Source organism: Xyrauchen texanus, chromosome 17 (genome assembly GCF_025860055.1).
Source record: "Xyrauchen texanus isolate HMW12.3.18 chromosome 17, RBS_HiC_50CHRs, whole genome shotgun sequence".
NCBI classification, from domain to species: domain Eukaryota; kingdom Metazoa; phylum Chordata; class Actinopteri; order Cypriniformes; family Catostomidae; genus Xyrauchen; species Xyrauchen texanus.
The window spans coordinates 707,671-779,759 of record NC_068292.1 but is presented as its reverse complement, the minus strand read 5'-3'; positions in this window follow the sequence as shown (position 1 = coordinate 779,759).

Genomic DNA, 72,089 nt, shown 5'->3' with positions numbered 1-72,089 from the left:
CAAGTTCAAGATGCTAACCGTCAAGACGGTCGTGTCTCAAATCCAACATCATGATTGGTTGGTCACGATCGAGCTCATGGACGCGTACTTTCATATAGAAAGTCTGCCACAACACAGGAAGTTCCTGAGGTTTGCTTTCAGGGGCGAAGCTTTCCAATATCGGGTTCTTCCATTTGGTCTAGCCTTATAACCTAAAGTTGTTCCCAAAGCTAATTCAGCGCAGCATCTCATTCCGCTTTTATCAGGGAACAAGAGTTACAGTCAAGTAACCCGAGACATTTTACCCTGTTACCCATAAAAACGCCATAGACACGCCAGGCTGATTTCATGGAAAAAACCTACCAATCTCACAAAGACCAAGAAGAACAAAACGGCGATTCAAAAAGATGTGAAACATTAGTGGCCCAAGTACTGTGTGAAAAATGTATGACCCCCCTTTATTCAGTCTCCCCCTTGAAATACATCGTGATTAGCAGCACTTCTATTAGCCCGTAGCTCAACAACAGTGACAGCCCAGGTGAGCCAGCGTCCACCCAGCACACCAGCCGTTCACAGTCACAGGCTTCTACAGTGTCACATCACAGTCATCATGCCACTGGCTTAGCTTACACATGATCCAATTAGCTGGAAAGATCACACTGACCATGGTGAACACATTTCTGTGTTCAGGCCAAAGAGTCACTTGATCCCAGGTAACGCAACCCTCACAAAACACTCATTCTTTTGCTTAAAAAAAATTAAAGATAAAGGAAGGGATTAGGGGAGGGAATGAGGTAAACATACAAGCAATGTACAAAACCAAAGATGGAGACTGTCTGGCCTCATAATGAAATGAATTTGTCACCTTATATTCGGTAACAAAAGGTCTTATTGAAATGAATCTGTCCCTCGCATGCATCTGACACATTAAGCATTTGCTAAGATATGCTGATTCTTACTCCTGTTGAATTATTTATCTGCTGGTCCTCTTTTACAAACAGGGACAAAATAAGATGGGAAGCTTGCCTGCCAATATCCTGGTGCTGAAGATACCCAATGATACATTTTCATAACAATTGATCAACACTGCTCTGTGCTACTCCAGATCAGTTGACCACTGTTCCTGCCTGCTTCTAAAGACATCGCAAATATAAAGTGTGTTTGTTATGATCTTTTTATCTCAGTAATAGTTCTGATATTGGACACTTTTACTCATGGATGAAATTAGTCATGGTTGATTGTGAATTTCTAAAATGGCATCATTAACTGTCAACTCTTGATTTTGAATGATGCTACATACATGCATCTAAGGGTCAGTGCAAGTCCAAGGCAAAATAAAACCAAATAAATAAATAAATAAAACCTAGTGCACATTTAAATTCTTTTAAATGTTTTAAAGCGCTACAGGAAAAATGGAAAAGACACCAGCGTTCATCATCCGCGTATTACTGAGTCTGACTTGGAGAAAATTAGAAATGCACCTGCACTCTCCCCTTTCACACCCACAGGACTTGTAAGAAAAGTTTGGTTTGACATACAGCTGTGTTTTGCACGGAGGGGAAGAGAAGGAAACCGTAACCTATCAAAAGAGTCTTTCGTTCTCCGGCAAGACGAGAATGGGAAAGAGTACCTGACCCTGGCGCATAACCCAGAGACAAAAAACCACAAGGATCCCACCGCATCGGATAGAGAAAATTTACGAGGATTTATGTTTGCGAGCCCCGGCGACCCACTTTGTCCCGTGGAGAGCTTTAAAAAATATCTGTCAAAGTGTCCAGAAAATACCGCAGCGTTCTATTTGCATCCGATATGGTGATTCTTACTCCTGTTGAATTATTTATTTGCATCCGAGACACATCCCTCTGTACTCGAGAGCACCGAAATGTGGTTCACCAGGGAGCCGATGGGGCTCAACTACCTTGGCAATATGCTAAAAAGTATTTGTGAAGAGGTTGGTAATAGATATTTCATTTTTGCCCATAAATTTAAACTGTGTTTATATTATTTTCCAAATCTAAATTGTATACTTTAAATTCTTGTTGTTCAGGTGGAAGGTATCTCACAAATGTACACAAACCATAGTTTGCGTAGCACTGCCGTTGGACGACTCTCTGATGCAGGACTAGAAAGTCGCCAGATCATGTCAGTGACAGGCCACCGAGGCGAGTTTGCGGTCATATTGGGCCCCATCTTTGTCAGAGAAGAGGGCATGGAGTGACATACTGACATCTAGAACCTCAACAAGCAAAGCGAAACATAATTTCACCTCCAAGCCTAAAACTGAAATAACCCTACCCTTTTCCATGTCTAACTTCACGATAAATGGAAATGTGGAGTTTAACATCAATTAGTATAATGATGAGTAAAACAATCCCCTATCGAAATTTCCAACTGTTAGATTTTTTTGTTTTCATTTAATTTAATGCATTTCAATAAATGTAATGTGTCTTTATATCTAATCGTGGTTAGAGACACCGGTTTTATTTCACACTCTACATAATTCATTTAAAAAAATGACATGATTAGTTCAAATAAAGATTGCCTTGTCACTGTCAGTGTTGCCTATCATTCATAAATAATTTTAATAAATCCATTAAATAATCATTAAGTTAGCTATATGCTTAAGCAACGAGGGGACTCTTTCAGTTCTTTGTCTCTCTCTTTTAATAATGAATTTAAATAAATGTGATAATTCATTCAAATAAAAGCAATCCGATGGCTCTGCTTTATTTAAAGTGGACGGAGTGCTAGAACTAACGAGCCGTTATAAGTTAACGAGCCGTAACTTATACGAAATAACCGTCATTTTTACACGTCTGTTAAAAAATTACATTATTATTACAAAATTAACATCAGTTACAGCTTTAACTTATTTTTAACTTGGCAAATAACCATGGTATAAGCGGGATAATCCATGGCTAGCCATGGATTAAAGGATTTTCCGCTTCGCGTCGGGTGGTTCTTCACCTCTACGTCATGCATTAAAATCCTTTAATGCATGGCTAGCCGTGGATTATCCCTTACATATATATATATATATCATTTTTTAATATTTAAAGATAACTATGTATAATTATATATTGATATAAATATTTATAATCTTTTATATATTGAATTATTGTTATATGAGGGGCTTTCTCAGCAAATATTTATATATGCGATTAATTGCGATTAATTAATCGGGACACCATGTAATTAATTAGATAAATTTTTTTTTATCGATTGACAGCCCTAGTTTATTTATATCCTTTGGGTATTTGGTCTCTTGAATTTTGATAATAGAATTTTGGTCTCTTGATAACTTGTAATGGTAGTTTGTGATGGCGAAATCATAAGGAATCATATGGGTTGCTCCTGCAATATCATCAAGGGGTCACACACCAGACGTGTCTGGTGGACGACATGGCGCATGCTGAAATTCAAAACAATAGTTTCTATGAAGGTACGCACACCGCCACAGCCATGTCATAGCCCAGATACGACTCCGGAGGCTGTTCAAATTTCTGCCACACCACTGAGCGCAACTTGCATAGATTTCCATTAACTTCAACTCAAATCAAAGGACATAGACTATTTACTCTAGCCATAATTGGATGATATATTGTGCATATGCATCTTTCATATTGCCTTTACGGTACATTTTCACTTAAAAGTATGTATGTTTGTAGGCCGACAGCTTGAATGAAACCAATTCATACATATTGCATAACCTAGTAAACGTCGCCATTTCTAATCATAGTCTACAGTTTGCTCGGTTACACAAGCTTCAAACGCTAACCTGAAAACTCATCAACATCACTTTGTTCATTCTTGAAGAAGTACAAAAACCCTCATAACTTTTGTGTGTATCTGCACTGCACCTGCCATATGCACAGCATCAACACATCCTGTACGTGTGACGCTTCTAGCCCATTGGGTGACCGCCTTCAGGTTTTGAAATGAGACAAGGGAAGCATTTGACAGTTTATTGACATACATCATTCATCTGTATTGCATAAATAACAATAATGAGTAACCACATTGTTCAGTGATGTTTCCTTTCTAAAATAAAGTGTTGGATAGGAGGCTTGCTAAAATGTGATGCCTATATAGTATCGATTTTAAATTCTATTCGTTAATAGATTGTTCTCTTTGGAAATAAAATTCACATTTTGCATACGAGCCAAGTCATACAATGTCTTGTGATTTTAACATCTCATACAAATTAAAGAGCTGTCATGAGGCCATGTTGGCATGTCACACATCCTGGCCATGTTGGCATCTGCCGAATTTGCTAGTTTCTACCAAATGACATGATTTTGATGTAAACAACAAATATTTGGAAAGCGTTTCCTTCCATCTAAAAGTGTTTAAGCCTATTTATTTTTTAGTCCTAATTATGCATGGATTTTATGATTGGTTGCATAGTATTATTTGAATTTAGCTTTGCACTTTGCCCTGCAACCTTAGAAGAACAGACCAAGGAACCAATTGTGGGTGGCCACGAGATTGGTGCCACATCATTTGAAGATACACTTTGAATTTTCTGTACTTGCATTCTTACTTAAGGTAGATTTAGATTCTAAATAATTAAGCCACCTAATCCAAATTGAAACCTCATTTCACAGGCACACACTGGAAAGGCCTTATCTAGTGCACAATTAAGACATTTACTATTGTCAGTCTGGTATACATGTTGGCATCACATATGGTCGACTAACATCTTCTCATGGTATAAGATACACTTGTTCACCCAGCACAATATGGTTGCAGGCATGGGCACCTGAGAGGCCTCTCTGCTTGATGCACCTTGCTGAACTGATGAGCCGTGTGCTGACAGTTGACATTTACTTGGAGAATGGGCTTGGCGTGCCAGATCCGCAAGCCACTCTGCAGCAAAGGAGACTTGGGAACTCATGAAAGGACACAACAATTCTCAGCACAGCAGCTTTTTGTTATTGTGGCCAGGTGCCAGTTTTTGCTTATTTACAATCTTATCAATATTGCATCGGACAATGCAAATCTTCTCTACTGTTGACTTAGAATTTCTTTCTTTTTCATCTTTCACTCCAAGTTCCTTTTTTTATTATCCTGAAGGAAATTCTCAGTGGTCCTCTAGTGCAAACACATATGTCAGAGAGGGGTTACTCTGAAGGTTTGCACGACAAATACAACCGGATATTGTTTCTGACATCTTGTGAATTTGTCTCAATCCAGCACACTGGTTGGGGAGCACGGATCCATCAGGGCTCCACTCGTGGGCCGCTGAAATTTGAATAGGCTCCGGCTCACAAATGGAGGGAAGCATGATGTTGTCACCTTGGCATATTTTATCTCTGATCAAACATTAGTAGGCAGATGTTGTAAACTTGTAACTGTCTCATCAGCAGTGGTGGTGGGGCTCTGAGGCACGGGTGCAAACTTCATGCCCAAATGCCTCATTCTCCTTCTTCCTTCTTTTCTATGCATCTGAGAAGCTTTTTGCTTCATGTCGTGGTTTTCAAACTCGCAGTACATGTCCTTGAGATGAAAAAGACCTGGTTACTTTCGTAACCTCCATTCCCTGATGGAGGGAATGAGACGTTGTGTTGATGTAGTGACACTAGGGGTCACTCTTGAGAGCCCGGAAACACCTCTGATCTTTGATAAAAGGGCAGTGGGAATTGGAGAATGGTATTTGCATGCCCCTCCCCCAGACATACGGGTATATAAGGAGGGGACGTGCATACCGCTCATTAGGATTTGTTTTGAGGAACCAAGAAAAAGGTCCCAGCCATTTCAGCGGTAGTTCAGCATTGTGGCAGGAGGGACACAACGTCTCATTCCCTCCATCAGGGAATCGAGGTTACAAAAGTAACCAGGACGTTCCCTATCTGACACTCACTCGACATTGTGTTGATGACAATAGGGGTTCCCTACAAAAATGGCACAACTGGCTGTACTTGGATGCGTGGATTGGCGGTGTGAGATGGGCAGACTGTTGTGTGCCGCTTAGCCAGCTGACCGGCCAAAGAGTCACAAGTGTGAGTGTCGAACAGCCCTTTGGGGACGAGTACTCAAAAGAATGGGGAGAGGCTTGACATCGTCGTGCCTCCTTTTCCCACTTTTTTCCTTTTTTCTCCCCAGAAAAGGAGAGAATTCGCTAACCGACTGGGATGCCAGTGTCCGCGTCGGGGGGGGGTTACTCCCAAGGGGGGTAACTCCCAAGGCGAAGACACTGTGGAGACCACACCCCACCCAGAGGAAGAGGTGGAAATACGTCACTTGGTCTGTCTGCAGTGGGGGACGGAGTGGTCTGCTTACCAGGTCTGGGGCAGTGGCTTCTCGCGTCCCCGGGGCACGATATGTTGTATGGCCTCCGTCTGATGCTTCACTGCCGAGAACTGCTGGGCGAAGTCCTCGACGGCTACATCGACACAACGTCGAGTGAGTGAGAGATGGGGAACTGGTCCAGCTTTCATGTAGCATCTCGGTTTTTTTAAGCATCTAAACTTGGTATTCAATGAAGTGTCTCAACAATAATTACAGCTTTGCATTTCTGATTTCAAACCCTGCGTGCTTGATAGGCTTTTACTGTAAGCATGTAACTATTACTGTTATGCAATTGTTGTCTTTGCATGACACATATGCAGTACAAAAAAGTTACATTGAATATAACCCAGAACAGAGGGTGGATTTTTGAAATATAGAATAACAGGTGAAAACTTGTTCGGATTTATGAAATCTTGATCATATTTATTTGGGAGGCGCTCCCTTGCTAGTTAGGGTTAGGTTATAGTGTCTCTGACAATCAGGTACTGTGGCACTTTCCTGATGAATTTTACTAATTTGTAAAATCAGGTGTGGCTTTCTTCATGAATATAATGACTCTGAATTACCAAGACATAGGATGGCAATGTCAAAGTAGAAATGTGAAGCTTATAATTGTATAAAAACACTTTACTTAGTTCTTATGTTAAAACCTGTGTATTATTTGAGCTGTAAAGTTGTTGAAATCATAATAATTACAGTCAATTTAGAGTTATAGGGATTACATCATCAGGTCATCATGGCAACAAAGTTGTAAATTGGCTATAATTTTACACAAAAAAGGTTAGCAAGCAATTTCATCACACTAAAATGTTAACATGCATATTGTTTACGTCTTGTGGCTATACCTTTGAAACAGTGAGAATGCAAATGTTTACAGATTGACCCCATTCACTTCCATTGTCAGTGCCTCACTGTTTTTAAAGGAGGAACAGGTGGAAAAACATTTTTGCAGTAATCAATATCACGCCACAAACGCTGTCGATTGAGCTTAACCTTAACTGAACCTGCAATATTCCTTTAAGTTAAAAGCAACCATAGGTACATTTTAGCTAAATGTGTTGTTGCCCCACCCAAATTAAAGTGTATAAATTATAATTAAAATGTACAGGTTTATTGATAATGATTGTTTGAGTGACATTGCGACATAAGCATAATAACATAAAGTGTAAAACCTTTCAGAATATGGTACTATTTGCATGTTAATTTAGACTAAAACATAAAATGCAAAACTGAATGTTACAAAATATGCAACGGGGTGTCCAAGGGGTTCTCGGTCTGAAATACGTTGAAGATCCTTGACCCAGAATATTCCTCACAAAATCACAAACTCCAGTGGTGCAATTAGAAGGATTTAGTTTCAGTTGCTTACTGTTGTATACTGGCTGTATTTTAGTTCAAACCAAATATTAAAATTGCGTTTGCTCATTCATTATGTAAAAAGCCTATGCTGCTGGCAGAGTTAATTGCATCTGACATCATTGTCTTCATCAGGCTATGTCTCAAAAGCAGCTCGTGCACCTCTTAATAGCACTCTTGCTACATGGGTTTCGTTTTTGTCACTTATATTTTTGACAGAGGCACGTGCTAAAACATGCTAGCCAAGTACCTTGTTTGCAATGATTGATTACCCAATATCTAATTAAACCTGATCCAATCGCTTATTATGCAGACAGGAATAAACAAGCTGAAGTCAACTGTCAAGGCTGCATGATTGATGATGCTGCCAATGTAGCTATTGTTTGACCTAATGTCTCGAACGCTTGTAACAACCAGTAGAGCTCCCTCAGACAATGTGCTCTGTCAATCCACAGCTGATTTGCCCAGCTCAGAAACAAATATTTGTTCATTTATTTATTTATTTCCAGGAAGTGATATATATTATGGAGGACATTGGGAGATTTGTTGTGTTGTTGTCCCTATTAAACCTAAGGTCCTGTTTCTCGCCTTTTGGGGAGACCTTTTTTATAAGGCTTGAAGAGGGACAAACGACTCCATGAGGATAGTGAATCAAGTGAAGTGTAAATTACCAGTAGTCATGTTTCCATTTAAGTTACTAATTTAATGTATGCGCAAAATCTGAATATCACAAAAACTATTTGCAACTTTCCCATTCCATGTGTTTAAAAGAACAACATTTTTGTTTGTGGGGAAATTGACGCAACATTAGAAACAAAAATGGAGCTCTTGTGGCTCTTTTATTAAATGTAATATATTACTTGCAGTGAGAGCACACAAATAAAACACTCTGAAAACATCATTGTTGTTAGCCTTTAGTGGCAGATGCCATGTCTGGGAGCAAAAGCATGTCAGACAGTTCTGGGCAGTAATAGTAGCCAATCATTTTGATAACAAGCTTTGGTATTTCAAAATAATATTTTAATAATAATAACAAATGCAATACTGTGATACTGATTATATTTTCTAAGCAAATTATGTATTCACATGATTTGTTAGGGCAAACTCACATTAAGTTTTTTGACAAAAATCAATACTCCTAAATAAATTTAGGACATGAACATTAATTAACAACATTAGTTAACATGAACTAAAAATGAACAATACTTTTACAGCATTTATGAATCTTAATTAATGTATTTTTCAATAGTTGTATTTGTTCCCCTTCTGTCGCTCTCTCCACGTTGTGTCGGAGAAGCGACACTAGGGGTCTCTCTTGAGCACCTAATATACCTCTGATCTATGAAAAAAGGCCAATGAGAAGTTGGCAGCTAGTATTTGCATACCCCGCCCCCGGACATACGGGTACAAAGGCGAGGCAAATACTAGAGTTCATTCAGAAATTTTCTTCGGAGCCGATGGTTGTGCATGCTGTTCGCGTGAGATCACACCAGTTCCAGTATTCCTCTGACGCTCTGCATGCTGTTGGATTGATGGCGCAATACAGCGGCGATTTCTCCTTCTTGCACGGCAGTGCAATTGCCCCTGGGCGCTTCGACAGTGCAGAAACCCAAACTCTAAGAGAGTTGTTTAAAATAGTGATTTTCTCTAAAAGAGCAATACACCGCGGCGTTGAACGTCCTTTTCAGGACGCGTCTTTTTAAAGACATGTTTCCGCCTCTGTGTAGTTTCTGGATGCGGTTGATTTCTCTCCACCTCGGACGATCATAAAAGCTGCCTGGCGTACCTGGGTTGCGATTACACGCAGGCAGCTTTTTTATGAATGGTCTATGTTTTCAGGGAAAGAACATAGCCATAACAGCATTGCGGTCGTAGGCTTTCTTTTGTCATGAGAGAAAGCCACTTCAGTCGCCCCCCGCGCCTCGCCTCCTTCCCACAGGATTGAGGCAGGTGCCGTGGGCGATGGAGGTGATTTGGGGACAATGACAGGCTGTGTTTGCCGGGTAAATCCCCGCGAACCACCCGCCTCCCCGGCACGCTAGCTCCCGGGATTGGATGACGATAATCACCGCTGCATCGGAGAGCGTTACAGTGGCGTCTGATGTTGATGGCTCGTCTGCGCCGCCACCTTCGGGTCTGCGTGCCCAGTCTGAGCCTGGTGCACAGAAGTACGATATGCTTCCCTGGATACCGCGAGCACAAGGTTGAACCGGAAAATCCCGTCCCCCTCCCCCTCATGGCTATTTTATTTGTTCCATGGGTATGTGCGCCGCTCACAGCCACGCACCCCCCTCCGGTTCCTTTCTTCCTGGACGTGCATGACGAGCTGAGCAAGCCAAGCTTCCTCGCGCCTCCGCTCTCACTACCCTCAGCGGTAGAGCGGTCCCAGACCGCTCCCCCCTGCACGCCATGGCCCCCTCCTGCATGTCCACCGGGCCAAGGCACTCCAAAATTTGCACTTGGGTAGTCCTGTTCTTGACGTGCCGCAGGAACTGCACTCGAACAGGCGATGGCCACCCTCGTGGTCCGGAAACGCAACACATGGACTGGACCTGGTCGCAGTAGAGGAGGTAGACAAAGCACGCTTTCTCAAACGCTTCCGTCTCCCAGCTCCATCCATTCGGCGACACCACATGACGACTCCACCCAGCAGTCCTCAGAGGTGAAGAAACAGATGGAGGCTATTTCACACATCGTGCCCTGCCGCAAAGCTGCCGCCAGGGGCCATGCCCTGTCTGCTCGCCGAGGGCGTCCTCCTGCGGCTTTCAAGAAAGAAAGAAAAGTGGTGCTCCGCCTCAACAAGCATGGGCCCAGCTCTCAGCCCTGGCGTCAAGCTCCCCACAGAAGATGGACGCCCCCTCATCTCACGGACCCCCTCGAGGACCCGGAAGGCTCCCAGGCGCTCCTGAGATGACCAACCCAGAGACTGAGACGTTAGCTCCGGAGCTGGTAAGACCACTCCGTCCCCCGGTGGGGGGCCGGGAGGAGAATATTTCGTTGAATTCATTTCATTTGGCCGCACCCCCTAACGGGGGCTGCGGTACTCACATTCTCAATAATAGAGCTATTTCCTTTTTTGTCTCTGGGTCACCTGGCCCGCAAATGCCGTTCTCACGGCACTCTGCCGCCAGGCCTCAACAGTCCCGGCATGCTGGACGCGGCCACAGTCCGCCTTCAGCCCCACGACTGTCCCCCGGCCGGCCGGGTCTGACGAATCTAGAGGACACCTGCAACCGGACCTCCTCCTCCAGTCACGAACCCGCCCCTGCCGGGTGCGGAGCAAGGTAAGTGCTTTTAGTTTATTCTCAGCACCAAAGCCTTGGGACGCACCCTTGCCTCCAGACGCCACACTACCTGCTTCGCCCCGCTGCGAAGCCCCTGCCGGGTACGTCCAAAATACTCGTCCCCTTGGTACCCCCAGCATGGAGTTTGGAGGCATGGCTTTCACTGCCCAACCAGTCACGCTGGCTGTACCGGACCATTCGACTCGGTTACGCAATTCAGTTTGCCAGGCTCTGCCCCCCCCCTTCGCGGGCGTCCGTTTACGCAGTAGACGGCAAACATGCAAAATCCCTGCGCAAAGACGTGATAGGGCCTGTCCCCCAACCGAAATGGAGAAGGGTCTCTACAGCCCTTACTTCGTTGTACCCAAGAAAGCGGCGGCTTACGACCAATCTTGGACTTGCGAGTTTTTCAACCAAACACTGCTCAAACTCCCATTCAAAATGCTCACGCAAAAGTGTATCTTAACATGCGTCCGGCACCTAGATTGGTTCGCAGCGGTAGACCTGAAGGACGCGTACTTCCACGTCTCAATTCTGCCGCAACACCAACCCTTCCTACGGTTCGCGTTCGATGGCCAGGTGTTTCAGTACAAAGTCCTCCCCTTCGGCATGTCTCTGTCCCCTCGCGTCTTCACGTAAGTCGCAGAGGCAGCCCTTGCCCCGCTCCGAGAAGCCGGCATCCGCATACTCAACTACCTCGACGACTGCCTCATACTGGCCCACTCCCGAGAGTTACTATGCGCTCACAGAGACCAGGTGCTTAAACACCTCAGCCGCTAGGGGCTTTAGGTCAACCGAGAAAAGAGCTAGCTCACTCCGGTTCAGAGCATCTCCTTTCTCGGCATGGAGTTAGACTCAGTCTCAATGTCTGCACGTCTCACCAACGAGCATGCACAGTCGGTGCTGAAATGCCTTGCAAAGTTCAAGCCAGGCACAACGGTCCCTCTAAAACTCTTCCAGAGGCTCCTGGGGCATATAGCATCCTCCGCCGCAGTCACACCGCTGGGGTTGATGCATATGAGACCACTTCAGCACCGGCTTCAGACTCGAGTCCCGAGACGAGCATGGCACCACGGCACGCACCGTGGAATATCACCCCCGCATGCCACCCAACGCCTAAACCCTGGACAGACCTCTGCTTTCTACGGGCAGGAGTGCCCCTGCAGCAGATGTCCCGACGCGTCCTGGTCACTACCGATGCCTCCAAATCGGGTTAGGGCGCCGTTTGCAATGGGCACGCAGCTGCGGGCCTTTGGAGAGGGGCCCCGCTGTGCTGGCGTATCAATTGCCTAGAGTTGTTGACTGTTTTCTTTGCCCTGTGACAGTTCCTCCTGTTAATTCGAGACAAACATGTCCTAATCAGGTCAGACAGCACCACTGCGGTAGCGTACATAAATCGCCAAGGCGGTGTACGCTCCCGCCACATGTCACGCCTCGCCCGTCGTCTCCTCCTTTGGAGCCAGCAGCGACTCCGGTCCTGCAAGCGTTCTCTGTCAGCGACACTTGCCTGGAGTTCGGTCCGGCAGACACTCATGTGATCCTTAGACCGTGACCGGGCTACATGCCCAAAGTTCCTACCATGCCCTTTAGAGACCAGGTAGTGAACCTGCAAGCGCTGCCCCGGGAGGAGGCAGACCCAGCCCCATCATTGCTGTGTCTGGTACGTGCTTTGCATACCTATCTGGACCACACGCAGAGCTTTAGACACTCTGAGCAGCTCTTTGTATGCTTGGGGGAAAGCGGAAAGGAAACGCTGTCTCCAAACAGAGGTTTTCCCACTGGGTAGTAGATGCCATTTCATTGGCTTATCACACTCAGGCCGTGCCCCCCCCCCCCCTGCGTGGCCGAGCTCACTCGACAAGGAGTGTTGCGTCCTTGTGGGCACTGGCCAGGGGTACCTCCCTGGCAGACATTTGTGGAGCAGCGGGTTGGGCGACACCCAACACATTTACGAGATAGTACAATCTCAGGGTTGAGTCGGTTTCATCCCGTGTTATCTCAGGTCCGAGCCAGTAGAACTCGGTAACACGCTGATGGGCTGACCGGGTGAATCGCTTGCATATACGCCCTTTCCCTCGCTTGAGGTAAAACTGTGCCGCACTAACATTAACAAAGAAACATGCTCTAATAGTAGAACAAGTTGTCTATTTTGATAGATGGATTTTCCATCAACATATTCTTAAAGTACAATTATCTGATTTCCTACATTAAAATACAATATCAATGTGATTAAGTATGTAAAATCCTTAATACTATGGTAGCTGACACGTAACACGATGGCCTTATTATTATTATTTATAATTATCTTAACTTCAAGATTTTAGGTTAAAATGTGTGTATATATATATATATGCATGTATAAGGAATGCTAAGGTCCTATAACTGGCCATCATTTATTTTAAGTTTTTAATCATTTTAAGTACCTATTGCCTTCACTCTTATTTTAGATGGTGCTAAGGAGGGTCAACTAAATTTAAGAGTAGCTACAAACATTCAACGTAAAGCTCAAAAAATGCAGCTCAAAATAGTTCTAGATGTATAGCATGTTACAACAAAAGAGATGCCAACTTTCAAAAGTATTTTAAGTCAGCTTCCCAGTTCTTCATGCAAAGAACGACAGTATGAACTATGTATACATGCATCGCTTTTGGCAAGTGTAAATGCCACAGTTTAATCCATATTAACAAAAATATAGTTTTCATGTTATATATATTGTGAGGGTGATTCATTCTGTGGTGCTTCCATAGAAAAAAATAATAAAAAAATAAATAAAATGCCTTGCTGTGTCTGCTATTTGAAAACATATTTATAACAATTATAATATCAATAGCATTACAACAAATGATAATATTATTGATAATAATTACTGTTATCATAAAGGCTTTCAAAATAATAATAAAAGATAATGTTAGAAAGATGTTATATTTCAATCTGGTCAGAGCAATGTCTTTGAATGAAATGGTTGACACAATTCTGTTCAACAAACACAGAAGAACAGATGAGAATTTGACCTGATGAAAAATTCATATGCACATATAGCTTTGGACACTTCCATTATCAAACATTTGTGAACCCTGACAGAATGAAGTTTATTCAAAGCCACCATGTTCACAAGGTGTTGGAAATTGTTACTTTAATTTATCCTGAGATGATCAACATCTGATCCCAGTGTAAATTGCCTGTAGGCTTTTTTAAAATGAGGAAAAACACACATGTGATAATACAGAGTGAGCGTTTGGGTGATGTGTATGTGTGTGTACATCTGAAGGCTTTTGGGGGAGGGCGGAGGAAGCATTTGACATACTGTATATCAAACAATGAATAACTGAGACGGGACAGCCTTAATCAAAACTTCCCTCATTTTCCCAAAAATGTATCATTAAATAATTCGTTTTGCAGCTACAGGCAGCAGTTGAAGGGGGTCTTGTGCCTTCCTGCGGTTAAAAATGTGAGCTAGATTGATATATTTATTATTTATCAGATTAATCGTGGTTAGAAATGGTGGGTCCCAAGTTGGGCTCATCAAGCTTTATTTAGTGGTGCGTGTGTGTGTGAGTGTGTGGGGGTGGTGATGGTGGTGGTGGTGGGGGGGTGGCTATGTATGGTCATCAAAAAGAGTGGTCATCTGATTAAACAGAGTGGTCACAATTGAAACTTTGCCCCAAGCATTATTTTTTTTACCGCAGAAATAGAAGTTGTCATTGATCTGACACCTCTAAGGTCAGTTAGGGTCCCAGGGTCATCTCTGTTTAAGGAAAGGTCTTGAGAATACCCAAAGGACATGCCAGAAAATGTCAACCTTTCAAGTACAAAGCAGGATTTTAAGGTGTGATACTCAATTTTTCCATTCATTGGCCCTTAAAGTTTGTCACGTGCACCAAATGCTGCCATCAAAGGCAATTACATTTCTAAGCCACGATCGCTAAATCAATATCATCTGTGAACCTTTCATTTGTGAGGACTCAAAAATATACAAACCTGTACAAATCAAATACATATTAAAACTAACATATAAAACACAACATTACATTACTGTGCCCAAATTATGTTACATTTCAATATAATTAATAACAGATAAAGCAATCATAATACAATTATTTACAAATTAAAAATCACAAGCAGCTCAAAGTTTAATTGCATATTAAAACAGCATTTGTGGCATTATGCTGATTACCATACAAAATTATTTTGACTGAAAATAAAACAAGGTTATGCAGTATATATATATATATATATATATATATATATATATATATATATATATATATATATATATATATATATATATATATTTCTTTATTTTTATTTTTATTTATTTTTTGACAGGATTATGGGGTTTAAGACGTTATGGCATCATGTCACTATATTGTAACTTTACTTGGAAAAGGGTTACAGGTGATTTTATCACAGTCAAATCAAGTTAACTTGCATATTGTTTACATCTTGTGGCTATATATATATATATATATATATTATTATTTTATTTTTTTAATAGGACTGTTGGTTTAAAGTGTTAATAAATTCATTGTATTAATAATAATTACAAACATCCCAATTTTTATCCATAAATTTGTTTATAAGAAATTTTCCTAATATCAGAGCAATTCAAGCTTGAAGTACTATCATGTTTTGTTTCCAAGTCAGCAGGGGGCAGTTAGCGCAACTCCAACTGTAAAAGCACACCTAGCGAGAACAGGCAGGACAAAATGAACTTCACATAACCTCACATATACACTTTTTTTTATAGAAAACTATTATGAGTACAGTCTTCATCTCATTTGAGTCTACACCATTCAGATCATTCTTCCACAAAAAAAAAAAAAAAAAAAAAAACTAATTTGTTCATGTGAAATCTTTTTAAATTAGCCCCAAATTACTGATTGCACCTTTAACAATATTTCTTTATCATTACTGCTCCTTCAAAAACGTGTACCAAATGAAAAAACAGAAAGCAAAAGCTGGTGCATCCATCAACCAAAATCTCTCTGTTTCTTTTTTTGTGGCTAATGAAAGCTATGCAAACATACCGAACAGTTAAACTTAGATATAGCCTGTAATAACAGTGAGACCTTTGAGTGAATTTGTGCTGCCCCAGGAGGGGAAAGACTAAGAGGAAACCTTAGTGCAAGCCAACTCTAACTCTAAAGTCAATGCACAAAGTCATCAGGACAGAGCACCGGCTCTCAGCCTCTTAGAAGGTGACTGTCAATATAAACGTCTCGCACCAATGACTTAAAATCTTGATCGCATTCTTCTGGATCATTAGAGGTTCAAATGGAAAATTGCTTTGCCTTTCACCTCATCCATTTACAAGCCAAAGTATTGCCTCTCACCTTATTAGACTGAAATGGCATTTGAGTGTGTACACTTTCTAAAATAGAGTGCCTCAAGTATTTTAAAAACTGTAAATGCAGTATATGCATATGCAGAAAATGCAGATGAAATGGCCTCTTTTATTTCAAGTTGGCAGCACTGTAAATTGTACGTCTTAAATGACAGTACTGAGAACTGTACTTGAGCCACAGAGCAGCTGTATTCTGCGCTGCACATTAATTGAAGCATTGAGAGTGAAATTGCCATCCAGCCCTCTTTGCCTTTGGTCTTGGTATGTATCTGGAGAATAGATCTGGCTGACAATTGAGGACATAATTGTACATCACACTCGATATTAAGATGAGAAAGCGAGAGGTCGTCCCATCACATCTGTGTGTCGGCCAGGCAATCAAACCGAGTTCATGTCAGTGTGAAAAACCCATTTGTGTTCAGAAACAAAAAATGTCCCCCTTCTCTCATAATGGGCTAAAGCGCTTGCTTATCTCCAGCCATGCAAAGCCAGACCTCATCAAGGGCACAGCGCACATGGGACACCACTGCACTGGCATCAAAACCAGCAGGAAATCAAAAATTAGATACAAATGTGCGGTAACCTATTCCGAAAGCCGATCTGGCCCCAATCTTCAGGGACTAACCCTATGACATAAAGTCATATTGTGTTGGAGTTTTAGTCCCTAAATTTGTCCATCAATTATTAAGCAGGCATGCCGATTGTATAAATGTTGGAAATTACCAGCGCTGTCTTTTTCTCTCAGGCAAAAAGAATGTGATACATCAGCTACATCCCCACCTTATGTGCCGGCTCTCTGTCCAAGGGGCCAGAATTATTTATGCATTAGAAAACAGCGTGGCCGGGCCAGAGGAGGCTAGACACATTATTTTAAACATTTCATAACACACATCAATATTTCATAAGAAATAAATAAAGAATGTCGGGCTTGTTTGGAGGACAGCTGTAGCTCTGCGCTTCAGCAGCTTGGAGGGCTCCAGGGAGGCCACGCATACCCCGCAGTAAAACCCTCCATTTCTTTTTAATCATCCACTTAGTGCATTGTGGGTAGATAAGCTGTCAAGGTGAGCCAACAGCTTCTTCGATTGCACCACTGAAAGGCTTTGTCTGAAAAGAACAAAGTCCCCCTCCAATTTCAATCTGACCCCTCTGTTGATGCCATCAGAGAGTCTGGAACCTGCTGTTTCTTAGTAATGTGGGTAACCGGTGGAAGTAGGGGTCGAAAAGGCTTGATGGAAGGCTGAAATGGTCCAAAGGGACAGCTTGACTGTTTTCAGGTAGTATAACTTAAAGATTGGGAAGGGATAAGAGAGTGTGCAATGTATGATCACACTCATAAAAAATACAAACTTGGTCCTTGATCTTTATTTATGGCTGATAAAATGAGCGGAACAGTTTACACCCAGAGGAAACATTAGACATATTACACCCTGGCTTCATAAATTCATATTCCTCTTCATACCCTGTTGAAAATTGCCACATCACACTAAGCAGTATTTACTCTTGAACAACAGCTTCTTCCAGTTCTCTAATCTGACTGGATACATGTAGTTTTGGAGTAAATACTGACACCTATCATCCTGGATACTGGAAGTTTGTTTACTAAATGCTGCAGATTTACACCTAATATGTTTTTAATCTTCTGTTTTGTTACTTTTAAGTCTGTGTTTTTATCCGTTTCATAATACACATGTCCCTATTATGGACATTCTTGAATTTAATTCAAACAAATTTTAGAGCATTGCTGTGCACTTGACTACGACTGTGCATTAGTGAGTCACAAGATCTCTGCCGGGCTAAGCACCGCTGTGAACTTGTGACTGGTGTTTCATGTTGCAATGTTTATCTGTATCGACGCCATGATTTTCTGGACATTTTATCTTTTCAATTGCACTCATTCTGTTTGACTGGCTGTTGGATCACACACCTGCTGATGCCTTCATTGTCTGTAGTAAGTATGTTGTGTTTGTTGTAATATTGTTTTGTTTACATGTACCTTTATGTTTGAGCATCCTCTGATAGAGCTGAATAAAGTAAACATGCTATTCTTATTTTCATTAGTGGTAGTAACTCAGTCTAGTTCATGTCAATTTCATGTCTTTATGTGTTAAACCTTTTTTTAATAAGCAAAAATGTACTTAGTGCACCTTTAAGTGCTCCTTACATTTATCGCTACAGTTCTAATGTGAAGTGTCCATTTAGTGGCACTTAAAGCTAGTTACTTTTTCTCCCAAACAAATGCGGTTTTGAAGAGTAATGCTTGAGGTTTCTAAGAATAATGCTTTATTGAGATTTAAAGCAACAAACAAACGGATACCCCTTTTTCTCTTTCGATCTGATTCTGATATCTGAAATCTCATTATCAGCCGATACCGATCCAATACAGTTTTGTTTTTTTTTTTTTTTTTTTGCATAAACAGTTTAGAATATCTTTACCTCAGTGTGTGGAACTAATTGGGGGTACTCTTTTTTTATGTATAAAAACACAAACCTCTAACTACACATTATTTCAATATACATTTTTAGTCTATTAAGAAACACTTTCAACTTGATCTGGACTTTTTTTGGAACCCATTCATCTTAAATAGTGTTATAATTTGTAACCAAATCATAATGATAATAATAATAATAAATTGTTATTATTATTATTATTGACTATCGACTGATTTTTAAATACAACAGAAATACTGCATTCTACAATCAAACTGACATCTGCAAAATTTCAGGACTCACAACTGCATTTTCATCAAACCAGTGCTGTGTGAATAGAATGCATGTGCTATAATAAACATGTTTAGATGTCATAAGATAGCATTGTGTTAGGAACAAGGTGAAACATAAGTGTCTATGTAGTGTAATCTGCTGTTTTACTTGTGATCTATGTAAAAATTAGTAAAAGTAAATTAACTAGTGTTTCTATTTATGCATATTTGTAGCCACAGCTTTAGTATAAGCTGCTAGTCTTCAGTCTCTGCTGTTTTTTTTTTTTTTATTCTTCTCCACACTCACAGGCCTTAATCCCAGAGAAGTAAAGGAGCACCAAAGTGCTCGAATTGCCATGAAGTGCATCTCATTCCTGTAATTGCTGCAGATGGAGTAGTCTAATCTCGCTCTGCTCCGCATGGCGACTGGGGAATAGCAGGTTAGGGACTGTGTAGCACATGAGCAGCCATGTGCTGATTGCACATCTGTGCCATGTTAAAGAGAGCGTCATACTCAACATTAAAAGTGGATCAAAGCCCTAATTAATACAGATGCTGGTGCTAGTAACATAAGAGTAAGTAATGTTTTACTTACCAAGACCATTTCAGCATCTGAATTTATTAGCAAAACTCTTTTCCAGAGCTGAGAGTGTGGCCTACCTAAGAACATTTTATGCACCATAAGTGGACTTCTTGCTACAGCTAATTGTAACAGAAATGATGATTTCCTCTAAATTATCATTAATTAGTCATTCTCAAATTTAGACACACAGCTGACCTGCTTTTTTCAACCCCCTACGGTTCCTCCCGCACCAAGCTCCTCTCGAAACTACAATGCTAAATAGGCTGGCATCTTTTCAGGTGTAGACAGAATGCAACTTTGGGTAGAGGTTCAGATATTTCCCTATACACAGTCAACTTTTGTAGATAAATGTATTTTAATCCCACAGATGCCTCTTTCAATACCCAGGCAAATAATGCTCTCTGTGCTTGCCTTTATCTCCATGTTCTTACAAGTTGTTTTGAATAAAAAAGTGATTATATCCAGGGCCACAATGGCTTTAGACATCCACATTCAAGATGTTCTTTGCATGATATATTGATCAATCTGTAGTGACTAATGGGATGGTAATGAATTAAGTAATGTTAAGCTAATGAATCTGCCTATTCAGAGTATACATGAAGCTTTTTTACTCACCTCAGTGAACGGCTAGCTTTATTGATGAACTACATGCTTTAAATTGTCTGTCGGAGGGTTTATTGAACCGGTATTCTCTAATGAAGCGTCGACATTTGGAGAAACTACAGTACAATTAAGATGATTGAATACGAAAAAAACATTTTTATTAATGTGTAATGAATGTATATTCATTAATATACAGTAACTGAGTGAAAAATGATCAACCATCCTAGAGAAAGAAAATTGTATTGCTCATAGTTTGCTCAGCAGTCTTAAAGGATTTATTTACACTGAAATGTTGTTATTCAGTTGTTGAACACTATTATGAAAGTGACTTATGTCGTGCAGTTTATTGGTATGTTTGTGCCATGGGAAATGAATCCTAGACTTTGACTTAACCAATTGAACTAAAGAAAACGTTTGTTTCATCAACTTTGAGAAATAAAATAACAAGCAAATGAGAAAAATGGAAAGGGTGTGGACCATGGAGAAGAGGTGGGCCTGGACCATGGAGCAGATGCGGGCCTGTGACATGGCATGGAGCAGATTGAGGGAGGCCAGTGACATGACATGGAACAGATTGAGGCTTGGCTGTGAAGGGGATGGAGCAGACTCAGGTTTGGCTGTAACATGGCATGGAGTAGACTCAGGATCTCATGACGGGGGAACTCTGGCTCAGTGGCCATGATGGGGAATTCTGGCTCGGCAGACATGATAGGGAACTCTGGCTCGGTGACCACTGTAGTAGTGCTTAGTTCCTCATCAGCCTCTCCTACAGTGAAAGAAGAACCACTCATCCGCAGTATGAAGTCGATGTATTGTGCCAGACTAAAGGTACTCTGACAAACAGGTATCAGAGAGAACATCGGCTCATTCAAGCCTGCCTGGAATAATTGTTTGAGGGTGATCTAATTAAACCCAACCTGGTTGGCCAAAGCGTCGAAGTGTTCCAGGGATTCCTCCAGGGGACGATCCGCTGATGAAGGCGCATGAGCTGAACTGCTGGGTCTATAGTGTGGGTCAGGTATTCTGTAACGTGTGCTGGCAATGACAGGAAGATGATGATGATGATGATGATGATGATGATGATGATGATGTGAAGAACCCAAGTGCATTTTATTTATAAATGTGAAATCCAAAAACCGTAAAAAAAAAAGCATAAACATAGAATTTACTAGAGTTGACTTGACAACCAAATTAACAATACCTGGCAAAGGACCATGGCAAACATGAGGGTACAAATACAGGCACAAGGGTACCAAGACAACCAATGAACAGACATACATTTAAACAAGTCTAATAAACCAAGAACCAATGACAAATTAGAACTGATAACGAGATAACAAAACAATAAACAATGAAAACAAGACACGTGAACATGGAGGGAAACAGGATATCACATGACCAGGAAACACATGATTATAAAGCAGGAAATCACATGACATGAAACACATGACTATAGAACGGGAACTAGACTTCCAAAATAAAAGACATGAACACAAAACATGAACAAAAACACATTAAACTTGACAAATGTAAAGTAGACAACCATAAATATCTTGGCATTGTTCTATTCGACAGAGTGTAAGGGATCCTTGGAAGCCAATCAAATCTGCTCATTATCACACTGTACTGCTTCACCCTTCACAGGAGATTCTAAAGGGTCCTGTTATATTTGTATTAGCACAGTGACAGAAAATCCGACGAGAAGGGATAATGCTTTGAACGCAAGTCAGGAAAACAGTTTCTGTCTCTTCCTTAGGATTCCTTATGAAAAACAATAGGAAATGTCCAGCTACAGGCAGAGCAAGAAGTCTTAAATCCATGGATGATTTCTAATAATAATAATAATTTTATTTTATATAGTGCCTTTCAGTTGCTCAAGGACACTTTACAATCAATGGTAGGGGGAAAGAAGTATAGAATATGAATAGAGAATAGTGTCAAATACAAAGTAACATCAAGTGAAAAAATACAGGGATAGTATCAATTACTGAGTAATTAGAGAGAGAAAACATATCAAATAAAGAGGAAGAGGGAGACGGGATTGTCAAATCAAATCAAATCAAATCACTTTACTGTCACACTACCATGTACACAAGTGCAACAGTAGGTGAATTTCTTGTGTGCAGGTCCGAGCAACATAGCAGTCATGACAGCGACGAGACATATACCAATTACAATAAACAACATACTTACACAACACAATTTACATATCAAATGTACACATACTTACACAACACGATAATTATATACAATGTACAGTAAACAATACACACAATATACAATACACAATATACAATACAATAAGTAAGGAGTATATGAAATATATATATGTATATGAAGTAGTATATTGAGGAGAATATGTTGACAGTCCAGTGTGAGATATAAGATTAATAAAGTGCAGTGCTAATTATTGATCCTGATAGATCAAGTGTTCAACAGTCTGACTGCTTGGTGGAAAAAGCTATCATGTAGTCGGCTGGTGCGGGTCCTGATGCTGCGATACCGCCTGCCTGATGGTAGCAGTGAGAACAGACCATGACTCGGGTGGCTGGAGTCTCTGATGATCCTCCGAGCTATTTTCACACACCGCCTGTTATATATGTCCTGGAGGGAGGGAAGCTCACCTCCGATGATGTTTCTGGCAGTTCGCACCACCCTTTGCAGGGCTTTGCACTTGTGGGCGGTGCTATTGCCGTACCAGGCAGTGATGCAGCCAGTCAGGATGCTCTCTACAGTGCTGGTGTAGAACCGTGTGAGGATGTGTTGGTTCATTCCAAACTTCCTCAGCCATCTCAGGAAGAAGAGGCGCTGGTGAGCCTTCTTCACAACGGCCTCAGTGTGGACGGACCATGTGAGTTCTTCAGTGATGTGGACACCGAGGAACTTGAAACTGCTGACTCTCTCTACCGGTGCTCCATTAATGGTGATGGGGCTGTGTTCTCGGTCTTTCTTCCTGAAGTCCACCACAAGCTCCTTGGTTTTACTGACGTTGAGGGAGAGGTTGTGCTCCTGTCACCAGCGTGTCAGAGTGTGCACCTCCTCTCTGTAGGCTCTTTCATCATCGTCAGTGATCAGACCTACCACCGTCGTATCGTCAGCAAACTTAATGATGGCATTGGAGCTATGTGTTGCCACACAGTCATGTGTGTACAGGGAATACAGGAGTGGGCGGAGAACACAGCCCTGCGCGGCTCCAGTGTTGAGGGTCAGTGATGAGATGTTGCTGCCCATACTAACCACCTGACGTCTGTCTGACAGGAAGTCCAGGATCCAGCTGCACAGCGAGCTGTTTAAGCCCAGAGCCCGGAGTTTCTCATCAAGCTTGGAGGGCACTATGGTGTTGAATGCTGAGCTGTAGTCTACAAACAGCATTCTCACATATGTGTTCCTTTTTTTCCAGGTGGGAGAGAGCAGTGTGTAGTGTAGATGCAATGGCATCGTCAGTGGAGCGGTTGTTGCGGTAGGCAAACTGCAATGGGTCCAAAGAGGGGGGCAGAACAGAGCAGATGTAATCTCTGATTAACCTCTCGAAGCATTTGCTGATGATGGGGGTCAGAGCAACAGGACGCCAGTCATTTAAGCAAGTGATTGTGGCTTGCTTCGGTACAGGCACAATGGTTGATGTTTTGAAGCATGTGGGGACTACAGACAGGGAGAGGGACAGAATGAAAATGTCCGTAAAAACACCAGCCAGTTAATTCGCGCACGCTCTGATGACGCGGCCCGGAATGCCGTCTGGACCCGCAGCTTTACGGATGTTTACCCGTCGGAAGGATCGGGTTACATCCACAACAGAGACGGAGAGTGAATCAACCTCTGTAGCGTCAGCCGCGAGTGATCTCTCCGCGAGGGCGTTGTCCTCGAAACGAGCATAAAATGTATTAAGTTCGTCCGGGAGAGATGCAGCGGTGTTCACAACAGAGTCTTTATTCCGTTTGTAGTCCGTGATGGTATTAATTCCCTGCCACATGCTTCTAGAGTCAGTGGTGTTGAACTGACCTTCAATTTTGTGCCTGTACTGGCGTTTGGCTTCACTGATAGTGTTACGGAGGGCATAACTGGCTTGTTTACGCTCCTCCGTGTTAGAAGAATTAAAAGCGGAGGACCACGCAGTGAGTGCCGCGTGAACATCGCTGTTAACCCATTGTTTCTGGTTGGGGTATATCCGTATTGTTTTGGTCGGAACAACATCCTCTACACACTTCCTGATGAAACACGTTACACTGTCAGCGTAAACCTCGATGTCGTCATCAGAGGCGGACCGGAACATCTCCCAGTCCGCGTGATCAAAACAGTCTTGTAGCGCAGTCTGATTGGTCCGACCAGCACTGGATCGTTCTGAGGGTGGGTGCTTCCCGTTTCAGCTTCTGCCTATAAGCGGGCAAAAGCAGAACGGAAGCGTGGTCCGATTTGCCAAATGGGGGGCGGGGGAGGGACTTGTAGCCATCCCGGAAAGGAGAGTAACAATGATCTAAAACCCGGTCCCCTCGTGTGTTGAACTTTATGTGTTGGTGGTATTTTGGAGCGATTGTTTTGAAGTTGGCTTTGTTAAAGTCCCCGGTAACAATGAACGCAGCCTCAGGGTGCGCGGTTGCCTGCTCACTTATACACCCATACAGTTCCCTGAGTGCCCGGTCTGTGTCGGCTTATGGGGGGATGTACACAGCTGTGATGGTGACCGCTGTGAATTCCCTCAGTAGCCAGAATGGTCGACACAGAAGCATCCAGATCAGGAGAGCAGAAAGACTTGATGAAATGTACGTTCCTCTGATCACACCATGATTTGTTGATCATAAAACATACACCACCACCTCTGCTTTTACCAGAGAGGTCTTTCGCTCTGTCCGCTCGGTGCACGGAAAAGCCCGTGATTTCGATGGCCGAGTCTGGAATCTCCGCAGCCAGCCAGGTTTCTGTAAGGCAGATAACACAGCAATCTCTCATCTCTCGTTGGAAGGAGATCCGCGCTCTCAGCTCGCAGAGCTTGTTGTCCAGAGACTGAACATTTGCCAGTAGTATACTGGGTAGCGGGGGTCGATTTGCACGACGTCTTACTCTGATGAGAACGCCGGCTCGTTTTCCTCTTTTCCTTCTGCGTTTCCGCGGCCGGGCAGCCCAGACAAAGGGCTACGCCAGCGTGTTTGTAAACAGCGGGTCGGCATTAAGGAATTTGAAGTCCGGTTTTCGATGTGTAATTGTAGAACCAATGTCCAAAATCGTTTGGCTGTCATAAACAATAAGGCAGACAACATCCAAGACAAAAAAACAAAGTACTGTAAACAAAACAAACAATAAACCGCAGTGTTGTAACGGAGCTCGCAACGCAGCAGCCATACTCGGCGCCATCTTGAGTCAATGAGAGTAGTGAGAGTAGTACTGTGAGAATAGCTGAGTTTTAAAGATAGACATGGAGGTGGTGTCTCGAAGGGACTGTGGAAGAGAATTCCATAGTTTGGGATCCATGACATCAACAAATATGCCACCCATGGATGAGAGCCTAAAACAATATGCACAGAGAAAGACAGAGTTAGAAGTCCTAAGAGAACGGACAGGGGTGTAGGGATGAAGCAGCTCCGAGAGGTATTTAGAAGCAAGGCCTTGAATAGATGAAGAGATGTCAGTAAGATGATTTTGTAGTGAATGCAGGCTGAGACAGGAAGCCAGTGCAGATTATATAGGATGGGTGTAATGTGCATGAACTGTAAAGTGCATGTGATGACTCTGGAGGCTGAATTTTGAATATGTTGTAGATGGTTTTAGAAAGAAGGCCAATGAGAAGGGCTTTACAATAATCAATGCGATCCAATCGATGGAGTGAATCATAGTCATAGTAATGGTCCAGATCAATGGAATGGCAATTGGAGCAGTGCGAGGAACAGTGTGGAAGACTTTAGGAGTGCGATTAATATTTCGAGGGTGGCGATCTTTTCCGAGCGTTTTACTGAGTGTATATGTTGAGTTGTGCTGGTAGGTAACCTACAATCATGCTCATATAAATACTGATTAGAATCCCAAGAGCAAGACCAAACACCAGTCGAGGAACAGACAGGATGATAAAATCTGTGACATGACCACTGAAATTGGAAAATGGGAGGGAGAATGAACAAGACTGCGAAGAATCTGAATGACCTTATTTTCTTCAAACGAGCTGTGTAACTGACAACATTCCTGCGCTGTACGCAATCGTAATTTATTGACATGTCTTGGGTATGGAAGAATTGAAGGGGTACCGCACTCCATATTTAATATAATATATATGTCTGAAATTACATATAGAGACAGAAGCAACTGAGACAGAAATTGATAGAAGAATCTAGGAACATCCTATCTGCCAACAACCAAGAAAACTGTGTTCAGGTGTATCGAGGAGAATTGGGGCTGTTTTAAAGGCAAAGGTGGTCACACCGAATATTGATTTAGCTTTTTTATGTTTACTGGACTTTGTATGATATTAAGTGATAAATGAAAACTATTTATGTCATTATTTTTAAGACATCCTCACTATATGTATATATTTTTGCTTGAAAATATTTAATTTTTGGAAAAAATATATATATATTATATATATATATATATATATATATATATATATATATATATACAAGCATTTTCTCAAGCAAATATAGTACAAAGTATTTTAAAAAATAATAATAAAAGATTATTCCAAATAACTTTAGCAAGCATTTTTTTTTTTTTTTTTTTAAGAATTTCTGCTTTTATTGAGACAGTTTTGACATGAAGCTCACACAGATATATACATATATAAACACACACACACACACATATATATATGCAGTATATACATTGGCCAAAAGTTTTACAGATGTACAGATTTTGCTCTTATGGAAAGAAATTGGTACTTTTATTCACCAAAGTGGCATTCAACTGATCAAAATGTACAGTAAGGACATTAATAACGTGACAAATTACTATTACAATTAGAAAAAAAAAAATCTGAAATTCTTAAACTTCTTCAAAGATTTCTCATCAACAAATCCTCCATGTGCAGCAATGGCAGCTTTGCAGATCCTTGACATTCTAGCTGTCAGTTTGTCCAGATACTCAGGTGATATTTCACCCCACACTTCCTGTAGCACTTGCCATAGATGTGTCTGTCATGTCGGGCACTTCTCACGCACCTTTTCGGTTGCAGCGGTATGAGATTTTCACAGTATAATAACCATCTCAGAAAATATCACGGTTTCACGTTGTCACGGTATGTGGTATTACACAATCATTATTAGCAGTTACAATGACCCTTAAAGGAATGAAAACAAACGCTTTATTATAATTGTGACTTCACATTTTTTTAATGGAAGTATGTGTAAAAAAAATGTCTCCCTTTTGAAAATAAATAAAATAAATTAGAAAGCTGTACATTTCCATTTGAACCAAATAAATTAGGAGAGAGAAAAGGAGAAGGACCTTAAAAAAACTTCTCTCTTTAGAAAATTAACTATTTTTTATCAACATAAATGGGAGAGAAAAAAATGCTGAATTTTTTAGATCAGATTATGATAGCAGCATGTCTTTTTTGATTTGTTTTCAGGCCAGGTTATGATGAAGAAATGTAAGGACGTCAAGATTTTCAGGGCTTAGTCTTGACCGCTGAGGTGACAAAATGTGTCCGCTTGTACTGAACATCCTCTCTGAAGGCACACTTGTGGCATGGATACAAAGATACTTCCTGGCCACATTTGCCAGGAAAGACATTTCTTCAGCATGCATTTTCCGCTCTGTGTATCTAGCAATAGCTATAATCTAGCTATAATTATAGCAAGTCTTCCCTCATTACTTGCTTCATCTGTCTGGTGAGTATGTTGTCTTCAGCTTGCTCAGTGGGGATTTCACTGCCAATATGCTCCAGTACTGGGGTAATTTAGGACATTGTGTCCCTTTTCTCTGAGGCCAGGGTATCAGTGAGGTCATAGAGTGGTTGCAGGAGCTGGCTGAGATTCTCAAGAGTGGCGATGTCACTGTCTTTTGGCATGAGATGCCATGTACTCCTGTCGTTAGCCAGTAATGCGCAGACAGCCTGTTGCTGCTCCAGGAATCTGGAGATCATCTCAAAGGTTGATCCACACCTTGTTATCACATCATGGATTAGGGCATGCTCAGTGTTTTTCTTTTTAAAATCTCTTTTCTTCTTCCAACTCCTAGAAAATATGCCGGTATGCTCTGATAGCAGATTCCACCCTTTGAGTCTTCAAGACTTTGATAATGGCCATATTTAAATTGTGGCCAAAACAATTGAGCCAAACACAAGGGAACTCTAAAAAGGCCTTATTCATATTTGTTGCATTGTCTGTGGTAATGCCACACAGACTTTCATTTGGAATTTTCCAATCCTGGAGCATGTTTTCAAACATTTCTGAGATGTTTTCTGAGGTGTTGTCTTCTGGAAAAAAATGTGTCTCCAGACAATGGCACTTAAGCTGCCAGTCTGAGATGTAGTGGACTGTAAAATTATAAATGGTTCCCCTCCACCACTACTGCTGGTCCACAGGTCTGTGGTGGCTGAATACCAAAAAGCCTCCTTCAGCTATTCTTCAACAATGGCTCTCACCTCTTTGTACATGCAAGGGATTTCATTGGTAGAAAAGTTTGTTCTTGATGGCACCTTGTACATTGGGACTGCCTTCTTCGTCAGGTGGAGAAATCGAGGTTTTCCACTACTCTTAAGGGCATCATGTCTTTGGCAATAAAGTATGCTAGAGCATAATTCAATTATTTGGCTTGTTTGGATGTAGGATCTAACTTAGTTCCCTTTGCAAGTGACTGTGTGACAGTTGGTTGAGCTGGATTGGGAAGTGTCTTTCTATCGGGAAGACACACAGGCTTGAGTGAGGTTTAAGATGCCATTTATTTGATGAATGTAAAACAGAAAGGTAATGTCTCTCTTTGGCGTAGTCCCTGTCTGGCAGTCCGAGGTAGTTGTACTCGGAACCATAATATCCTGCCGGAGATAGGAGGTAGGGGCAAGGAGCCTACCCCTGTGCGGGACGGGGCTCAACTGGTGGTGGTGGTGGGGTGGTGGAGGTTGCCGTGTTAGCACACTGAAACAGCAATGATTTGATTGTGAGCAGACTTATAAAGCAATGGCTTACATGTGATTGGCTAGGAGTTACCCAGCTAATGATGTGATGATGTGCAGCTGCTAGTCTTCCCACTAGAACTACACTGCGCTTACATTTCCAGAGCTAGCCTAAATAATTAAGTTTTATAATAATAAACTGATAAAGAAACATGATAAAAATAGTATGTAACTATAACAGGTTATATAACTAAATGATTGTCTGCATGTTAGTTTAAATGTTAGCAAAACATATTAAATTAACTACTAAATGAAAAATAACATCAGATGTGTGAGCTTTTAAAATAATGTCCTATGATTATAGAAAAAAAAATAAAAAAAAAATAAATGAATTGGGCGAGTGTGTTGGTATAGCCGTGCACCTTGAGTCTCACTCCCATGACTTTTTTGTTTGCTATTAATTTGATAAGCTGATTTCACTATGGCTGCTAAAGGAACTAGACTCAATCGGAAGGATCAAAATGCAGGATCGGCTGCTACTGATGAAATTACCAGTGAGCTTAATGTGGCGACTCTTTCTAGGCTGCTGGATGTTCTCAGGAAATCAATCGCTGTGGATTTTAAAGCTTCTTTCACTTCGCTCGAAATTAAACTTGACTGTATGCAAGAGACTTTGTCTGATCATGCTCAGAAAATCTCAGCACTTGAGAACAATGCCAACCTACAAGATGAGCGTATTTCAGTTTTGGAAACTTCCTGTGTTTCATTGTCGGCAAATAACGCTAAATTGCTGGCTAAAGTGGCTGATCTGGAATCACGTAGCCGTTGCAACAATATTAGGCTACTCGGCCTACCTGAATCAATTGAGGGCGGCCAGCCCACTTCCTTCTTCTCGGGGCTTCTGATGGAAGTCTTTGGTGAGGCTGTTCTGGGTTCTCTGCCGGATTGTGACATGGCTCACCGTACTCTCATTGCTAAACCGAGTCCAGGTCAGCGGCCTCGGCCAATTATTATACGCCTTCTAAGGTTCCAGCAGAAAGTGACTATCATACGTGAAGCCAGAGCTAGAAGGGGAAGACTTCAGTACCATGGAACATCTATCGCGATCTATGAGGATTACACTCCCGAAGTAATGGAACAGCGAGCAAAGTATTGTGAAGTTATGTCAAACCTCTATAAACTTGGACTCAAGCCTGCGCTACTGTTTCCTGCAAGACTTTCTATCAATGCGAAGGAAGGCGGTAGGAAAATGTTTTCCTCAGCTGACGAAGCCAGAGACTATGCAGTATCACTCCTTTCTGCTAACTAGAACTCTCTGGTGTTTTTCCTTACTGTGCATTGCAGTTTTTGGGCTTTGTTTTTTATTTAAACTTGTTACTCTTTGCATTGATAGGCCATATTGCTCTTTTTGAAGGCTTGCTTGTTTATTGATACCGCTTTGGACAGCAGTTGTTCTGTTTTTACTTTCTGCTTTAATATTTCCTTTTGTCCCTGCTGATGGCTGGTTGTTGTAGTCTGAGACCTGATCGGGTTTGTCCTTTTGCCCTGCTTATGTAGCTAATGTGAGTTTTTAGTCTGGCACTCCAGAATATAATAGTCTTTGTCACATGCATTAATCATAATTTGTCTAGTCATTAGCTAATTTATCTGATGCCTTCACTGTGAAACCATTATGAACTGATAAATGATTAAAATAAAGCAAATATATATATATAATTTTATTTATTTTTTATTTTTTGGGTTTCGAGACTCCGTCATTTATTCTTTATAGTTACTGCTCAATTATGGATTTTTTGTTCGGCTTGTTTAGTCTGTTTCGTTTTATATTTGTCTTTGTTTTCGTTTGTCTAAATTTGTTAATACTGTTGTTCTCGCCACCTGCTCCTTCTACCCTATTATTTGTTAAATGCCTCCTTATTGTGAGTTATTGATTTAATTAAAGGATTAAAAGTAATTCATCTCAACATCAGGAGCCTTGCTATTAAAATTGATCTTCTCAGGGTATGGGTTGCTTTACATAAACCTAATATAATCACTATTTCTGAATCATGGCTTCATAACAAAATCACTAACGATGAGGTGGGAATTGATAATTATGTTTTATATAGAGCTGATAGGACATCAAGAGGAGAAGGTGTGGCTACTTATGTTGATACAAATCTGGTCTCTGAGTGTGTCTCTCCTAATGTTGAGCCAATTAACTTTGAGTGTCTTTTTACTAATATCATTTTTCATGAAAACAAACAGCTTACTATTGGAAATATTTACAGACCTCCCTCTGCTCCCACTGATTCCTTAAATGGTATCTTGGCTACTATTAATTCTCTGGATAGACACAATGAACTGATCATATTGGGTGACTTTAACCCTCTGGGGTCGGCAAACGCGCCGGCGCGTTTTGCTGTTTTTTTTTTCACATAGCAGCAACATAGACTTAAAATACTCCGTCATTTATGGTCATATAAATACAATCAATACATGATTATAAACTATAGAGGGTCTTCTTTTTTTGTGTACACTCATATTAACATCAAAACCTTGTGTTTTTTTTTAAATAAATAAAATAAAAGGGTAAGCTTTCAGCAGTCTCTGTGTTCACGATCATATTTCAGAAACACGTCACTAAAATTAACTTAAACTCCGCGAATTCTTCTCACACAAACATGAAACATATGTCTAAAGAAAGCTTAAAATGTCTACTTTTAAATAAAACAATTCAAATTTAAAGCAAATATTCTCCTGCAGTGTAATCTGTATGAAACAAAGCGATGTACAGTTTTTACCGGTCCATCTCATTATCTGTAATATGATCCCACCCACCAGCAGAGCGCGCCATTCATACGCTAATGTGCTGAGGCGATCAAGGGAAAAGTACACGCCCCCGACTGCGAGATTTGATGTAAACACAACACAACTAAACTTTTCTGCATGTTTGTAACGATACACAGGCGATCAAACTCTTGGATATTAAGAAAGAGTTAACATTTTCCTCAGAAGAAGAGCGGGACTCCGATGAACGTTTGTATTTTGAAGAGTGACTTGATCCAGCAGAGGACACAATTTCAAACGAGTAAGTCGTTTAGTTTTCATTAGCTGACATGCTATTTTATATAAACATGTACATAATTTACTAGTGGGACTGTTTTCAGACAGGATTCAAAGTTTGACATTTGACATTCAAAGTATTGACATGTCCTAATAGGCAAGTTTTAGTTACATGCAAATGTTGTTATTTACATTGTATGCTGTATGATATAAATATGATATGTAATATGATATAAAAATAATATGAATGTTAGATTATATTTTAATGTGTTTATGCTGACTCATTATCATCAACAAAGCTTGTGCTTGCAAATATCTGTTCAGGTTAAAATGCACTTTAAATATGCCCATATTAGAAAATCAGCATATTATCATATGTATTTTGGATCAAATAAATGCAGTCTTGGTGAGCAGAAGAGACTTCTTTTAATGGTAGTGTAGGTCTAAAATTAAGTAAAGTCTTTATGTAAAGAAAATATATAGTCAGATTACTTCTTTTAACTTAAAACTTGATTTTGATCATTAAGTCTCCTCACATTAATTCTCTCTCTGTCACATTCCTCATTGATAGGCCTAGAGGAGTGGTCTTTGTGTCCTCAGGTGTGAATTTCATCAATATTCATGATCGTTCATGCCTCCTCGCATATTACCATTCAGCTCTAAAATTGTCACACAAAAGTTAAATGACTATATTGTTTTGTATGAATGAGTGATCAGGATGATTTTCACATCATTTTGTAGCAAAACTCTAGGCTACAAGATCCAGTTCTCAAAAGTCAAATGTTTAGTATGTTTAGTATGTGTTATATGGCCTTATTTCAGTGACTTAAAATTTTCGTTTTTTCAAAAACCATGCATAAACATTATTTTCTCAAAAATACAAACCTGTACATACATGTTGCTCACATATTATTGTAGCCCAGTTTGTGCTGAATACAGTGTTATCAGACTTTAGCCATTAATATGTTTTTAAGCAACTGAAAAAAGCACAAATGTCAAGGCATGTCAAAACTTCTCCAGGGCCCAAAACACCCTCAGACCCCAGAGGGTTAATAATAACTGGTTGGATCGGTCTTCCTCAGGTGATAGAACTCTTTTAGGTAGTGTAAGCCTTACTCAGTTAATTAAAGAACCCACGAGCGTTGATGGCCATTCTTCTACCCTGCTTGATTGGATCCTTGTTTCCAATCCAGATAGGATTATTAAATCGGGTGTTTTATCAGACTGTTTTAGTGACCTTTCTATAATATACTGCATCTGGAAAATTAAAATACAGAGTTCCCCCTATAAATATATCTGTGGCAGCAGGGGCGTGGTCAAGCGCCCGTCCGGGAGAGAAAAGCGGTAAGGGCGCTCACACCTGAGCTAAATTATGTCTAACACCTGTCTCTAATTGCAGTAGCTTGAGGAGAGCGGCATAAAAAGCAGCAGCAACAGAGCCCAGGGGAGAGCCCGAAACGAAGGCCAAGAAGCTAGTGTGTTGTATTAGTGAGTGAATTAGTGTGTGAATTAGTGTGTGAGAATTAAAAACAACCTTACCTGAATCCTGTTGCTGTTTCCGTCCCTTCCTCAGTGGAAACTCGTTACACTGGTGCCGAAACCCGGGACTGGCAGGAACAGTGGTCCAAAGCTATGGAACAGAGTCGCCCCATAGAGTCCTCCCAGCTGGCGGAAGTCCTCCAGTCCCTCGCTACGCTCCATCAGGGCCACCAACAGTCTGTGCTTGAGCTCCGACAGGACCAGGATCGTCGGTTCTTTGAGATCATGCGGGCTCAAGCAGAGGACCGGCTTGCCATCCGGAGCCTCCTCAGCCAGGAGGCTGCTCCAGATGCAGCCCCGACCCCGGACACCCGTGCCACACTGCCCCCACCTGCGCTACAGAAGATGGGGCCGGCAGATGATCCAGAGGCGTTCCTGGACCTCTTTGAGCGCACGGCGGAAATTTGGGGTTGGCCACGCAACAAGTGGGCAGCCAGCCTCGTCCCTCTCTTGCCGATCGGGCTGGAGCGTACCGTATTCCGGTAAGGATCCAGGGGGGTACATACCAAGCATTGTTGGATACCGTCTGTAACCAGACCACCATCCACCAACGCTTGGTTCAACCCGGGGCTTTGGGATTAGCTAAACTGGTGAGGGTGAGGTGTGTGCATGGGGATGTTCACAAGTATCCCATGGTGACTTTGGCGATTAAATTCAGGGGAAAAAACCATAGTGTGGAGGCAGCGGTTAGTTCCCGCCTCACCCATCCGCTAATCTTGGGTACTGATTGGCCGAATTTCAAAGATATTTTAGATGGTATTTGTGCGGATGGGTCCTGCATTAAGAGGTGTGCGGTGTGTGATGCTTTGGCAGGGGAGGCGGGCGGGGCCGTCCTCGGCTGCTCGGAATGACGAGGGAAGGGGCAAGGTGGCGCCCCTCCTCTCAGGGAATTCCCTGAGGGGGACTTCCCTCTAGAGCAGTCGCGGGACGAAACCCTTAAACATGCTCTTGGCCAAGTGAGAGTAATTGATGGTCAACAGCTCCGGCCGGGCATCGCCATTGCATACCCATATTTTTCACTTATTAAAGATCGGTTGTACAGAGTGGCGCAGGGCGCTCAAACAAAGGAGGAAGTGACACAATTATTGATTCCACGGAGCCGCCGGGAAATGGTTTTCCAGGCGGCTCACTATAATCCTATGGCCGGTCACCTAGGGGAAAGAAAGACACTTCTCCGTCTAATAGCCCGTTTCTATTGGCCGGGCATTGGCGGTGACGTCCGCAGGTGGTGTGCGGCGTGCCGTGAATGTCAGTTGGTAAACCCACCGGCCACCCCAAAAGCGCTTTGCGCCCCTTCCATTGATCGAGGTCCCTTCGAAAGAATTGGAATGGACCTCGTCGGGCCATTAGAACGGACAGCACGCGGACATCGCTTTGTGTTAGTCCTAGTGGATTACGCAACGCGATATCCAGAAGCAGTGCCCCTGAGCAACATCTCCGCGCGTAGTGTTGCAGGGGCACTCTTCAAAATAATCTCCGGTGGGGATTCGAAAGAAATCGTCACCGATCAGGGCACTAACGTTTATGTCACGTACACTTCACGAGCTTTACTGAACTATTGGGCAGTAAGTCGATTCAGCACTAGCGTTTACCATCCGCAGACTGATGGCCTAGTGGAGCGATTTAATAAAACACTAAAAATATGATTCGTAAGTTCGATACCGAAGACGCTAGGAATTGGGATAGGTGGCTCGACCCCCTGTTATTCGCAGTACGGGAGGTCCCACAAGCCTCCACGGGGTTCTCACTGTTCGAGCTGCTGTACGGGCGACGCCCACGCGGGGTCCTCGACGTCATCTGCGAAGCTTGGGAGGAGGGACCTTCTAATAGTAAAAACGAAATTCAATACGTTCTTGATCTTAGAGCAAAACTCCACACACTGGGGAAATTAACACAGGAGAATTTGCTACAGGCTCAAGAACGCCTGTAGCAAATTGTATTTCTCCCAACATCGAGCTCGAAATTACTCGCCAAGTGGCAAGGACCCTTTGAGGTCACACGACGAGTAGGGGATCTCGATTATGAGGTTAAACGTACCGATAGAGGTGGCGTCAAATATATCACCTCAACCTCCTGAAATTGTGGAGAGAAGAGCGGCCTCTGTGGCGTTGGCAACAGTAGTTCGGAGAGGGCGGCTTCGGACCGGAGGTAAACAAAGCCTGCAATCTCAACACCCGGTTCCTTGTGGAGACCACCTCTCACGCGCCAACTTCGCAGAGGTTTCGAATTACAAAAGGAGTTTGCAGACGTGTTTTCTCCTCTACCGGGCCGCACAAACATCATACATCACCATATCGAGACCGAGCCGGGCGTGGTGATACGTTGCTGCCCCTATCGCTTGCCCGAACATAAAAAGAAAGTAGTTCGAGAAGAATTGGACACGATGCTTGAGATGGGAGTAATAGAAGAATCCCACAGCGATTGGTCCAGCCCGGTCGTCCTTGTTCCCAAGAGCGATGGGTCTGTACGTTTCTGTGTGGATTATAGGAAAGTCAACGCAGTGTCTAAATTTGACACGTACCCAATGCCCCGTGTTGATGAACTGCTCGATCGGTTAGGTACGGCTCGATTTTATTCGACCTTGGATCTAACAAAGGGTTATTGGCAGATCCCCTTGACACCAATTTCCCGTGAAAAAACGGCCTTCACCACGCCGTTCAGATTACACCAATTCGTGACGCTTCCTTTCGGTTTGTTCGGGGCACCGGCCACGTTTCAGCGCCTCATGGATAGGATCCTCAGACCGCACACTGCTTACGCCGCTGCCTATCTAGACGATATCATCATTTATAGCAATGATTGGCAGCGCACATGCAACATCTGAGGGCCGTCCTGAGATCGCTGCGGCGGGCGGGCTCACGGCAAACCCAAAAAAGTGCTGCGGTTGAGCGTGTGGAGGTATGGTATCTAGGGTTCCACTTGGGTCATGGCCAGGTGCGTCCCCAAATTGACAAGACCGCGGCGATTGCGACTTGCCCTAGACCCAAGACCAAAAAGGGGGTGAGGCAGTTCCTGGGGCTGGCTGGCTATTACAGAAGATTTGTGCCTAATTATTCGGATGTCACCAGCCCGCTGACTGACCTCACTAAAAAGGGGGCTCCAGATCCGGTCCAATGGTCGGAGCAGTGCCAACAGGCGTTTATACAGATTAAAGCTGCACTTTGTGGGGGGGCCGCTTTTCCATGCACCTGACTTCTCTCTCCCTTTTGTTTTGCAGACGGACGCTTCAGACAGAGGGCTGGGGGCCGTACTCTCGCAGGTGGTGGAGGGAGAGGAACGCCCGGTGCTGTACATTAGCCGGAAGCTCTCCTTGAGGGAGACTAAGTACAGCACCGTAGAGAAGGAGTGTCTGGCCATCAAGTGGGCGGTTCTCACCCTCCGATACTACCTGCTGGGGCAGGCCTTCACCCTCTGCTCGGATCAAGCCCCACTGCAGTGGCTCCACCGCATGAAAGATACTAACACCCGGATCACCCGTTTGTATCTGGCCCTCCAGCCTTTTAAGTTCAAGGTGGTCCACAGACCGGGGGTGCAGATGGCTGCCGCTGACTTCCTCTCCAGAAACGGGGGGGGGGAGTGGTAGGCAGGCCGGATGACGGCCCGGCCTGAGTCGGGCGGTGGGGGTATGTGGCAGCGGGGGCGTGGTCAAGCGCCCGTCCGGGAGAGAAAAGCGGTAAGGGCGCTCACACCTGAGCTAAATTATGTCTAACACCTGTCTCTAATTGCAGTAGCTTGAGGAGAGCGGCATAAAAAGCAGCAGCAACAGAGCCCAGGGGAGAGCCCGACATAGTGTGTTGTATTAGTGAGTGAATTAGTGTGTGAATTAGTGTGTGAGAATTAAAAACAACCTTACCTGAATCCTGTTGCTGTTTCCGTCCCTTCCTCAGTGGAAACTCGTTACAATATCACAATAAGGCAATGTAAAAATATGAATGCTGATTATTACATACGTATGTGATCTATTAGATATTAGATGGGATAGGCTTCAACTAATTCCACTTGTGGAAGAGGCATGGAACTTCTTCCATACTGAAGTAAAAAACCGTAATTGATAAACATGCTCCTGTTAGAACGATTAAAGTCAAAGGTAGGCATTTACCATGGATAAATTCTAATTTACTTCAACTATTCAAACAAAGGGATAAAGCTTGGGTTAAATATCGTTTCTCAAAAGATGAATCGGATGGGACAATATACAGGTAGTTAAGAAATAAATGTAAAACTGAAACTAGGAATGCCAAATCTAATTACTATAGAGATTTCTCGTGATTTTAATAACCCTAGGCACTTCTGGAATCACTTAAATAACATTCTTAACAAAAACAAAAAAAGCTGCTGTGAAACAAATATGCAAGGATAATGACATTTTATCTGATCCTTTGCATATAGCTCAGGCTTTTAATCAACATTTTTCATCTTTATGTACTTCAAAATCTGTTTGCTCTGATGATTTGGCATGGTCTTTGTATTCTTCCATGCCTGCTGGCTCTTTTTCATTTAAAAAGATCATGCCTACTGATGTCTTTAATGTAATACAGGACCTTAAAATAAAGTGTAGTGCAGGACCAGATGATCTGGAAGCTAAGTTTATCAAAATTGCAGCTCACATATTGATGTTTCCTCTTGCAGATCTTTTTAACCTATCATTAACTACCTATACTGTGCCACAAATTTGGAAAGCTGCAAGAGTGAAACCTCTTTTCAAAGGTGGAGACCAATCTGATGTGAATAATTATCGTCCGATTTCTATAATTTGTGCAGTTGGTAAAATATTTGAGAAAATAATTTTTAATCAACTAACTGAGTACATTAATAATTATTATATTTTATCTCCACATCAATCTGGCTTTAGATCCGGTCAACTGCTCTCGGGTTTTGATAATGGTCATTTCATTGGAGCTACTTTCATTGATCTCTCAAAGGCCTTTGATAGGGTTGACCATTACCTTTTACTGGATAAGCTTTACTCTATTGGTTTGAATAAACATGCTGTGCTCTGGTTCAACTCCTATTTGCATAATAGACGTCAGTGTGTTGTTTACCAAGGATTCCAGTTAGATTATTTAATTGTTGATAAAGGTGTTCCTCAAGGCTCAACTTTAGGCCCCTTACTTTTTTCAATCTTTATCAATGACCTAGCACAAGTTTGTTTTCATTGTGACACAGTCATCTATACCTCTGATTTGCTGCAAGTTCAAAGAACTCTTCAATCTGACTTTGATAAAGTACAACAGTGGCTGTTCATTAATAAACTTATGTTGAACATGAAGAAGTCCTGCTGCATGGTGTTTTCCACGATACAAAAATGCCGTTGTGCTTCCTGTTTTGAAATAACATTTTTAGATGGGTCCCTTTTGCAGATTGTAGAGGAATTTAAATATTTGGGCCTTTGGATCGACTCCAACCTTACCTTTAAGATACATATTGATAATATCATTAGGAAAGTATATGGATGTCTTAATACTTTGTACAGATCAATTAATTGTTTTTCATCTCAAGTCAGGAAAAAAATTATTTCTCAACTGGTAATACCAATTATTGATTATGCAGACATAGTTTACACTAATACCTTTGAGTCCAATCTCAAACCCCTTAATGTTATATTTAATTCTCTTTGCAGATTTATATTGAACTGTCCATTTAAAACTCATCATTGTTTTATGTATGATTCATTAAACTGGTTGCAACCTAAACCACGAAGGGATTATCACTGGATTCAGTTTATTTTTAAATGTGTTTATTCTAATTGTCCTACATATCTTAAACAGCACTTAATACCCTATTGCTCAGCATACTCACTTAGACACCTCCAATGCCCAACATTTTTTACGGTACCAGGGTTACTTTCTGTAGCTGGTAGGAGTGCATTTCAATATAAAGCCCCTCATGACTGGAATAACCTTCCTCTTTTTTTGAGGTCTATTTCTACATTTGGTTTATTTAAATCATCACATTTTCTTTTCTTAAAACTACATGTTCTTGTAATTAGGGACACTATGTTTTCTACATAAATCATTTAATACCATTTAGTAGTATGTAAGCTATACAATTATGATTTTTCTTGTAAAATTATCTTGATTTTCTTTGACATTTCTATGTGAGATGTGACGTTATCTTGCATGTTACATTTTGTTATAAGGCATATTGATAAATGACGCATTGGTTTTTTAATGCATTCGGCTGATTATTTGTCATAATACTTTAAAATGTGTGCTAAATTTGATTTGGGGCAAGGGTAGGTGAGCGGGTTATTGTTTTGTATATATGTTTGTGTTTGTGTCTTTTTTGTACTGTGTGGTTAACCTTTGTGTCTGTATAGATTGGTGCAGGACCCCCTTGAAAATGAGATGTTACATCTCAAGGGGTTATCCTGAAATAAATTCAAATTCAATTCAATTATTAACAATTAACATATATCATCACAAGATCGGCTCTCAGATGGGAGCCGGCTCATGGAGCCGTGACGGAGCATTTTATGATCGCCTTTTAAAAAGTTTTTTCGTTAGGGATTAAAGTTATAAACGAGACACATACCTTTATCTGCATGTCGGGGTGGTATTCTTGGAGATGGGAAAACATATTTGATATGTCACTGAAGGAGGTCAGTGATATTAGCATCTCTTCGCTCTTTCATTTTCTCCGCTCACTGTGTGGGTGTGTGGAGCAAGTTGGCTAGTCTCTGACAGGCAGCCGAGGAGGAAAGGAGATGCACATGCTCAGATGAGATTATCCATCCTGTTGCATTTTTTTTTATTACCGTAGATAAGCAAATGTACATGGTATGATAATCGTCAATTTTCAAATCGTGGAATACGATGAAACCGGTTTACCGCTACAACCCTACCTTACAGTCTAGCTGATCCCACAAAAGCTAAATGGGGTTAAGATCCATAACACTCTTTTCCAATTATCTGTTGTCCAATGACTGTGTTTCTTTGCACACTCAAACCCTTTCTTTTTTTATTTCTGTTTCAAAAGTGTCTTTTTCTTTGCAATTCTTCCCATAAGGCACCCCTGAGTCTTCTCTTTACTGTTGTACATGAAACTGGTGTTGAGCGGGTAGAATTCAATGAAGATGTCAGCTGAGGACATGTGAGGTGTCTATTTCTCAAACTAGAGACTCTGATGTACTTATCCTCTTTTTTGTACATCTGATCTTCCACATCTCTTTCTGTCCTTGTTAGAGCCAGTTGTCCTTTGTCTTTGAAAACTGTAGTGTACATCTTTCTATGAAATCTTCAGTTTTTCACCAATTTCAAGCATTTTATAGCCTTCATTCCACTAAACATTGCAGTTTTCTGTCTAACAATTGACTGATGAGTTTCTAGAGAAAGCTGTTTATGTTTTCCAAATATTGACCTTAAGACACACCAATCTATTGCATACTGTGGCAACTCAAATCAAAAATAAAGACAATGTTAAGCTTCACTTAACAAACCAAATAGCTTTGAACTCGGTTTGATTTAATGGCAAGTGATTTCTAGTATAAAATTAAGCAATTTAGCATGATTACTCAAGGATAAAAAAGAAAGGTGTTGGAGTGATGGCTGCTGGATATGGGGCCTGTCTAGATTAGATAAAAAATGACTTAATAGTGATGGTGCTGTTTTTTACATCAGTATATACTTTGTGATAAGTTGAATGCCACTTTGGTGAATTAAAGTAACACTATTCTTCCAAAACTGCAAAATCTGTAAATTATATCAAACTGGAGGGTGTCCATAAGTCAATTTTGTAAATTTCAGCATCTGTCCAAACATAAATTATGTACAAAAACCTACAAACAACAATAATGAGATCAGGCTGGGCTTTCAGTCCATGTAATTTAATTTTGAGGCTGTAAATATGTTAAAAAGGATAGTTCACCCAACAATGAATGTTCTGTCATTATTTACTCATGCCATCCCATATGTGGATAACTTTCATTTCTTCAGCAGAACACAAACACAGAATTTAGAAGAATATTCCATATCTGGGGCTGGTAAAAGGTGGATATTTATAGTAAAAAAGGACTTAAATATGTATATGTTTCTCACCCAAACATATTATATTGCTTCTGAAGACATTCATTTAGCCACTGGAGTCTTATGGACTCATTTTGCTGCCTTTATGTACTTTTTGGAGCTTCAAAGTTGCTCACCATTCACTTGCATTATATGAACCTACAGAGCAGAGGTATTATTCTAAAAATCCTTGTTTGTGTTCTGGAGAAGAAAGAAAGTCATACACATCTGTTTGGCATGAGGGTGAGGAAATGATATATGACCATTTATATTTTGGGGTGAACTGTTCTCTTAAAAGTTGACAAAATTATTCTGTCCTATCAAAATGGAATGAGCACTTGGATATGTCATGCTCACCTCCTCTTTCAATATGAAATTCTGTATATGAACAGGAGAAAGAAAGGTGCATCTCTCTTAACAAAGGAAAATGCCAGCTTTTATGTAATTTATGGAGCTATTTTTCGTACTTTTATATTTGTACACACGCTGGAAACAAGCAGAACAACTGCAGGAAAGCCTGAAGAACATTATTGTTCCATAATTTACATTGTTATATCACCACAATGAAACACAGTGCATAGAACACACAGAAATATATCTTACTGACAGAAAGGACTGATTAAAAGACTGCATTAACTGATATGTTACTCCTTTTTAATCTTGGTCCATTATGAATACTGCTAAGTACATAACTTTCTGACATCCCACAATTAAAATGTATGCACCTAACCTAGCATTGCCAAGTAGAATTTATAACTTTCAATATGCAAAGCATCAGCAATACATTAGAAATATAGTGTGACATAGAGTAAAACCACATTGGCCTGGGAACTCAGACCTGAATGCTTTGAGGGTGTGGACCAAACCTCCTTGTGGAGGCGAGGGCGTGGTCAAGTATTCGTCTGAGGAGAGAGGAAGCGGTAAGGGTTTTCACCTGAGATGAATTGTTGGTAATTGGTGTTCCCTTTACAAAAAGCTTCACTAGGATGCTGCGCTGAAAAGCGCTTTGGGAACAATCCTAGTTGTCACCGATCTGTGAATATGTGTGTAACACGTCAATGAACATTGACCGGAATTTATAGCCTCGGCTGATGAAATCATTAGATGCACCTGTAGCCAGGCTATAAATGGATACGTCACCAGAGTGTCATCAGATCCTCTTTTTTCAGAGCGATTGTGTGTGTGTGTGTGTGTGTGTGTGTTTTGGCAAAGCTCAGAAAAAGCTCACTCGTCGAGCACGGCACCCACACTCAGGTCGTCCAGCAGGTCAGCTTGGTACGCCTGTAATACAGCCATAGTGTGCAGAGCACTTCGAGATAATGGGAAGGACCAGCTGTGTTTGGGGAAAGAGTGAGAGAAAGGGACAAACCCGTCTCTTGCTCCTCAGCCAAATCCATGCGAGAGCACCACGAACTATGCGTGAGTGCTGACTCCCGGAAGCAAGCGAGGCAAGCGCGAAGCACTTTACCCGAAAGCAGATCGCAGTGCTCGCACCCGCCCCGCTGCAACGCGAGAGCAGTGTGCTCCTCCCCCAAACAAACAGAGCAAAACTGATGCGTGTCCTCTTCGGCTATAGAGCGAGAACACGCATCGTTTGCCCTGGCTTTCAGTCATTCTCTCTTTTTATAAATATATATCAATATTTTCTGGAAAGAAGAGAAAGAAGAAAAGGTTCACTGCGCACTACCTAACCAAATTCTAACTCCTAGCAGAGGAAAGAAAGTTTTGACAGGCTTGTGAAACACACACACACAGAATCGCTCTGAAAAAGAGGATCTGACGACTTCTAGCAGCCACAATCAGGTTGAGTCATCGCCGTCATTCCATGCGGTATGTGGGCCAGAAGAATGTGGAAAATGTGGGCCACAACTGGGCCAGATGTTATTTGCTATCTGGGATCTGTCAATTTTGTGCGTTGTAAGTGGCGAGTTAACTGAACATGTGCAGATCAGTGGTGTTGGCGGGCTTTAAACACATTTCATTACTGTTTATAATAAGTTATTGTCAAGTCATTGTCGAGTCATGTAGTTCAAGTCTTGAGTCACTGATTCTCAGGAAAGTCAAGTCATTTTCTTCATTTAGTCAAGCAAGCCACAAGTCCTCAAATTTGCAAGGTCACAAGTCATGTAACTCGAGTCCCCCACCTCTTAGCTATGCTGTGCATATTGTAAACATAGCATAGCTAAGCTAAAAACATAGCGCAGCACAGCTAAGCAAACAAGTTAGCGGTCTTTCAATGAAGGCCTTTACTATTAAAACCATAGCATAAAAGCTAGTGGTTAACACCACATGGCCTGTTATAGTTAGATACAGCTTGTGTTTGAACAAACTCTCTCTTATGCATTTTATAAAAATTTTCTCTCTCCATTGTCTCATAACACAAATTACTGTCTCTCAATGAGCTATTGAGTTTAAGTTAATTTATGCTTTGGAGAGCCGATTAAAATGTCTCTTTTCTTCATGTTTCCTTTATTATTACCACTTTTAACAATTTCTTACCAAAGCTGAACTACTAGATTATAATATCAGTGTACAGTGTAAGTTTACAGAAAACATACGGCTGCCTCTCATTCTTATTTATTATCTAACATCCATCAGTTCCTGCTTATTGTTAATTACTTATTGGCTGTTTTATTTTATTTCACTTTTGTGTGTTGGGCACTGAGCTGATTCGCTTAGGTGGAGGGTCCCCACCCGAACATCAACTCAATATCCAGGTAACACAGTATCAGACTTCATAAGCTTCCCTGTTGTGGAATTTTTAATTGTCAAAATCCCTCCAATATTTTTTTTCTGTGACACATTTATGGTCAACAACCACCGAACCTCTATCAGAATACCTGATATTGCTATTCAAGTCAAGTCAAGTGGTTTTTATTGTCGTTTCAACCATATACAGTTAGTACAGTACACAGCAAAACGAGACAACGTTCCTCCAGGACCATGGTGCTACATAAAAACAACAAAGGACCAACATAGGACCACATGAGACTACACAACGAAATAAAATACCTATATAAACTACCTATATATACCTATATAAAGTGCACGTGCAAACATGTGCAAAAAGTACAGGACAGTACAACAAATTACTGACAATGAACAGGACAATAGACAGTGCAGCGCCGACCAGTACTCAGTAGTGCAAAAGATGACAGTTTCTAAAATGTAAACATAACATACTATGAGATAATGTTCTATGCACATAGCAGTTATTGAGGTAGCAGACAGTTATAAAGTGACAGTTATTAAAGTGCAACTCAGGACACGTGTGTGTCAAACCAGTCTCTGAGTATTGAGAAGTCTGATGGCTTGGGGAAGAAGCTGTTACACAGTCTGGCCGTGAGGGCCCGAATGCTTCAGTACCTCTTGCCAGACGGGAGGAGGGTAAAGAGTTTGTGTGAGGGGTGTGTGGGGTCGTCCACAATGCTGGTTGCTTTGTGGATACAGTGTTTTTTGTAAATGTCTTTGATGGAGGGAAGAGAGACCCCAATGATCTTCTCAGCTGTCCTCACTATCCTCTGCAGGGCTTTGCGGTCCGAAACGGTGCAAGTCCCAAACCAGGCAGTGATGCAGCTGCTCAGGATGCTCTCAATAGTCCCTCTATAGAATGTAGTAAGGATGGGGGTTGGGAGATGTGCTTTCCTCAGCCTTCGAAGAAAGTAGAGACGCTGCTGGGCTTTCTTGGTGATAGAGCTGGTGTTGAGGAACCAGGTGAGGTTCTCCGCCAGGTGAACACCAAGGAATTTGGTGCTCTTGACGATCTCCACAGAGGAGCCGTCGATGTTCAGCGGAGTGTGTTCACCTTGTGCTCTCCTAAAGTCAACAACCATCTCTTTTGTTTTGTTGACATTCAGGGACAGGTTGTTGGCTCTACACCAGTTCGTCAGCCGCTGCACCTCCTCTCTGTATGCTGACTCGTTGTTCTTGCTGATGAGACCCACCACGGTCGTGTCATCGGCTGAACTTGATGATGTGATTCGAGCTGTGCATTGCTGCACAGTCGTGAGTCAGCAGAGTGAACAGCAGTGGACTGAGCACACAGCCCTGGGGGCCCCAGTGCTCAGTGTGGTGGTGGTGGAGATGCTGTTCCCGATCCGGACTGACTGAGGTCTCCCAGTCAGGAAGTCCAGGATCCAGTTGCAGAGGGAGGTGTCCAGGCCCAGCAGGTTCAGCTTTCCAATCAGGTGCTGGGGAATGATTGTGTTGAATGCTGAGCTGAAATCTATGAACAGCATTCGAACGTATGAGTCCTTATTGTCTAGGTGGGTGAGGGCCAGATGGAGGGTTGTGGTGATGGCATCGTCCGTTGAACAGTTTGAACGATACGCAAACTGCAGTGGGTCTAGTGAGGGGGGCAGCTGGGTCTTAATCTGCCTCATGACGAGCCTCTCGAAGCACTTCATGATGATGGGTGTAAGTGCGACGGGACGGTAGTCGTTGAGGCAGGACACTGAAGACTTCTTTGGCATGGGGATGATGGTGGTGGCCTTGAAGCACGTTGGAACAACGGCGCTGCTCAGAGAGATGTTGAAGATGTCGGTAAGAACATCTGCTAGCTGGTCTGCACATCCTCTGAGCACTCTGCCAGGAATGTTGTCTGGTCCAGCAGCCTTCCTTGGGTTGACTCTACGTAGAGTTTTCCTCACATCTGCCGTGGTAAGACAGAGCACCTGGTCGTTGGGAGGAGGGGTGGACTTCCTCGCCATCACGTCGTTCTGCACTTCAAACCGAGCGTAGAAGTCGTTCAGCGCATCTGGAAGGGAGGCATCTTTGTCACAGGCAACTGATGTTGTCCTGTAGTTGGTGATGGCCTGGATGCCCTGCCACATGCGCCGCGTGTCACCGCTGTCCTGGAAGTGACTGTGGATTCTCTGGGCGTGTGCGCGCTTTGCCTCTCTGATTGCCCGTGACAGTTTGGCCCTAGCTGTTCTTAGGGCTGCCTTATCGCCTGCTCTGAAAGCGGAGTCTCGGGACCTCAGCAGCGTGCGCACCTCCGCAGTCATCCACGGATTCTGGTTGGAGCGTGAGGTGATGGTCTTGGAGAAAGTGACATCATCAATGCACTTGCTGATGTAGCTGGTCACTGATGCTGTGTATTCCTCCAAGTTGGTAGAATCGCCATATGTTGCAGCCTCCCTGAACATGTGCCAGTCAGTACACTCAAAACAGTCCTGAAGAGCAGAGATGGCTCCTGCTGGCCAGGTTTTCACCTGCTTCTGAAGCGGTTTTGTGCGTCTGACGAGCGGTCTGTATGCTGGAATTAACATAACAGAGATGTTGTCTGAGTAGCCGAGGTGGGGCGGGGCTCCGCCCGGCACGCGCCTGGGATGTTTGTGTAAACAAGATCAAGCGCGTTCGCCCCTCTCGTTGCAAAGTCCACATACTGATGGAATTTAGGGAGCACTGTCTTGAGATTTGCATGGTTGAAATCTCCGGCGACAATAAACAGTCCGTCGGGGTGAGCGTTCTGCAGTTCAGCTCATAGCCCCATACAGTTCACAGAGCGCTTCCTTAGCGTTAGCCTGGGGAATGTAAACTCGGTTATGCAAACAGTGGTGAATTCCCGTGGTAGATAAAAGGTCTGCATCTAACAGTCACAAGCTCCAACAGCGATGAACAGTAACTAGAGACTAGCATAGAGTTCTTGCACCATTCCGTGTTGATGTAAACACACAAGCCACCACCGCGAGTCTTACCGCAGAGAGCTGTATTTCTGTCGGCACGAAACGAGGCGAGCCCGCTCTAGCTGAATGGCGGCATCTGGAACTCTGTCGCTGAGCCACGTCTCCGTGAAAACAAAGACGCAGCAGTCTCTAAACTCACGCTACGTAGCCTGCTGGAGTCGGATATAGTCCAGTTTATTGTCCAGGGAGCAAACATTTGAGAGCAGGATAGACGGAGAGCCGGCCGGCTAGGGTTTGTTTTTAGCCTAGCATGGACCCCGCCCTCTTTCCGCGCTTCCGCTTTCGCGACACCGCTACGACGTCCTCTCCTCGGCCACCGGCGTCAGGCGACGCCGAGGGCTGGAGGCCTGGTCTCCGCAGCAAGCCGAGTACGCGTGAGCGCCTCCTGCAGGTCATCATGCAGCTTGGTTTTTGCATGAGTCTTATATTTGAGTAGTGTCTGGCGATGGTAGACACGAACACTGGTTGCTCCGATGTCCATGTGTTGCAAAAGTCGGGCTTTTTTAACAAAAATAGCACCATTGTGGATCCGGAGTGGCCGTTGCGTGCTACCGCGCCGCCATCTTGGATCCCAACAACAGCATAACATTAAGCATAACATTAAGCATAACAACAGAACATTTATTGTTGGATTTTGTTCATTTAGTCTTGGTTATTTTCCATGTTATTTTCAATTCCCTGTCTCCCTCTCACTTTTCTCTCCCTTCTGTTTACAGTCTAGTGATAAAGCCTGTCGAACCACAGATAATTGTCATCAATAAGAGTCATCTTGAAATGTCAAATCATTAACTACATTCTGTGTGTTCTCCCTAGTCTATCTTCACGCAACTTCTTTCTTTATATTTATCAGCGCAATCCAAATTCCGGCATCTAAACGCAGCCACGTCTGGAAGTAAATTGCAGTGCACCAGGTAACCATCACCCCCCCCGAGAATGCGTTTGAGTGTATGTGTATGGTGTCAATCCTGCCAGATTGAAAAAAATGTTTTTATTACACTTCACTAGTTGTTCACATTCACTGAAACATCATTTAGCTGTTACTACCCTTAATTTTTGTCCCCACACATTGATGCCAACATCTAGCTGTAACACCTACACCCTTAAACCAGTGCAGATCTGTGTCAGCTCTCTCCATAGTCTTCCACTACAGTGTTCCAAAATGTTGCTGAAGACGGACCCTTCGGCTCACTGGAAAGACTTGAAGGTGATACTGAGTGACATGCTGGAAAAATTCAACAACAAACTGGCCCACAACCGCACAGGCCAGATGAAACCGAGTGACAAGAACACCACTCATCTGACACAGGAAGTAAATGACATAAAGCTGCAGTCCACAAAGACCCAAAAGGTGCTAACCCCTGCCATGTGCTGCATAGACCAGCTAGAAGATGAAGCCCAAGATCGATGCAAAGTGTCCAAACAACTGGAACAAGCATCAACAAGAGAAATTGAATGGCCCCAGGAAGCCCTGACAGCTACCAAGCACAAAGATCAGCAGGCTAAAGCTGCTCAAGAGGACCTGGAAAAGAAACTCCAGCACATCAAAGTGCAACTGGAACAGTCCAGGTTTGATTTGGAAGAAATCAACTCTCGAAACAAGGCCTTGGAAGGCCAACTGGAAATAACCAGAACTGAAGTTAAAACCCTGACCCAAAACTTGACCTCACCAAAGATGAGCTTGACATTGTCAGAAACAACTTAAAATACTCATTTTTGGGCATACAGATACTTAGAAACTAAAAAGTGTATACTTTTATTTGTGTACACTCACAATAACAACAAATCTTTGTGCTTTTGTAAAATAAAGAAAATAAACAGGGTGTGCTTTCATTCGTCTCTTTCTCCGTGAGCATTTTTCTGAAGCACGTCACAAAAATTTACTGAAACTCAGTGAATACTTATCACACAAACATGAAACATATGTCTAAAGAAAGCTTCAAATGTTTACTTTTAAATAAAACAATTCAAAAAAATATTCTCTTGCAAAGTAATCTGTATGAAACAAAGCAATGTAAAGTTTCTCCTTGCTCAGCTAATTATCCCTAATGTGATAACACTCACGCGCAGAGGGCACTATTCATACGGTAATGTGCTGAGGCAATCAATGCAAATGGTAAACGCTCCAGAGGCAAGTTTTCTATATGAATACAGTGTTATTAGACTTAAGCCATTAATATGTTTTTAAGCCACTAAAAATAAATCACAAATGTCAATGTGTGTCAAAACTTCTCCAGGGCCCAAAAACACCCTCATCCACCAAAAATTTATTTTAAAGACCTCGACAAGCTGGCAAGGAACATTGACAAGTTCACACCAAATCCTCCTCAGGTCACAATATCCATGCATACCTACATACCTAAGAGTCTGACTACCAACTTCTGAGATGGAAAGAGACTATACAATCCTACTACCATAGACTATGGCAAGACAAGTCACAGCCTGTCCTTGTATGAAAGAATGGCCTCAAGAAATGCCCACAAGGAATCATCAGTCTCAAGTTGTACCTCTCAAAACCAAGGGCTGACAGCAAAGCCAGATTCTTCAGCATAGAGCGGAGTAAACCACATGGCGATCAAGGGCGTGACCCCCACATCAGTATGCATGTCCAACCACTGGGAGAAACTGTGGAACAAACCACATCCCTTAAGCAATCCAAAAGAAAGGATGACATGGGAACCCAAATGGAGGTTTAAAGGCAACTGATGACAAAAACCATCTCCATACTGTGCAGACAGACACCGAACTGAGCCTGCACACAAACACAGAACTAAGCCTGCACACTAACCAGATAAGCCACCTGCAGAAGACTCACCAGAACTTCTGAAGCTACTCACAGCATACTTCAAGCAGAATCCACCCAAGGCTGACCATAAAGACAATTCATACTCCTCCTGTCACGACCAATGACAAGAATACAGGTATCAGGCACAACAGGGACCAACACAGCACCGGCTTATGGACAGAAAACTCCATTAGTCTTACCCTCAACCACATCCTAATTCAACATGACAGAAAGTCATACAGCAGCTCATGAGTCATATATAAACATCATGAGCTGTGTGAAAGACTTATATGAACTGTAGCTCCATCAGCAACAACAGTCACCAAGAGGATCCAGATTAGCAAAGCCACAAAGCGCCAATCTTCATATGAGTCTGCAGAAACCAAGTCGACGGAAAAGAGCTTCAAGACCAGAAAAGGGGGAGCTTGAAATAGTCTGACACAGTTTACAACAGTCTCACATACAGCTAAAACAGTCTGACATAGTTCAAACTGTTCTTACAATACACCTTTAACACACCCAACCACTATAGGGAAATATAAAAGTTTTCCTAGTAGATAAAGCACCCAACATTACTTTAAAGTACTTGAAAACCATAGCTACCCCACACTTAGTTCATACAAGGTCACACTAACCACTCAACACTGGTTAGGTTAACTTACACAACACATTATGATAGGAAACACTCAGATTCCTCTTCAATAGGCAAAATGCAAAAGCTAATCCAATTAGCCAACAAGAAAGTCAATGGCTCTTTACCAGGATTAACTCATTATGCTTTTCGTTCATTAGCCACCATGAATTCATAGAGCATTCAGAAAGCCTTGTGCAAATAAGACTGTGAAATGCCATGATAGTGTTGACAAAACCCAGTCTAAATTGATGGAACTTACCACATTACGCTACACATTTAAACCATTCGGATCAATTTCCAAAAGAACGCAAACCTTTATGTTTATGACTTCAGTACGCCCTGAGTTAAGACTGTCAAACGAAGCTCAAGCCTTCTGGTTTTAAATGGGTACTCCTTCACCCTTGGTTCTGAATCGCGACAGAAACAATGCAGAAGGAATTCAACTAACTGAACAGATTCTTATCGATTCAATTTCACAAACGATCATGACGATTCACCTTTTACTTGTTTCTGAATAACTAAGGATATTTAAAGGTGACTCAGAAACATGAAAAATCGTAGAAGATTCCAAATCGCACCAAAACATCTCAAGATGCATCTGAACACCTACTGAATTAGTAATTATTCTGCACCAGTGCTTTAGCTTTAATGGAGGTGTTGTCTTATTACCCAAATTCTCGCCAATTGCGCACGTCTTTGGGTTGTCCAAGAGTCCCCCCTGTTGCAGCACTCTCAGGTCAGCCCTCAGATGTTGCATATTCCGCTGCCAGTCATTACTATAAATTATAATATCGTCTAGATATGCAGCGGCATATGCCGGATGTGGTCTGAGGATCTTGTCCATGTGGCGGTGAAACGTGGTGGGGCTCCGAACAAACTGAACGGAAGCATCACAAGTTGGTGTAATCCGAAATGGTGTGGCAAAAGCCATTTTATCTCTGGATATTTGACTTAAAGGGATCTACCAATAACACTTTTTTTAAGTCCAACTTCAAGTAAACTTGAGCCGCGTCCAACCGATCGAGTAAATCGTCAATTTGCAGCATTGGATAAGTGTCAAATTTGGACACCTCATTCACTTTCCCGTAGTCAACACAGAACCTGACTGAGCCGTCGCTCTTCATTACCAGAACTACCAGGCTCATCCAATCGCTGTGCGACTCTGTATTATGCCCGTTTCAAGCATTGCCTCTAATTCTTCCTGAACTACCTTTTTCTTGTGTACAGGAAGATGATAGGGGCGGCTACAATCATAATATGATGCTCTACAAGGTTTGTGCGACTGGGAAGGGGTGAAAATAATTCTGAAAATTCCGCTTGCTACTGGACAATGTCTGTAAGCTTCGACTGTAGCGGTTGTCTCCACAAGGGACTGGGGTGAACGAATTTGGTTTGGGAGTCACCTTCCGGCCCAAGCTCCACCCTCTACCATTGCCAAGGTTACAGGCACTGACTCCCTTTGTAGTTTGAGGAGGTTGAGGTGGTAGATTTGACGTGCCCCTCCCCTATCCGTTCACCTAACCTCATAATCGAGATCTCAAACTTGTCATGAGACCTCATAGGGTCCTTGCCACTTGGCAAGTAATTTGGAGCTCAAAGTGGGCTGTAATACAAACACTTTATCACCCTGTGTGAATTTGCGTGGTCGAGTGCCCCTGTCGTACAGTTGTGTTGACGTTCTTGCGCTTGTAGCAAATTCTCCTGTGTTACCTGCCACAAAGTGTGGAGTTTTGCTCTAAGGTCAAAAACATATTGAATTATGTTTTTTCTATTCAATGGTCGTTCCTCCCAAGCTTCCCTTATAATGTCGAGAACATCATGCGGTATACAGTAGCTCGAATGGGGAAAACTCTGTGGAGGCTTGCGGGACCTCTTGTACTACAAACAACAGGGGTTTGAGCCACTTATCCCAATATTTAGGGCCTTAGTGTAGGAACTTACAATCATGTTTTTCAAGGTCTTACTAAATCGTTCGACCAACCCATCGGTTTGTGGGTGATAAACGCTGGTGCAAATCGATTTGTAAAGTTTGCATAGTGTATGTGACATGAATGTTGTGCCTTAGTAGAGTCCAAAGAAGTTCAGAACACAAAGTCCCAAGGAAGCCTCTCACTCTCTGCTCTATGGTTCATACATGTGACAGGAGTCATGAGTCTTCCTTGCTGAAGGCCTTGCTTCAAACCCCACCTCATCATCCATCGATGCAACAGACATCCACGATCTAACAGTGGTCCAAGACATCGATGGAACGAACTTTATACAAAGAGCCAATGAACCAAGCAATGCAAGGAAATGTACGACATACAAGACCATCTCCAAACTTTTGCTGAAAGTGTTGGTACATTATTGAAATAATTTGGATAATCAGATTGCAAATCGATTTAAACACAAAGAAGTACAAATGGTTCTTTAGACATTGTCTACAGGCTCTGTATTGATAATTTCTTTCACATTCTATCACATTACTCACCAATCTGTTTCATGTTTGTGTGTGTTACATTCGTTTTTATGTTTATATTAGCAATAAAGTGTTTGAATTCAAAGATAATTTGACTGTGGTATATTTTGATTAATAATCTCATCACATGATTTTAAAAGATCTTGCTTCAAAGCTCATACCTAAAATATGTGTGTGATATTATTTTCAAAAAGCCATGAGAATAATATTACTCCAATAAGTGAATTAATCATAATTCCCTTATTAAAGCTAATTCCTTACCATTGAAATTGTGACCGGATACAATGAGACGTTGTATTAAGATTTTAATGGTGGAGAATTTTATTCAGACAAATAATCTAATTATTTGTCATTTATCTTTCTTATAATGGTTGTCGAATGCGGTTAATTCCATTCTAAATTTCCCTACATAAAAATTATGTGGACAGATTAATTTAATTCCAAACACAACCTATACCAGGACCATGCACAAGTCCACTGGATCATCCTGCAACGCAGAACAAGATATAAAAGGAGAAAGGGCACAACCTAGACAACGAGACATTCAAAATGAGCTCCAGGCCAACACAGACTTTTCAACAAAATTAATATGGGGATTATGCCTTACCAACCATGGGTGTCCCAAGACGACAGGCACAGAAGGTGACTTGATCAAGGAGAAGACCAATTCCTCTGAGTGAATACCCAAAATGGTGAGTCAACAGTGCCGTGGAGCTGGTAATTTGGGCCAACAGAGAGCCACTGATGGTGCTGGCTGACAGAGGAACTTTACTTGACTTTAAGCATTCCACACAGGAAGGCAATATCTATGTCCATTAAGTGTCCCTCAGCACCTGAATTTACCAATGACGAGTATAGCTGAGAAACAGTCCCACACTGCAGCCTGGCCGGGAGAAGTGTCTTAAGTCCAGGGGCTTTTCCCAACTGAGTCATGCTCACCAGTAATCCCCTTTCCACTAGTGATTTTTTCCTTTTAACGGACAGAAAGCCGGGATGTGACCAGGATGTCTCCAGTAGAGGCATAGTCCTTTGATGATGTGACTACAAGCTGATCAGCTAGCAGATGAGCAATGCAAAGTGTGTAACCATAGCGACACCACTCGCATCTGACATGTGGCACTTGTAAACACACGAGGTGAGAGGGAGACAAGAAGACAAACAGAACAAACCAAACCAGATAGGACTAGAAAGTTCAGGATATTGTGTCACATGTTGTCACAACCCATATTATGCATTCTGACTAGCACATAATTTACGTTCACCTGTTGCTTCGCCTTATTGACTGTACAGATTCAAGATTTAATATTAGGTTTGTGCTGTGGATGTAGCTGAAAAAGGTCACATACTGTATATAGGATGTGTTTGAGCAAGGTAATTAATCTATTAGTCCTGCAGTGCACCAGCTCAAGTGGGAAAATTCCCTACAAACTATGACTGGATTATTTTTGAATCAATTATTTCTAGATTTTACTTTCTTAAATAAATAACTAGTAAAATATTGTTAGTCCTTTGTTGATATCTTTCAGTATTATTGTTTCTTGTCAAATTTTCATCAACAGTGTGTTGTAAAATATAGCTTGATAATCAACATATTGCATCTTTTTCATCTCTTCTTCGCTATCATTGACAAAACAATAAAAAAATATTGTCAACAAACATTTTTATCAATCTTTTTTGTGACGAGATTAACACTGATATTCATCTGTGAACCGTCCATCCATCCATGTGTAGGCCTACATAGATTAAACCAACAATTAAAACAAAAAACAATCAGAAGTCGCTCCAGTAAGCAATCAATTTATATGTTGAATTCTACAATAGTCAAAATGACCAAAATGCACATCCCTAATAATAAACTGAGGATATCATTTCAGATACAATAATCTGGTGATATGGGGAGTATTTCAGCCATAACTCTCAGTAGCTGCCTTTAAGAGTGAGGAAGAGGGGGGGCAGAGGGCAGCACTTGGCATGTGATGTCAAAGTCACCTTTAAAGTTCAAATAATTTTGGCCATGCAGGAGAAACTCTGAGATCTACAGACTGTTTGGGCTTGACAGTGGAAGCCAGAAAAGTGCCTTGCCTGAAGGTGATGTGTTGTGGGAGAGAGCGAGACAGAAAGGGAAGAGAAGGCGAGAAATTATGTTGTTTTCTGGGCCTGCGTGGCTCCTTGAATAGATTTGTTAAAACCCGACGGTTGATTTATGCTAAGCAGAGCCCATGCAGCAGGGAGCGAGCAGGTTCGCCTCGCCAGAACACTTTCTAAGCCCCGACCCACACTTTGATGCTCGCTTTAGAGGTGCCCAATGAAAGCAAGCCACCCCGCTCCCCCACACCACGCCTTTTCTTCAGTTTCTGCCATGCAAAGATAATCAGGTTTATGTAAAGTATGTGTGCTCCTTTGACAGTCTACGCTAGCTCATTAATTCAATCACACCCAACGCCATTGTTCTGTCGGTGTTTGAAATGCATACAGGGACAGGGGGTTTCCTTAATCCTGTCAATCAATGTTAACATTTTTCTTGCTGTTGCCATGGCCAGGGCCAGAGTTCATGAAAACAGCGAATATGAGGCAACAATAGGAGAATAAAGAGTTATTTCAGTCACATTTCTTTAAAATGCCATCGACCATGCACAAAAACACAAGGAGTAAATGTAGACAAGTTCGAAAACTACTGCCACAGAGAGGAAGGGGGGAACAGGGGTGAGAGCATTTGGAAACCAAACAGGCCCTATAAAAACTTGACCCGGGAGGCTCTGTGAAAAACCTCCTGAATCGGCCCCCGGAAGAACAATGTCCTTTCATGTGTGGCTTCTTCAGGGCCACAATGGCCGGTACATTCTCAACACATGCCAGAGATTGCTAAACACTGCAGTAAGCCAGATCAATGCTGTAGAATACTGAGTGCTGACCACAACCGACAAGTGGACAATGAGAGAGGGAGAGTGGAACGAAGAAGGAGCGGAAGAAGGACGTTGAAAAGGGATTTAAAGGACTACCATTCCCAGAAACACACAAATCAATGTTGAAATGTTATTTTTAAAGCAATATTTCTGGTAATTACTACCCATTGCAAACAAATAATCTCATAAATGAGAACTCCAGTATGTAAAACAGTAATATATTACACCTTTTCATATTATAGCTCCATCTTTTGTGACTATTGTGAACTATTGCTTAAGCTGAGCCTTCTGTAACAAAACCTTGGTATTATTAGTAAGTTTTATTTTTAGACATGTATCATATAATAAACATAAACTTTGGAGTACATTCTAAATGCCACGGCACATGAATATGCTAATTACCAACTGTATTACCATCTGATACCATCACTGTACCTTGGTAATGCGTCATACATTTTTATGAAAGGGAATTAAGTAAATAAATTAATGATATGGTATGGTATCAAATCGGATTCTTTTAAAAACATACAGTATATAACATTTCTTGGTTTATTTTAAATTAGATATGAATAAATAATGACTTGCAGTCATTGCAGGCATTTTATTTTCTAACCTTATAAAATGTCATATTTTTATCTCAAGTAGTTAAATATAATCATTTTAATTTCAGTCTGAATAATTACATTTTGTAAGGGTGATCTAATAGTGTTTAACTGTAAAGTCCTTTCAAGGGCAAAATCTGTTCTAATGTGTAGTGAGTGTAGTCAAAAAGTAGTGAATAGTAGATTGCTTGTAACTTGTAACAGCATGAACATTAGCAGAAACAAAGCTAGCATGGCGGTCATCTAGCCAAACTTAAGACGATCTGATTCACGCAGAGTTTAATGAGGCCTTAAATACTGACTTTGGCTCCAACAACAAATTCAAGTTTAAAACTCCCCAGTTTCCTTACAAGCAAAGCCACAGAATCAACAAATACTTTTAATTTCACCGAAAGACTAGCTCTTTGTTCAAAAATGTTTAACATGGGAACACAATTGCATATCTTGAGTAGAAAATAAGGCCTCTCAAAATCTGAATGTGCAACGTAATCTCTTGGCAAAAATTGCAAAAGAAAGGATAGATTTGATTCTGGTGGGAGGAACTAAGAAAAGAAAACATGTACGTTCTTTCCCCATTTAACACCAAATCTTGAATAAGAATGTAAAATAAGGGAAGATTAAGCCATTCAGTCGGTGGAAGCTGCCTATGCATCAGTGGTTCTTTTCAAGCAATTTAGCCAGTGTTTGTTTATTAGAGCCTTATGCATGGTATTAACGCTTAGCTTATCGCTGCTCACACACAGAGAGAGGCCCCAGTATTGCAGCAACATTCAAAGTGTGATATGGGACTTCTCATTTGTTTCCTTGCAGGGTTGACCTTGTTTAAGTGCAGACCATAGGAGACAGGACTTATTGGATATCGATACTCATACAAGCAATGTAAACATGCTAGCTGGTTAAGTCCCCTACACTCTGCGATTCGACAAAGGACTTCAGAGGTGCATGAGGAGATTTGGCTGGGCTAATCTCCTGTTTTCCATATATGCATGGGTTATCACAAGGCAGAACTCTGTTTGAGAAATACCTGTGCTTGCTATCTGATTTCTGCTATTATCTCTCTCCAGCTTCTTCACTTTGTCACAGAACTGCATATCTGCATATTACTCTTACTTAGATACTTCTACAGAGAGAAAAAAAATTGCCTTCATATATCTGCATTCCTATCGTAGTGTGTCCTATCAGTGGAAATGCAAATGCTAAACAACACAACGCAGCTCCACAGAACACACTGTGGACTAAAACCAGGCAACCATCATTTCTTTATGCAAACATGTCTTTTAAAGGAATATTTCACAACAAAATGATTATTATTTTTATTTAAAAAATGTTGGTTCATCATTTACCCGTAGGTTGTTCTAAAATCACTAATATTGTTTAAGTATAGTCTCATGGCATCTCTTATAAATGAGTATGAGATGGAAAAATCATGAGATATTTTACGACTTGGCTCATATAAAAAGGAATGACATTTATTACCTTATAGAGCTATCACTCAACAAACAGAAATTCAAATCGATACAATACATGCATCAAATGTTAGCTTGCCTACTATAATTAGGTTTTAGGTTTGGAGAAGTGGTTAGACTTGATGGTTAAGTTTAGGTTTGGGTTAGGGGTTAAATATAGGAAATAATTGTAATAACATTATTCATTGGTTCATTTATTTTCCTCTTTGGGAATGCAAGTCCTATGTTTTTGTAAGAGCCAACTTTTGCACTTTTTTATAATTTTTGTATTTTTGTATTATTATTATTTCACCATCTCATGCTAATTCTAACAACTTTAACTTTAAATGCCGAGCTATGTGGAATGCTATTTTCCAGGTCATGCGATATACGATATGTTCGTGAATAAGCCATACGTGAAGGCTTCAGAAGACTTAGTCCATATAGACTACTTTTATGATACTTCCATGCTTATTTTGAAGTTGTTTTGCATTTAATAAAAGCTTTTGTTACAGTATATGGAAAATAGATGCTTGGGTATTCTACCTAAGATCTCTGTTTGTGTTTCACAGAAGAAAGAAAATAAGACTGGGTTGAAACGACATGGTGGTGAATCAACTGTACTTTTACAGTTCTAGTGAAAAAGTTCTGATAAATAAACATGACAATCAGTACCTAGTGAAAAACATACAATTAACTGGGAGGTCATGGGTGAAGGGATATTTAGCAGAGTGATGGTCTTCAAATTGACCACTGAGATGCAGCCTCCTGTGTTAAATAATATTGAAACTGCCCAGATGAATTGTTCCATTAAAGATTAAGGGAGTCATATTGCACACAGCCATACGATCTCATCAGCTCTCTATAGAAAGAATCCCTGAACACAAGATTATAGCCAGGGCACTGGAAAGCTTGTTAATTAAATTAGCCCTGCATTTGTCTACTCCATCCTCTTATCTGGGGTGAGCCTTGCAGGGGAGAGTGTCCAAGTTGTTCATTGTGTCCAACGTTTGATTTAGTTTCACTCCCAGCTCAGCTGCAACTCTGGAGGTGGTAATGAGAACGCCATTAGGGGCAGCGGAGCATGCAGGAGAGAGGGTCACAGATACAGAGAGAGAGAGAGAGAGAGAGAGAGAGAGGGGCCTCTGACAGAAAGGTCAGATGGCATGCCTATGGGCCGCCCAAGGATTGTTCACAGACTATCTCATGCATATTTTTCAAATAAAAACCAAGTCCTGCTGAAAACTGTCAGTTCTAATCTTATTGGTTGGCTGCTATGCAACTTCCTATAATCAGGGTGCACACATATTCAGTAGGGCTGCCAAATGAATACTTTTATATAGTACGATTAATTATATGAAAAATAATGCATATAATTAATCCAACTCATCTTGCCCCTTAACCTGTATGTAAATTCTGTTATAAGCTTTGGTGTTTTTGCATTCCGCAGTTAGCAGGGGGAAGTCAGTGCAGTCTAAACTTGGAGGTGTACGGCTGTGACATAGACAAAGGAAAGTGTGGGCTGTATCTAAAACTCTTTGGGCTGAACTCCCTTGGGCTGTAGAGACAATGCTCCTAATCAATCCAATAAGAGCAGGCGGCATGAAATGAATAAGGATTCTTTCAGAGATGATGCCTTTTGCATTTAAAGAGAGCTGTAAAGAGCACAATAGAATGCAGGCATGCAGAGACATGCTTTTTTTTTAAGTTTCAAACTACTTTAACTTGACACAGCATCCTAAATGCAGTGTTTGTGGAGCAAATGACAAACAAAGTGAAACTAACATTTCAAATAGCACAGATGGAACAGACAGAAAAACTGATTGCTGTCAAGAGTAGGCCAATTATAAGCTTCTGTTCAATGACATGAGAGAGAGAAAAAATACTGACCTATAAAGCCACTTATTGTATGATCAAATCAATGCTATATTCATCTGTCACAAGAATGTAATGCATTTATATGATCTTAACTATTATATGTGTTAAATATATGTTGTGGGTTTAATCTGATGGCTGTTTTAAGAAACGAAAAAAAAAAAAATTAGCGGTTGATGGGGCTGATAGATACAGTATATTAAAATAACAAAGAAAGAAAGAAAATACAAAGACTGAAATATGGTACAACGAAATACAGTAAAGGCCAATGCCAAATGAAAATGTAAACAGGGCATTAGCCTACCCATATGCTTCAACACTTAATACATCCTTATATAATTCACAGCACCTAATGCAATTATGTACTTGCTCAAACCAATCAAAATATATTTAGCATTTAACACATATACCCAGTCCTCACATTTGTGCCAATCACAAATGCCGGTCTAACAGCAAACATGCAATCCATATGTATCCTTCAAAAATGACCCATAGAAAATAGTCAATTTTAAAATACAACTCTTCTGAACATATATGTAATGCAATTTATAAGATTGTTTTGTAAATTTGACATCCACCAAATAATTCTCAACCGATGAACAAAACCGGGAGCCCTCCTGCACAACGCTTGCTCCCACGTCTCCAATGCGAGAGAGTGCAGAATATCAGGCATTGCAAAACTCTGGTTCATAAAGGGGTCATGTACAAGTTATTACTAGAGTTACAAAAAAAAAAAAGACTTCACAGACTTATGATGCACTATAGGCAAAAAAGCAAGAGACGTTTTATAGAGACCAATATAACTTCTCTGAAGGGTTTGAGTACTGCTGGAAGGCCCACATTGAGGTGTCTGCACTCTCTGGTCCTCAAGCCAAAGTTAAACCTAAACCAAGAGGAAAGCACCATCAAAAGAGATACTGGAATAGCTGGGACAATTCCTCTTACTCACTCTCCTCTGGTTCCATGCCATTTAGACACAACAATGATCGAAGGCCTCAGTATAGCCCTTCGATCAATCAGAGTATAGGTCTGTGGAACAAACTAGGCACAGCAGGACAACTTTAAGGAATGGCCCACCAAACAAGAATCTGTCCAGGCAAAAAAGGACAAGAAGAGATAAGAAGATAACCATGCAGATAAAACACCAGACCGGTCAAGTAGTGGATCTCTCAAAAAGACAATTACAACCAAATTAGATTTCTCTCTTGAACCACAGCCTGTCTCTTGTACCAACAGTTCAGATTGATGAATTTCAAATATCTATTTACTTTCAGAGATTTGTTTTAGAAAAATAAGACTCCGAGGCCTTGTTCAGACTGCCACTAAAAATCAGATTTTTTGCATATCCAGAATGTATCCAGATGAGTTTTTGATAGTCTGGAGAGCAAAAAAACATGATTCAATGTTGCTTGAATCTGATTCAAACCACATCGGGAGGTGATTTCAAATGTGATTGAAATCAGATTTTTTTCAGATGCGTCTCAGTCCGGATGCTCTGGCTGCTAAATTCGGATTTCAAATGGTCTTTTGTATCACTCTTAACGTGCCACACAATGATGACGTCAAAAATTGGTGACTGCACCATGGAACATCACAATATTTTCCTGTCTCCTCTGTCGCTGAGTTTTTCTTGTGGAGGAGTTCTGCACCGCGACTGGACTTGGCACTTATTTGGAGAGCGAGATGATGCACCTTCATTTTTCCCACATCTGTTTTGAAAGCATTGTCACGTGGGTAAATTAATTGCATTACTGACTGCGCAAATCTGATTTGATCACATGCAATTGATAGTGTGGCCAGTCTGCCTGAAAATATCTGGTTTGAGAAAAAATCAGATTTGCCTGCAGTCTGAACATAGCCAGAGAGCTCTTCTCAACAACCCTACCTTCATCTGAAAAGGTTCACTTTAAACCCAAGAGTTGTTTCACTCCACCAAAATATAGAAATAATTCTGTAAAGTAAAAAGTGAATGTGCAAAAGATTTTGAGAGAAGAGTTTTAATAATAGCTGGCTAGATTGAGCTGAAGGAAACTAAATGATGTACAGAGGTAACAACTGCTCGACACCTCAGAGTTCCAATAAAGAGTCGTTTAATTTATCACTACTTATACTCCCCAAAGCCCAGAGCTTCATAGTGTGATACAAACATTGGCATATTTAAAATCAGATCCAGCCTTATCTAAAACATTTGATGTCCTGCCTTCCGTAGAGGGAAAAAATGAAAGAATACTGTTGTCAGTGCAGATGAAATTTTGAAACACCTAGACCCAAATCTATAGTGATTCCAACTGGTAACTACAAGTGTGACAGTTGTACTCAATGCCAGTACACAAGGAGGTTTAAATATTTCTCCCACCCCAGAACTGGCAAGAACATATGTCTGATATGAATAATAAGAAGTACTATTAATTGTAATATATGCAATGCAATTTATGCTCTACGCTGCCCCTGTGGATTACCTGTGGATTCCCCTTCCAGGGAATTACGAACCAGAATATGTGAACACCGCATTGCTATACGCCATGGAGATGTAAGTAATCCTGTAGTACAACATTTTAAAGATTGTGCACATTCTCTTTGTGAGTTCTTTTTTTGGTATTGAAGAGGTTCATTTTCGGGAGGTAGGGAGGGGGGGTATTGATAATGGTATGTTTTATTGATGCTCTATCATTGTACTCAAGACTCTGTATACAGTATGTTTGTTTTGGTACTAATGACTTTGTATTTGTTGGTCACTAGATGAATGGGAGAGTGGATTATCCAGTTCTAACAAAGCCACACCTCCAATTAGAGGGACCCACCTGTTTGTAATTGGGAAAGTTTTTTAAATGTTGTTTGTTGACGTTTTTCTTGATGTCTGATGAATGCTCTGAGGGTGGCCAAAATGTCTTGAATTTTTAATCAAATAAAGTTGCAGCCCTAATTTTGCTGAAAGGGTGAGTGTTGTACCTCTTTCTTTTGAAAGAATAGAGTTAAATTACATGACATTTCTCCACTTGGCTACATATGAAAAATTATTTATTTATAATTATTTAAATCTTTAAATCTTCATTTGAGGGCCAGTTAATCGCACATCTTGTAATTAATTTGATAAAAATGTATTACATTGACAGCTCTAGTTTCATTAGTCTGCTGGCAAACAAAGTGTTTATACGTTAACAGCCTGCTACAAGAGCTTCACGGAAAATTATCATTTGTCCTGTAGCTATATTTCTTTATTTTATTTTTATTTCTTTTACTTAAAATATCTCGTCATCTGTAAAACGATACATTTATTTGAGAAGTACATTTTAACAAAAAGTTTGAGGTTAATGCTTAAAACACAGAAAAAAATTGCCAGTAAAATATCAAGACAAAATAAGGTTGTTTATTATTTTTCGAATTCGCCTGTCAAAGTTTACCAATATTGAACTCCACGAGGGGCCCACAAAATCCGTGAGGGGAAATTCTTCACCACTGGAAGTCCATTGTAAGGATTTCCAATGAGATGACTGTATTTCACCTATTGAATTAAATGGTAAATGTGACCACACCTTTACAATGATGGAGGTACTCGAGTCAGTTTGGCAGAGACTGAGCAATCACTCAGTAACAATAATATAAAACCCACTACAAAAATAGTCAATTCAAATATTTAATCATATTTTTCAAGGTTAATCACAATTAATGGCAGATTTTCAAAGTGATGAAATTTGACTTTATATACTGTATACGAGGGGTTGCACAGACTAGTCGACTATGACAAATCAGCCTGAAGTCGACTAGTCGCTTTCCTAGTGTCTGTGGGAATTACAGCAGATATTGGATTTCCGAAATGTAGGATGGCAAACTCATTAATATTAATGAGGAAAGCTCTATCTATTTTGATCAGCTTAGGTTTACGGGTTGGGTTATAGTTTCTCTGACCAATCAGGTTGTGCTCCTGATGAATTTTAATGTTAATAATTAATATTAATGCATATTAATAATTTACTCATGAATAGTGTAAATGACTCTTCCCCTGCCATCATACATTTTGGAATCTTTACAGCATGTGTGGAGGCCAATGGCTCTGCACTAAAAGAGTGATGTGGCTCAAGTGTACTTTGATAAAGATGACCCAATACTACAGTGACTTCCAAGATATAACGTACATAGTGTCCTTAAAAAATACAAACACTATGTTGCAATGCATAATCATTTAATTACCCGCTGGCGCTAATTAATTATTTTTATCATGATTGGTACAACCTGACCTGGCTGCTGTTCACGCCATCAAGAACATGATTTGACGAGATAGAAAAGAGATTTCAAGTTTGAATATGATTACATAACAGCATCCCCATCCTGCATGCTACAGTAGATCCCTTGTCTGCCTGTAATCATCTAATCACACAAGAGGAGGGGGAACCACCTGCAGCTACATGTAGTCCAGATTACACTAAAATATATTCAGACACTTATGTTACAGCTTCACGTATGCGCCTACATGTGGTTGCACATTTAATACTTCATATGCTTCACATTTAACCTATTGTTAATGTCACAATTAGTCCAAATCCAAATTCTTTGGAAAGAAAACAAAACAATATTTATTCACATTTTCTAAACAAAGCCTTTTACAGTATAAAGATAGAAGCACCATTAGCACCAATTCAAGCAACATTAAACGTGTCCCAAAGAGCAAGTGGGAGGATGGCTAATTGAAAGAACTAGATCCCATAGGTTGCGTATTTGTTACAATGCACTTTAAGGGCTCTAATTTTGGTGACGGTGAAATGGCCATACACTACGTCTTATCCAATTTTCATGCTCATAGCCCAAGTGGACATTGGTGGGAGTACGTGCGCTCTCTGTGGGTAAATGTGCGCTAAAGTCATAGCTCTGAGACGTTTCAAAAGCAGGAATGTTTCAATCAAATCAAATCAATTTATTGTCACACTACTGTATACACAAGTGAATATAAATAACATAGCAGTACCAATTAAAATAAACAACATATTTACACAACACAATTTACATAACAAATGTACACATACTTACACGACACAATATACAATGTACAGTAAACAATACACACAATATAGAATACACATACAATAAAAATAAAAAATAGTATATAAATAATATATATACAGTAGATGTAATGTGGAGAATATGTTGACAGTCCAGTGTGAGATTATAGATTAATAAAGTGCAGTGCTGATTATTGATCGTGAGAGATCAAGTGTTCAACAGTCTGACTGCTTGGGGGAAAAAGCTGTCATGTAGTCGGCTGGTGCGGGTCCTGATGCTGCGATACCGCCTGCCTGATGGTAGCAGTGAGAACAGACCATGACTCGGGTGGCTGGAGTCTCTGATGATCCTCCGAGCTATTTTCACACACCGCCTGTTATATATGTCCTGGAGGGAGGGAAGCTCACCTCCGTTGATGTTTCTGGCAGTTCACACCACCCTTTGCAGGGCTTTGCAGTTGTGGGCGGTGCTATTGCCGTACCAGGCAGTGATGCAGCCAGTCAGGATGCTCTCTACAGTACTTGTGTAGAACCGTATGAGAATGTGGTGGTTCATTCCAAACTTCCTCAGCCGTCTCAGGAAGAAGAGGCGCTGGTGAGCCTTCTTCACAATGGCCTCAGTGTGGACGGACCATGTGAGTTCCTCAGTAATGTGGACACCGAGGAACTTGAAGCTGCTGACTCTCTCTACCGGTGCTCCATTGATGGTGATGGGGCTGTGTTCTCCGTCTTTCTTCCTGAAGTCCACCACAAGCTCCTTGGTTTTACTGACATTGAGGGAGAGGTTGTGCTCCTGACACCAGCTTGTCAGAGTGTGCACCTCCTCTCTGTAGGCTGTTTCATCATTGTCATTGATCAGACCTACCACCGTCGTATCGTCAGCAAACTTAATGATGGCATTGGAGCTATGTGTTGCCACACAGTCATGTGTGTACAGGGAATACAGGAGTGGGCGGAGAACACAGCCCTGCGCGGCTCCAGTGTTGAGGGTCAGTGATGAGATGTTGCTGCCCATACTAACCACATGATGTCTGTCTGACAGGAAGTCCAGGATCCAGCTGCACAGCGAGCTGTTTAAGCCCAGAGCCCGGAGTTTCTCATCAAGCTTGGAGGGCACTATGGTGTTGAATGCTGAGCTGTAGTCTACAAACAGTATTCTCACATATGTGTTCCTTTTTTCAGGTGGGAGAGAGCAGTGTGTAGTGTAGATGCAATGGCATCGTCAGTGGAGCGGTTGTTGCGGTAGGCAAACTGCAATGGGTCCAAAGAGGGGGGCAGAACAGAGCAGATGTAATCTCTGATTAACCTCTCAAAGCATTTGCTAATGATGGGGGTTAGAGCAACAGGACGCCAGTCATTTAAGCAAGTGATTTTGGCTTGCTTCAGTACTGGCACAATGGTTGATGTTTTAAAGCATGTGGGGACTACAGACAGGGAGAGGGACAGGTTGAAAATGTCCGTAAAAACACCATCCAGTTGGTTCAGGCACGTTCTGATGACGCGGCCCAGAATGCCGTCTGGACCCGCGGCTTTATGGACGTTCACCCGTCGGAAGGAACGTGTTACATCCGCAACAGAGATGGAGAGTGAACCATCCTCTGTAGCGTCGGCCGCGATGTCCTCAAAACGAGCATAAAATGTATTAAGCTCATCCGGTAGAGAGGCAGCGGTGTTCATGGCGGAGTTTTTATTCCCTTTGTAGTCCGTGATGATGTTAATTCCCTGCCACATACTTCTAGAGTCTGTGGTGTTGAACTGTCCTTCAATTTTGTGCCTGTACTGGCATTTGGCTGCACTGATAGAGTTACGGAGGGCATAACTGGCTTGTTAACGCTCCTCCGCATTCCCGGAATTAAAAGCGGAGGTCCGTGCACTAAGTGCCGCGCGAACATCGCCGTTAACCCATGGTTTCTGGTTGGGGTAGATCCGTATTGTTTTGGTTGGCACAACGTCCTCTACGCACTTCCTGATGAAACACGTTAGGCTGATTGGTCCAACTAGCACTGGATCGTTCTGAGGGTGGGTGCTTCCCGTTTCAGTTTTTGCCTGTAAGCGGCCAGAATCAGAACGGAAGAGTGGTCCGATTTGCCAAATGGTTGGCGGGGGAGGGATTTGTAGCCATACCGGAAAGGAGAGTAACAATGATCTAAAACCCGGTCCTCTCGTGTGTTGAAGTTTATGTGTTGGTGCTATTTTGGTGCTATTGTTTTAAAATTGGCTTTGTTGAAGTCCCCGGCAACAATGAACGCAGCCTCAGGGTGAGCGGTTTCCTGCTCACTTGTACTCCCATACAGTTACAGCAGAAAGACTTGATGAAATGTACGTTCCTCTGATCACACCATGATTTGTTGATCATAAAACATACACCACCACCTCTGCTTTTGCCAGAGAGGTCTTTCGCTCTGTCCGCTCGGTGCACGGAGAACCCCGTGGGTTCGATGGCCGAGTCTGGAATCTCCGCAGCCAGCCAGGTTTCTGTAAGGCATATAACGCAGCAGTCCCTCATCCCTCGTTGGAAAGAGATCCGTGCTCTCAGCTCGCAGAGTTTGTTGTCCAGAGACTGAACATTTGCCAGTAGTCTACTGGGTAGCGGGGGTCGATTTGCGCGACGTCTTACTCTGATGAGAACAGCGGCTCTTTTTCCCCTTTTCCTTCTGCGTTTCCGCGGCCGGGCAGCCCAGACAAAGGGCTCCGCTGGCGTGTTTGTAAACAGCGGTCTGGTTTTCGGTGTGTAATTGCCGAACCAATGTCCAAAAGCGTTTGTCTGTCGTACACAATAAGGCAGACAACATCCAAGACAAAAAAACAAAACAAACAATAAACTGCAGTGTTTTGACAGAGCCCGCAACGCAGCAGCCATACTCGGCGCCATCTTTGAGCATTGAGTTTTCAGTGCAGCATCTGTTTAAGTCCAATCTTAGTTCCTGTAGCTGCAGTTTGTAGATTCCATCAGCAGGTTGTAATAATGTTCATATCCAATCTCAAAAAAAATAGGGTGAAACATCAAATGATGTCCCTGACAGTCACTGCTGTGGCTGTTTTATGAAACAAAAATGTATGAGATTTGTGTTAAACTTTCTGGAGGTCCTGGTTTATTATTCTATTATTATTATTATGTTTAGCCTATATTTACAATTGTATTTATGATGTAGTTTGTATTTGGTATTTTTTCAACTGTTGTCATAGAGCGATAAAGTCACTGCAAAGGGTGCTGGTGAAAAATTGGAGAGGATAACATTTTTTTATTTTTTTTATTATTTTGATAATATTTTAATTTAGTTTGAGGTGTAATTTTAATTTAGAAATATTTTTGATGGAATTTTTGTTTGTTTCAATAAATTAATTTAATTGTACAAAATTGACCAGTAAGAAGTTCATGCAGAAGCAATCACTGTTAATCCATGATTTGTGTGTCAGTAGATGAAAATTATTAATAATACTTACATTATCTATAATTTAACATGGAGTACATCCAAATCCTGATGAGAATAATGTTTTCTAAGCATATAAAAGGATAAAGTCCATATCTATTTATCTGATAATTGCATACGGTCCATTTACGCCAAATTCTTATGAATGTGCTGTTTTTTTGTATATATCTCAAGTGTTTGAGGGAATGGAGTATATAATAGGATGAAGATGCAGCAATATCCTGAGGAAAACCTCCAAATTGAATTGCACTTGACCCAGCCCATTAGCGCATTGAGCCAAACTCATTTTCGCCTAGACTTGATACTAGGCATGCTTGTACAAAAACTGCAAATCTTCATGGCCATGTCCATTGACTTTGCACTCATGACTTATGGCATAGTGCAGCGCTTGGCGCTGGTGCTCTTAAAATAGGGTACTAAATCTCTTAAATCCTCATCCTTCAAAATATTAATTGGCCAGCAGGCTATGGCTATTCACTTTGCTCCAGCAATCGTGAAGTTGCATTCATATAATTCACATCAGGCCATCAACGCACTACTCAACGGCAACTTTGAAGTTTAAACTCCACATGATGGGTGCTGCAGAAAATCGGCAAATTCATTAATCACGTTAAAACAAAATTGTAATATTTTAAACTAATCACAAGCATTAGCATGTTAATTTCCACAGTTTTAACAAAATTAGGGTAACACTTTATTTTACGTAGTCCTTGATACAGAGTAATTACTTAGTTAATTACTTAGTAATAAACGTTGTAATTACATGTACCAAAATGTAATTAACATGTAACTAAGTTATGGTACAGCCTGTACTTACAGATTGTAATTACACACATGTAATAGGCAGCTACTGTTACACATATGTAACAAGCCGAGTCTGTTACATACGTGTTACAAATATGTAACAAGCCGAGTCTGTTACATACGTGTTACAAACTTGGTACACTGTAATTACGTAAGAAAGTACTTAGTACCACACAATGTAACAAGAAGTACTTAAATATATTAGGCTACTAAGGTCTGCAGTTACATATGGCAAATGTGTACGTTTTGTAGCATTACATGTATGTAACATAAAATAAAGTGTATCAAGACTGTACTTAAGTGGACTTCATGTGTATCTACATACCTTATCCATCTTAAATAACCCACTAGTTCACCGCTAAAATACATGCATTAGCTTCTTTATTACATTAAAATTACAGAAAATTACACAGGTATAAGCTACGTAAAATAAAGTGTATCAAGACTGTACTTAAGTGGACTTCATGTGTATCTACATACCTTGTCCATATGTACCTTAGTTTGAATTAACTCTCTAGTTCACAGCTTAAATACATGCATTAGCTTCCTAATTACTTTGCAACTACAGAAAATTACACAGGTATAAGCTACGTAAAATAAAGTGTATCAAGACTGTACTTAAGTGGACTTCATGTGTATCTACATACCTTGTCCATATGTACCTTAGTTTGAATTAACTCTCTAGTTCACAGCTTAAATACATGCATTAGCTTCCTAATTACTTTGCAACTACAGAAAATTACACAGGTATAAGCTACGTAAAATAAAGTGTATCAAGACTGTACTTAAGTGGACTTCATTTCTATCTTACCTTATTCATATGTGCCTTAGTTTGGGTAAACTCACTAGTTCACAGCATAAATACATGCATTAGCTTCTTAATTACATTGCAACTACAGAATATTACACAGGTATAAGCTACGTAAAATAAAGTGTATCAAGACTGTACTTAAGTGGACTTCATTTCTATCTTACCTTATTCATATGTGCCTTAGTTTGGGTAAACTCACTAGTTCACAGCATAAATACATGCATTAGATTCCTAATTACATTGCAACTACAGAATATTACACAGGTATAAGCTACGTAAAATAAAGTGTATCAAGACTGTACTTAAGTGGACTTCATGTGTATCTACATACCTTGTCCATATGTACCTTAGTTTGAATTAACTCTCTAGTTCACAGCTTAAATACATGCATTAGCTTCCTAATTACATTGCAACTACAGAATATTACACAGGTATAAGCTACGTAAAATAAAGTGTATCAAGACTGTACTTAAGTGGACTTCATGTGTATCTACATACCTTGTCCATATGTACCTTAGTTTGGGTAAACTCACTAGTTCACAGCATAAATACAAGCAGTAGCTTCCCAACTACATTACAATTACAGAATACTGTATTTTAACTCAATAGTGTAGAGTTGAATTGATGTGGTTACCCTTTCCATCCACCTGCCTGCACACAAAAGGTGACATTATCAAAATGACAAGTCAAATTGTAAATTTATTTTCCCCCTTCAAATCATTAAGTTTGCTGACGATACGACGGTGGTAGGTCTGATCACTGACAATGATGAAAGAGCCTACAGAGAGGAGGTGCACACTCTGACACGCTGGTGTCAGGAGCACAACCTCTCCCTCAACGTCAGTAAAACCAAGGAGCTTGTTGTGGACTTCAGGAAGAAAGACGGAGAACACAGCCCCATCACCATCAATGGAGCACCGGTGGAGAGAGTCAGCAGCTTCAAGTTCCTCGGTGTCCACATTACTGAGGAACTCACATGGTCCGTCCACACTGAGGCCGTTGTGAAGAAGGCTCACCAGCGCCTCTTCTTCCTGAGACGGCTGAGGAAGTTTGGAATGAACCACCACATCCTCACACGGTTCTACACCAGCACTGTAGAGAGCATCCTGACTGGCTGCATCACCGCCTGGTACGGCAATAGCACCGCGTACAACTGCAAAGCCCTGCAAAGGGTGGTGCGAACTGCCAGGAACATCATCGGAGGTGAGCTTCCCTCCCTCCAGGACATATACACCAGGCGGTGTGTGAAAATAGCTCGGAGGATCATCAGAGACTCCAGTCACCCAAGTCATGGGCTGTTCTCACTGCTACCATCAGGCAGGCGGTATCGCAGCATCAGGACCCGCACCAGCCGACTACATGATAGCTTTTTCCCCAAGCAATCAGACTGTTGAACTCTTGATCTATCAGGATCAATAATTAGCACTGCACTTTATTAATCTATAATCTCACACTGGACTGTCAACATATTCTCCTCAATACAACTGCTATATATATATATATACACATATATATTTCATATACTCCCACTTATTGTATTGTATTGTATATTCTGTTCTATATTCTGCATTGTATATAATTATTGTGTTGTGTAAGTATGTGTACATCTGATTTGTAAATTGTTTTGTGTAAGTATGTGTACATTTGATATGTAAATTGTTTTGTGTAAGTATGTTGTTTATTGTAATTGGTATATGTCTCGTCACTGTCATGACTGCTATGTTGCTCGGAACTGCACACAAGAATTTCACCTACTGTTGCACTTGTGTACATGGTAGTGTGACAATAAAGTGATTTGATTTGATTTGATTTGATTTGAAATACAACATATAAGTAGCAATGTAATTAGGAAGCTAATGCATGTATTTAAGCTGTGAACTAGAGAGTTAATTCAAACTAA